This window comes from Sturnira hondurensis, unplaced genomic scaffold, assembly GCF_014824575.4.
Source record: "Sturnira hondurensis isolate 20B ecotype Veracruz unplaced genomic scaffold, ASM1482457v3 Scaffold0016535, whole genome shotgun sequence".
NCBI classification, from domain to species: Eukaryota; Metazoa; Chordata; class Mammalia; order Chiroptera; family Phyllostomidae; genus Sturnira; species Sturnira hondurensis.
This window is the reverse complement of record NW_028089166.1, coordinates 866,616-938,704: the sequence shown is the minus strand read 5'-3', so window position 1 is coordinate 938,704 and position 72,089 is coordinate 866,616.

The window sequence follows — 72,089 nt, the reverse complement described above, 5'->3', positions numbered from 1 at the left end:
TAGCTCACTCAGGACTTTCAGGAAGTCACTCAAGTGGTTTATGTAAATTTCAATCTTCAATTCTGTAAAAAAAAGTGTTTCATGAGTTTTAGAAAATTACCACATCAGGAACTGCTTCCTCCCCTGCCTTCCCTTGTTTTCCCAGCCCATTCGTATTTGTGAGAATTTTTAAATTTGGATTTTAAAGAGTAGAGGTGTTGTCAAGGGAAGGATTGATATGAGAATGAAGAAGACAAGTGCACAGTTTGTATAATAAAGTATTTACCCACCACCAGGTTCCTTATATGGTTGTGTGTGTGTGTGTGTGTGTTTGAAATGGGAAGTGAGCATTAGGTATGTTTAGAAGCAGAGCAAATAGAACATTACAAAGTTTTTGTTAGTCTTTGGGTCCAGGAAAGTGTGTGGCCCATGGTGACGGGGACACAAAAGAACCCTTTTCCGCTGTAATTTTCCATGCAAACCAGCACTATTTTGGTACCTAAGAATAATAAAAATTGGGGGACCATTGATCCCCACAACTAGAGCCTCTATGTCAGAATTCTTCTGACAGACCCTGAAGGTAACAAAGCTTTAGCATCTCCAGCAACAGGTATGAGTGAGGCCAGAGAAGGATGCAGCAACACATCCAGGCAAAAATGAGATTCAACATTAAGCACAAGAGATTCGTGGGTTTGTGTGTCCTATCCATTGAGGACTTTCAAAAGTAATTAGGATTCCTCATATCCAGAAGAATCTCTCTGGGCTTCAGTTTCTGATTGTGTACATGGTCAGAAGCCTGCTTTTCAGCACATCATTCATGCTAATATTCTCCATTCAACAAGAATGTTAGCATCTGGAAAGCATATTAGTTTCTGACATTTTTATGTGCCTTAATATCTAGAAAAAAGGAGGGACAAAAGTTATGCAACTGATACATTGAAGTATGACCAGAGATTATGGTGGCAACAATGAGATAATTTATTTGAACAGAAGTGATACAGCGTCAAAAGCCATACTGTATGCATTAGATTATGATTGTTTTATTAACCTGAGGAGAAAGTTCAAGGAGGGGAAGAGTGGAAGGTGTTTGTGAAGAGAACAATGACGTTTGTGCCTCAATCTAAAAATCTAAAACTAATTACATGCCTGGCTCAATCTGGCTGAGAATGTATGCTCCTTCTGAATTTATCTTGGCAATAGTGTGAGAAAAAAGAAAGTCCCTAAAAGATAGACATTAGAGATGGAAATGAAAACATTTCTGGGTTAAGAGAGAGTTGATTTAGTGTCAATTTAACCCTGCACTTACTGTTCTTGAATCCTTGACAACTTGCTTTCTCTCTTTGTGTCAGATTTTCTTTATTTGCATTCCTAATTCATTCTTAATTTGAATAATGATTAACTGTGACATGGATTGTGGACAGTGTGTGATAGACTAGTGAGGCTTTAGGGCTCTTATTTTGACTATGGCCTGAACTTTCTGCTTGGTATTAGACTATCTTAGAAAATGCTCTATTTCTCCAATTGCAGAGTAACAAAAACTATATCTGAGAGAAATGTTGAAAAATGGTAACATGTGACAAACCATAGTAAAAAGAGAAAAACAGCATAATTTGAAAATGTTTGTACCCTTATGGATAACAAAAATATATTGACTCCTTCTGTAGATTTTCTGGATTAAAAATTAGGAAAAGGAAAATGGATTGGTATGATACAGATTCCTTTAAGTTGCTCCTTGTCAGATATTTGGAATTATGTTTTTATCTTCCTCCATTTTTAATTTGTGGAAATACAAATATGAAGAATACTTGAATATAGGAATTGGCTAGATACACTTCTTTTTAACCTTTTATCCTAGTACTTTTTAGAAAGTGATGAGAAATAATGTTATTCAAGTTCACAGTTTTGTCCCCAGTGCCTAGCATTGTTCTTGGCATTGAATAATGTTTTAGAATGAATGAGTAAACGTTTGAAAGCAGAGAAACTAGTAGGCCCATTGATGGTGTATATTTATTTTATGCAACCTCAGACACCTTTCTAAAATTTAAACAAGTTTTGGGATTTCTGACTCAATATATTTAGAAAATATAATCATTGTTAGTTACCTATCAATAGGTTTTGAACTTATTTTAATGCCTAGGTAAACAATAGAACCATTCTGTTTGAAAACTGAAAGGAAGCTGAGGTCATCCAGTCATTTTGTAGCTGATGCTGAAGCCAGCACTGTTATGTAACTCACCTACACTCACCTAGCTAATAGCAGCGCAGACAATAGGACCTCTTGTTCTCTTTCCCAGTTTAGTGTTCCCGTCGCTAACCAACACTATAGACAAAGCTAGAGAGCTCTTACTTCTGCTTTGATTCTAGTTTGTTTTCTAGCTCGTTTTTCTGTTTCTGTGTACGCTAAAATCATTCAAATAATTTTAACTTTATTTGTATTGTTGACACTATTACAGATGTCCCCATACCCCTCCTCTTTTTACCCACCTCCACCCAGCCCCTGATCCCCTTCCCTTGGGCCATCACCACACCGTCCTCTGAGTCTATGGGTTATGTATATGTTATCTGGCTAATTTCTTTACTTTATTTCATTCAGTCTTCCTCTCCGCCACCCTTCTGACAGCTATCACTTTGTTCCATGTATCCATGCCTCTGTTTCTATTTTGTTCATCAGTTTATTTTGTTCATTAGATTCCATATGTAATTGAAGTCATATGGTATTTGTCTTTCACTGACTGCCTTATTTCACTTAGGATAACAATCTCCAGATCCATCCACGCTCTCACAAAATGTAAGATTTCCTTCTTTTTTATGGCTATATAGTGTTTTGTTCTATAAATGGGAAAAAAGATGGTGGTACTTAAATATTTTTAAATGTTCTTCAACTGATGAGCATCTAACTAAAGGCAGTTTAGCTAAAATAATCTTTGTATTATCTTAAGTCAAAAGCATATAACTGTCATTTTTTATTATTGAGCACTTACTGCAGGCAGACCCACTTCAGAGGGATTTGTACCTTTGTCTTTATTCTTTACCTTATTTCTCACTCTAACCTTCTGAAATTAGTTCTATAGTATCAACTTATTTTAGGCTAAAAGGAAATGAGAGTGGCTGGGGTGGGGGTAGAAATTAAGTGGTTTGTCCCAAGTCACAGTTATTTAACGGTGAGACTAAGAAATGGTTGGCATACCCAGCTAGTTCCAGAAGAGTCTGCGGAGTTTCCTTTGCGTAGCTTAGTCATCAAGCCTCGGGCCAGATGCTTCCCACCCTCGATTGATCTTAACCCGATACTTTGACTCTGTACTAGCTCGGACCTACACGGGATGCTTAGGTGGCTGCTGATGCTGTTGTGGAGACCTATTTGGGAACATGTAACTTTTACATGGTTTGAATATGAGTGTTATAGGATTTTACATGTTAAGTAAATTAGTGATTTTTTTTTTACTATTTTACACAAAATTTGCTCACCTGGTTCAATGTAAAGAAAATTTAAAACACTTTATAAACTGGTAATTGACTTCTTGGACCTCACTGAGCTCTTAAAAACACCATTTAAATAAACTAAGTGTAAATATACTGAAAACATATGAATTAAATTTCCCTTGAAACGCACTGGGTTTAAAATTGGGAGAAAGAGTGCCTGGCCAAGGCATTTTATGTTTTGCCAAACCCCAGATGTTGGGAAAAAAATAGTTTTAAAACATTTTATTGAATCAAAATGCTACTGAGTATACACATACCTTAAAAATCCGTGTTTACTTATTGAACCATAAGCCATGTTACCTTGTTACAAATCAAGTGATTATGGGGCAATGTGTCAAGCTTTTGGGAGTATTAATATGAATTTTTTGGTACGATGGCAGCAGCCAAGGACTGACAGACCTATACACGGCTTAACTCTCCTCAAGCTAATAGCCATAGAACAGGCTAGGCGTAGAATTGTTTTTTTCCATGGAAATAGAATAGTTATCTTAGGGGAGAAAAAACTTTTTCTCAAATTTAATGACTCTAGTAGTGGTAAAAATTGCTTGAGTTGACTACAGGGTAAAAGAAACAATTTTAGAATGTGACCTGGTCACAGAAAAACATTGATTGCTGTGTTTGTATGTGGTGAGGGCATGTTTAACTTATTCAAATTAGGACCAAACACATTTTTGAAATGCAAATTAAATACAAAATCAGCGGTTCCCTACTTCCCTCAGTGTGTAAGTCTTTGTTCTATATGGGTGTTGATGGGAGAGGATTTACATAACTAGCTTCTGTAACAGTGGGTGGGTGAGACCCGCCCCCCCAACACTTCTGTCAGGTGCTCCTTTGCATCTTAATGGATTTATGGTCTTCTCATGCCCACTTTAAAACAGGACTATCCTAGAGTAGGTCTTTGCTACCTAGTTCCCTGACAAGAATTGTTTGAAACTATCAGTGGTTAGATTGACAGCTGACAGAAGACAAAGCTTTGTGGGAATAGGCTTGAGCCTATTAGTCAGATGGGAAATGTCTGAGACATCTAACAACACTCGGTGTAAACAGTGTGCAGTATGAAAAAACTTGCTTGGCTCTTTGAGTCAGAAATCTATCAAAAAGTTCTCCATGTGCAATTCTTGGCTCTTCATAGGACACAGTACTTTCCCATGACTACATATTAAAATGCTCTTTTTCCAGCTCTGCTCTCCGCCAGCAACTTTGCTCTTCTTCCACTTCTCAGATTAAATTTTATCTCTGTTTAAAGTAGATGTTGTCGAGTTCAAGGAGTCCATCATCACCAAGTCCTTATTATATGAAATGTTAAAGGGACTTATCTAAGAAAAAGAAGATAAAAATATGAACAGTGAAAGGACAGCAAACTCACAGTTATTAACAACCACACCTAAAACAAAAGCAAACTAAGAAGACAGCTAGACCAGGAGCAGAACCATAGAAATGGAGATCACATGGAGGGATAGCAACAGGGGAGTGGGAGGAGGAGAAGCGGGGAGAAAGTACAGAGAATAAATAACATAGACAGTAGGTAGAAAATAGACAGCAGGGAGGGCAAGAGTAGTGTGGGAAATGTAGAAGCTAAAGAACTTATGACACATGGACATGAACTAAAGGGGAGTGAATGCGGGGGGAGGGAGTGGGCAGGGGGAGGGGCATGAAGTGGGGGAAATGGGACAACTCTAATGGCAAAATCAATAAAATATATTTAAAAATAAAGTAGATGTTTAGTGGTCTAAATTCTCTTCTGTTTTAGCTTCCTTTTTTTCCTTTTATAAGTGTGCTAGAATTTTGAATTACTATATTTATCACTTAAATTTTTTTAATTTAGCTCTTCCACCAGAGGAGTTCTGTGGAGAGGGTTAATATCAGTTAAGTTCACAGTTGTTTCCCCAATACCTAACATTGTGTTTGGCAGTGAAAAAGTGCTTAAATATTTGATGGCAGAAAGCTGAACAGGCTCATATATGGCGCATATTCATTGCATCTTGCAGTAGCAGAGATCATGCTAAAATTTAAGAAGATTATGGGTTTCCTACCATGCAGAAAATTAGCAAATTAACTTTAGATGAGCTGAGCCAATGGCTCCTGATATGACACTGTATTCTATTTCTTCAGTCAGGGTGTGAGCTTGAATAAATCTATCTCCTAGAAAAGGTTTTGAAAAAGGAGATTTTCTAATGTATATTTTTTTATTAAAAGACTACAATCCTGGTCACCTAGTGTCTAGACAGAAGAAGCAGATAGAGGCAGCACAGGTTCCTGTAACAAAGGTCTGAGACATTCTAGTGAAAAAATGACCTCGAGCCTTCCATGTAAGCAAAAAGCTGAAAGAAAAGGGGCTGAGTATAGCAGTGAGGAAACATGGGAGAAATGCACTATCTAAAACTTCCTGCATATTGGTCTATTTTTGAAGACTAATGTACATCTCTTGTGACCTATAATTAGCTCATTTTTCAGGCAAAGATTTAATAAAATTGGTGGCCAAGAATTAGTGAGCTTTGATGTAGCCATCTTTGCAGGAGAACTAGCTCTGGTTATTGTCTACACATGCAAGATCAAGTTGGACATTCAAGCAACAACAAGTGAGTGAATGAATGAATGAATGAATATGAATGCCAGGTGTTTTTTATCTAATTGCCATAATTGAGCTCTGCCTTCTAACTCTACCTCCTTCTATATTTTATCGCAATTTTATACCAGTCTATTATTTTCTCTTTCTATCTCACAAATATTTTAATATCTACTATGTGTCCAGAAATTGGGTATGTAGTAGTAAATAAGACACTCTTCCTTTTCTTATGAACTATACACCCTATTCTGTGAGCCTCCACAAGCTGTGAACATTTCCATGGATGAGAAAAAAGGTCATCACTGTTTTATAACATCACTGCCTCTGAGGTCGTTTTTTATGTGTATTACATTGAGAGAGTTCAATGGAAAAACAGACCTGGGAGATTTCTGTACTGTATCTATGTCATTTTTCTGTTACCATGAAAGAGAAAATAGCCCTGGTTGGCTGGCTCAGTTGGTTTGAGTATCATCCTATACACTAAAATTTTGCAGGCTGGATCCCCAGTTAGGGCATATAATTAGACTAAGGGTTTGATCCCCAGTTGAGGAGCATGTGGGAGGCAACTGATTGATGTTTCTCTGTCACATTGATGTTTCTGTCTGTGTCTCTCTCTCACCCTTACCCCTTCCCTTCCTCTCTCTCTCAAATCAATAAGCATATCCTTAGGTGAGGAAGGGAGGGAGGAGGGAGGGGGTGAGGAGTGAGATTGCAAATAGGACATGTCAGTGACTGCTTGACGTATAAGGAGGCATCTCTAAGAGAAACGTGGCAAGAAAGCCAGAGTCCTATCTGACTTGACCGTTAGATTGCTTTGAGCCTGTTTTGAATGTCCTACTAGCATTTCTGCTTCTCACATGTTTCTGTTCTCTCCCCCCGCCCCGATTTCTAATATTTGGATTCCATCTGTCACAATGAGTTAGAAATCCTGATCATTTTTTACATAAAAATGTTATAATTTCAGATTGGACTAAAACTGGCCAATAGATATTCCATAGAACACCCACACAGTGCCCCTGGTATATGTTTTGAGGTAGTTTAAATCCCATAGACAAGTGAAAGGAGAGGCCAAAGGTATAAAATAGAGGCAAGAACTGTCAGTGGATTCTCCTTATAGAACATGCAGTGAAAAGTAAAAGCCAGTTAAGATGATTTGACCAACAGTACTGTCTTAATTTTATAGAAATTAACCAGCTGTTTAATACTTTTGATTGGGATTCAATTATGGATCATATTAGATAAACATTAATATTGAAGTTAGCAAAAAAATCATCAAAATGACAGGGTGATATATATATATACAACACATATATCTAGATATGTATATATATATATACAATAAAATATATATTATATATATATTACATATAATAAAAGCCTTCATCATTAGTCTTGTATAGTCTAAATTTTTTATCTTTAAAATGGAAAAAGTAGCCCTGGCTGGCGTAGCTCAGTGGATTGAGCGCGGGCCTGCAAACCAGATGACCACGGTTCGATTCCCAGTCAGGGCACATGCCTGGGTTGCAGGCCGGTTCCTTGCAGGCTAACTACCAGCAGGGGATGCACAAAAGGCAACCATACATTGATGTTTCTCTCCCTCTCTCCTTCCCCTCTAAAAATAAATAAATAAATAAAATCTTAAAAAAAAAAAGAGTCTCTCTTTCTCTTTAACCTTTGGTCTTTTAATTAAAAAATAAAATGGAAAAAGTTTTAAATTAAGTACATGTTACCAGTGCATATTAATGAATGGAGAAACTTTTTTCTCTTCTGCTTCATTGTCCAAGTGAAAGGACCTTTTGGCTTAGGGTGACACTTGGCTTCTGCGCTACTCACATTCTCATCTCCATGATCAAAGGACCAAATTATTTGCTAAATTTTGTAGAAGGAACTATTTATATTCAATCCATTTCCATTTTTCCTCTGTTTTGCTGCCAGCTCTCCAAATCGCAAATTTCTGAGCCTTCGGTCGGAAGCTTCCAGGTGGAAGGTTTGGATTTTTTAGGTCTATTCACGTATGTTTAATTGTAGTTTGAAGTATTAGTGAGCCCTGTGTGCTACAGATGTAAAACAAATTGTCTAAACAACTTATCATCATAATACTGTTATTTTCATCTCAAATCTTTGTCTCCTAGTCTTCATATTTCGATTAATTCCAATCTCAAGAGAGGAAGAAAGAGATGTTATTTACTTGAAATTGAAAACCCCAATACCAAGAAAGATTTTAGTTTTAAATTTTCTTTTCAAAAGCATGGTAAATATCCTACATAATCGCCTACTGCCCATGTGAAAACACTAAAATGTGTATGTGTGTGTACATACACGGTATTCACAGTTAGAAATTCACATAAAAGCTTTCTTTGATGATGTGGCTGGTGTGGCCCAGTGGGTTCAGTGTCATCCTACGAACTGAAAGTTCACCAGTTTGATTACATAAAATCTTTTAAAAAGCTTCCTGTAAAATAACTTGTTTTTTTATGTTGAGACAATCCTCAGTTGGACAAGTTTTAAGTTTCTATTTTGGTTGAAACTTGACTTCCATAGATTTCAACTACATATATATGAAACAAAGGTAACTTTATTTTTCTTCCTCAACACATCTGATATACTTTCACAGCAACAATTTTGCATTTAAATTGTACATAAGTTCCAGAAGATGAAGATAATTTAGATGAAATTATACTGACAAACTTCAAAGGAAGAATTGATTCTTCAATGTAGTTTGTATTCTTTACAAATTATTTTAAGTAATTAAATTTATTTAAATATTTTTCTTGATCTACTTAACATCTATTCTTAGTTTTCAAGAGATAATATATGAAAACTGTATGAATTTGAAAATATTTTCAAGATAAATCTTGTTCTACCTAAAAGAATTGTTTTGAAATTATTAATCCTTAAAGACCTGCATCCTTAGTTGTCCATTACAATATTTTTATTGAATTCAATTTTTAATGCTTAGAAGCTAAAAAGTTGATAGAATTTGTCAATTAATTATCCAACCAACCACTTTTGCATTATAATAATGGCAAAAATGCATTAATAGGTTAAGTCAGAAGTAAGCATAAATATAGAAGTTACTTTGTAGTAAATAAAATGGACATTTCAGGCTTCCAGTCATTTTATATGACTTAATGGATGTTCTGGCTCATTTGGAATAATATGTTTTCCTCCTATACCTCTGGTATCTCCTAGGCCGGCTACTTTGTAGGCTTATTCTTTGCCTACATTAATATCCACTCATTAAAACTTACCAAATATGTTCCTTTCATTTTAAACTGCTTTAAATGTCTTATGATAGCTATTTTGTGCATCAATTATAAACCAATGAATTACATAAAATCATGCTCCTGTTTATTACTTTATTCTTAATCTGTCATAGTTGTGTTATAAATTACCTTAGAAAGTGCACCTCAAGTAACATGCGCTTATCATAATAAACCAATGATAATATACCAATTACTTTATCATTCCCTATATTCTTCACCTTAATTTTAATCTGGAAATTTAACCTTGAAAGGACAAATTAAATAAAATTTGCCTCTTCAGATGGGAATATCATGCAGTTGTTCCACTTGCTTTTTTCTAAGTAGTCAGTTTCATGCCCAATTTTTCTCCATTTAACATATTTTATACAGAGCATATGGAATAGCTTTTTTACATTTTCCATCAGGCATGTGGAGTTGGTGAGAAAATAGATCATAAAAAATCTTTAAAATACATGAAATACATTCAAGATGTATAAGGGAAACCAAATGCAGATTTTTCACAGCCTGGCATATTTAAAATAGAAGTGAGAAAAGCACTGGATCCAATGCCTCGATCTCACTTTTGCTCAAATTACTAAATATGCATAAATGCCAAAGCAATATTTATCTTTGTTTTCTGTAATGTTCATGCTGTAAAAAATTATTTCATTAACACTTAAGTTTGGTTAGTGAGTATACCTATATTTTGAGTCTGATATGATTTAAACTGAATGAAAAAAGTAAATTCAGTTCCTCTGGAGGAGAAGCTACATAAAACCCCATCCATAGACTAGAAATGGAAGGCCTTATAGTCATTGACATCCACACAATAGTAAAATTAGAGGAAATGTGAGGGAAACTTTTTAGTCTTTTTTATGTTACTTCAGTATGATGTCTGAACATGTTAAGTAATGTTTAAGCTTTTGTAAAAATGAATAAGCTTTTGAACTTTTTATGGCTTCCTAAATTTACAGCACTGTGCCAATAACTTTATATATATGTATTTCTTCTTTCAACTCTCATAGCATCAATGATGCTACGGTGGAGGTGAGGTTGATGAATAAAAATTTCTTTTTCCATTTGAGGAAACCGAGACTTTAAGATATTAAGAAATATGTGTAAGATCACACTTTTATAAAATTGGTAGAAGTTGCATTTCAGTCTTTGGGTTTGAAAGCTTAGATTCTAAATCACTGCATTATATGAATTTTATATGAATAGATTAATAATCCAAGAAAAGTTATTATTATATCTTATTGATTTCTCAGAGTAGTGTTTCTGTAATTATACATATTGTCTCATTTTAATTTTAAAATCTATAGCTAAATTCAAGTGAGGTGCATAGATAATACAATTCAGGTTTAGGGGATTTAGATTTGTTTTAGATCAAATCCAGAGTAAATGTCATAGTTAAAATTTAATCTCATTCTGTCTGACCATTCCAGTCTTTGAAAGGGTTGTTATTCTAGTTGTATGAGTTCAATTTATGCTTATTCATATTTATAATTTCATATACCTCTTCCTTTTGGGAATGTCACATGTTAATAAAATTATGAGGTGAAATATTTTTCTCTTATTTCAACAGAAATTTATTTACTTCCTGTTATTTTCCAGATATACACTGTGGGGCCAAAGTAGGTTTACAGTTGTTTATCTAGAAAATAATAGAATAATTAATAAATAATAAACAAGAATGAACTCTGTGTTTCAGTACTCACAATTGCATACCTACTTTTGCCCCACCCTGTAGATTACTATGGCTATATATATATATTTTTTTAATCAAAGCTAGCTTTTAAATAACTTACAGATTAATAATAATGAAGATATAAACAACCAAGTATAGTGCAGTGGCATAAGTACTTTCCTCAGTAGTATAAAAAAGCTATTATGGAAGGGCTATGATATTCATTTTTGTCTTGCATTGGCATCTGGAAAAAGAGATTATTTTAAAGTCCTGGGATAGAACAATAATTACTATTTTCCCTTATAGCCAAGGGAAATTTTCCCTTACTGTCCTTTCAAATAACCAACTACAAGATTACTCAATCAATATGCTTTAGGCAGCTCTCTCTGAAAGACCTTGCAACTGGCTCTGTTGGTCTATCCCTTGAGTGCTGCCCTCAAGGTGCTCACAATGAAGTCAAAGAAACGAGAGAACGCATTTCAAAATAATGTTAGTTTGTAGAGGCGGTCGGGCGGTTGCTGCTCTGTCTATGAGTGTATTCCAAGTTATGTGTAAAGCCTGGTTACTAGTAAGCACTCAAATAAATGATTGAATGATCGAATGAGTATGAAGGAAATAGTGAACTTTGACACCAGATATACCTGGGTTCAATTCATATATCCTTCAAATACTAATTTTTTGACTTTGGGGCTTTGAGGAATAAACACATCTAAATATATAGAGAGTAGTTCGGAGGATTAAAAATAAAGTATGTGAATTATAAGTACTTTGTAGTTATGAAATAGAACAATTTTTAAAGTTGATAAACACATATAAAAGTTGCTGAACAATACCATGAGAAAATTGTAAACCCCAAAGAGTTGTAGAGAGGGTAAAGTGAAAAGACGTAGTGTAGTGAACTGACCTTGAGCTTCATAGATAGAACTTCATTATGTTTCCGGCTTCTATTTCCTACTTCTCCGTTAAGCACATTGCTTGAATTTCGTGAGAGATTAGATAGTGATACTTACCTTACGGGTATTATGGTCTGGAGCATGATTAACTTCGTGCCTAGCAAGTAGCAGGGGTTCCATACTTGGTATCCAGCTAGAGATTATTATGGGTTGAAAGGAATAGTCAAAGAATGTTTCACATAGGACAAAAAAAGGTAAATTAAACACATAAAAACAAAAACAAGAATGTGTTCAAATAGAGAATGGGTTCGCATAATTTTAAAACATTTGTATGGAAAAGATAAAATATTACTTCAAATGTATATATGTAAGAGCAGCAACAATATTACACAGTAGAATAATTATGGCTGTCCTATAGTCATAGCTAACTTTGCTTAATAATTAACACTAATGTGTACTAATTATTCCATGCTCAGCCATTTTAATGGGTAATTTGTTTAGTCCCTCTTAAAGTTAATGATATTAATATTTCTATTATTATGTATCTTGTAGATCAGGAAAGTGAGATTTTAAAGGGTTAAATAATTCAACCAAGGTCACCTATTGATTGGGTTTCCAGAAAGTATTTATTCACCAATTTGTTATTTCTCTAAGTATGGGTCATAGATACACTTTACCTTAATACTTGTGGTGTTTCTAAAATGCATATTTCTGGCTTTACCCCAGACACATTTAATTCCTGGGCCAGGAATCCACATTTTCAATAAACAATCTAGGAAAATCTTATATATATATAAGATTATATATATGTATAATATATATATAATATAATATAATATATATTATATAGTTATATATATAATATATATAATATATATAATATTATATATATATACACACTACAATTTGAAAACAATTCCAGTGGATCTATTCCAAATATTGCATATGATGCCAGCCCAGTTTTCCAACATGGTGGAAATAAGGTATATAAGTTACCTGGAGTCAACTTTGGTTTCCTCATCTTCAAGGTGGGAAAAATTATAGTGTTTTCTGTGTAGAATTACTTTAAGGTTAGCTAAACAAGTATATATAAAGTCCTCAGAACAGAAGCTGAAAAACTGTTAGTATTCAATAAAGGTAGCTACGATTTTTGTTTATTCATTTTTTCAAGATTGCCTTGAGCTAGAATCAGTCTCAAAGACCAGTTTTTTCATTTTAATTATTACTCTCATCACATTTATTTTTCTCAGATTGAAAAAATCCTAACTTTCTGTTTTTCCATGGATGTATTCCATCATTTGGGCCATTTAAATGACATCTTCCTGAGCTTTTTCCAACTGTATCTTTAATTTCACTAGCAGTCACACCACAAAATACTGTAAATGGGGCCTCACGATAATTTCACAGTAGAATAAGCTATGTTTTGTGTTAGTTTCCTGCCATCCCTGTTGCTGCGCAGGGTTTTTAATCTTCTTGTTCACATTGGCCTTGTTCTAAGGGAGAAAAAGGCCAAATCATTCACTTCCTTTTTCTGGACTGGAACTAAGAGCTCAGGGCCCATCACCTTAAAAAAAAAAAGTGCTTAAATTCATTCTCTCTAAATGCATTATCCTAATTAAAATAATAACACTTTACATTCTTATAATGGTTTATGATTCAGAAAATCCATTTGGTCAGAAGTCATTGAGGTACTATTACATTAGCATTTTACTATCCTACAGCACTTTAAATGCATATACATACCCACACAGACATAACGCCAAATTATATATTTTTCTCATGTTCTAAATCTTACTACACAACCAATATGAGGTAAAATTTAGGAATGATTCCTGCAGGATGTATATCCTGTGTGTGAGAAAGTAGAATTTTAGAGTATTTTTAAAATATTCAGTACCCTTTATACTGAGGACAGAGAATTTATATATATCATTAATTATCAGTGGTAACTAAACCAAAGTCTCCTGATTTCCAACTCGGTCTTTTCCTGTGCTCAACTGAGACTTGGCAGAGACTCAGAGAAGCCACTGGACACTCCAGCTGATGGAGGTGGGCTGAACAGTGGACCCTGAAGAACCAAACCCTTTTAGCCCTTTTACTGGAATTGTTTATTTTCTTTAAAATTATTTATTTTTTATTATTTTTAATTATATTTTATTGATTATGTTATTACAGTTGTTCCAATTTCCCCCTTTGCCCTCCCTCCACCCAGCACCCCGTCTTCCTCCAGGCAATCCCCCCCATTGTCCATGTCCATGTCCGTGGGCCCTGCAGATATGTCCCTTGGCTACTCTATCCCCTATACTGTACTTATATCCCATAACTATTCTTTAACTACCTATTTGTGCTTCTTAATCCCTTCATCTTTTTGGCCAAACCCCAACCCTCCTCCCACCTGGTACCCACCAAAACATTCTCTGTATCTATGATTTTGTTTCTATTCTGTTTGTTTATTTTGGTCTTTAGATTCAATTCATTAATAGATTCAATAGATTCTTTAGATTCAATTCATGTATTTATTGTCATTTTATTCTAATATTTTTTGTTTTCTTCTTCTTGAAGAAGGTCCTTTAACATTTCATATAATGCTTATTATAGTGATAATGTACTCCTTTAGCCTTTTCTTGTCTGAGAAGCTCTTTATCTGTCCTTCAATTTTAAATTATAGCTTTGCTGGGCAGAATAGCCCATTTTCAAGTGTTACTATTTAAGAAAAGATGCCATGATTAAAATAGGATTGAAAACTACTATACTAGGTAACAGATGATTAGTATTTTAAATCTCCATCAAAAATCAGATCAAAAAAATTCAATGAGCCTAGGTAACAGACAAAACCACAATCTCAGGGGCTTAAAACCACACTCTCTCTGTGTTCAGCAGATGGCTATGCTTCTTGTTGTCCACATTTAGAAACCATCGACAGGACCACTGTTTACTGTGACAGAATAAATATGACAAATCAGTCATTGCCCCTTAAAGTCTTTTCCCAGGATGGCACCGCTAAGCACACCTGTTGACTTTGCATCATCCAAGCAAATCCCATAGCCATGCTAATTTCAAAAGGGATGGAATGTTACTCCTACTCTTTGCCAGGATGGAGGAGAACTGGAAATAAAACAGAAGTTAATGACAACGAAAGCCAAATTTATGTAAGAGAATATGCTGGAAAAACACCTATACTCCTAACCTTGTGAATCTTAGAGAAACGATCAGAGTCTGTTGCAACAGGATTGATAGCGGTATCATATGCATTTTTATCATCGTGTGGACAGACAGAAGTAGAACCTCCTAGAATCTGAAAAGTAGTTTATTGATTGTGTGTTATTATAAAATTGTTTAGCTTTTTGTTTCTTAATCTCCTTATTATAAATTATAATTAAAGTTAATATTATAAATACAACTATGTTTATAACAATTATTGCAACTTTCAGAAAGAAAATAGCATTTTCTTTAAAAATGTGTTCTAATTTTTCACAACATATCAAGCAAAATACATGCTTTAACTTTTTTAAAAAACAAGTACTTGATTAACTTTTAAAATGCTATTCTTAGATTAATAGTACATTTTAAGCTTACATTCTATAAGCCCATAATTATACTCATTATGATTTTCATTTATCAATTGCACATATCTGAACCAAATGAATATATTTTGATATCTAATCTAAGTGAAATTGTAAGAGTCATTCATTCATCAACATTTTTCCAACATTTTTCTAATTACCCATCTTGAAGCAATAAAGGGTGATAAAATTGAGCTATGACAGTTACTTTCTTTCAAACTAATGTCTCAGGTGAACTTATTACAGTTTTAAGAAAGGGAAGACTGGTTTCTTCAGACAGTGGAGGAAGGGTACTGCTAGTGGGGAGCAAGGCTGGGCAGAATTTAAAGGTTCAATTTTTCAGATTCATTTGTATTCACAGAAATTTTTATCTCAGTCTTAGTGCTCCATTCCTTCCAATGCAATGCCCAGATCCTAACATTAAAACAAAACAAAACAAAACATGGTTATGTTGTGCATTTGCATTATGTTTTAATTCTACAATCAGCCCAATTAGATTTAAGCCCAATCAGCCACACCTTCCTTATATCTAAAACAAAATGAAACAAAACAAACCAAGAAAAAACTTATATGAGGCTATAAAAAAATTCCTCTTTGTGATTTCTAGAGATGAAAGTTTAAAAATCTCAGCCTATCTTTGTCTTTTTCAAAGCTCTGCACAATTGTTAAAAGCAGCCAGCAAATAATTGACATCTCAAAGCTTTTCCCTAAAGTAATCCTGATGAATAACATAGATTACTGGCATCACATTTTCATTTAGCAGAAAATGCTGTTAAATCTTCAAACTCCAAGAGGCAGGTAATCCGACCCCAAATCCCATGTTAAAGTTACTTTTGTGGAACCATTTCTGCTAGATATTAATACTGCATTAGTGAGGCTTTAATCAACAAAAGCTCTTTAGTGAATTAATCACAAAGAGATGGAAACACTGTAAAATGAAACAAGGGATTGTGAGGCAACCAGAAATATTAACATCAGGAAACCTCTATCATTTTTGGATTAGGAAAAATCAAAGAGGGAGGGGTGTGACCAGAGTCAGTTTCAACCAATGGACCCTGGAACTATGGTGGAGGCTGTCTGATGAGAGCTGGGAAAGTGGAGTAGAAATGAAAAGTATCGTTTATTTCCCTTTCTCAAATCCTCAAACTCCTTGTTGTGTTTCTATTGGCTGAACCCAACTAGAATCCTGTCCATAAATGATCCTTGGAAAGAAAATGTGAAGAATTCAGTGCCCATCAATCTAATTTAGTTCGAAAGAAACTGAGGGAATGGATTGAGAACAAATGGGAAAGTGAGAAGCACTCATTGTCATGACCAGTCTTCAAAGATTAGAGGGCAGTAGGGTATTTGAGTTCCAGAGAGATTATCACAACCTTACTAATAAATTAATCAATCAACTAAATTTACTTTTAATCATTTTGCTCCTGAAAAAAAGTATCAAAACTTTCCTTGGTAATCAGTTACATGGTATAATAAAAGCTTCTTATTTTTAAAGTTATTGGGGAGACATTGGTTAATAAAATTATATAGGTTTTAGGTGTACAGTTTTATAACACATCATCTATATGTTGTATTGAGTGTTCAGCATCCAAAGTCAAGTCTCCTTCCATCACCATTTATCACCCTTTTGCCCTCTTTAACCTCCCCTCACCCCTCTTCTTTCCTTCTGGTAATCACCATACTACAGATACTGTTGTCTAGGTCTCTGAGCTTTTAAAAAATTATTATTAAACCCCTCACCTTTTCACCCAGCCCCCCAGCATCTGTCCCACCTAACAGCTGTCAGTTTGTTTTCTGTTTCTATGATTCTGCTTCAATTTTGTCTGTTAGTTTATTTTGTTCTTTAGATTCCACATATAGGTGGAATCATATGGTATTTGTCTTTCTCTGATTTACTTCACTTAAGGTAGTACTCTCCAGGTCTACCCATGCTATAGCTAGGAAAGATGTCCTCCTTTTTTATGGCTAAGTAGTATTGCATTGTACAGATGTACCACAGCTTTATTATTCATTCATCTACTGCTGGACGCTTGGGCTGCTTCCAAATCTTAGCTCTAATAAATAATGCTGTAATGAACACAGGGTGCATATATTCTTTCAAATTAGTGTTTTGGGTTTCTTTGGATATATCAAAGGCAGTTCCATTTTTAATTTTTTGAGGTATCTCCATACTACTTTCCACAGTGGCTGCACCAATCTGCATTCCCACCAACAGTGAATGAGGGTTCCCTTTTCTCCACATCCTCAGCAACACTTGTTTTTTGATTTATTGATGATAGCAATCAATCAAGGCTTCTTGAGTCAGACTGTTCTTCCTTTCATTTCTGACCTCTGATCATTTAAAACTAATATCTTTTGTGCTTGTCAGTTAAGGAAAGCAGTTAAAATCATGTTCATTTTCTCCTTGACTTCTTAGAATTAGTATAATAGGACTTTGCATTCTTATCTAATGTATGTGTGACAACTTAAAATCATCTTAAACATTCTGAAGGCTCCAATTTCTTCTCTAATGCTTCCCTTGTACCATATTTGATTGCCTATACTGATTTTAAATTACTGTATCTTCCTCTGTGAAACAGATATCACATGCATGACATTATTCAAATGGCAGTTTGAATTTGTTTGGCAGCTTCGAAACACAGCATAGCAGATTTACTGAAGCTGAACATGAGGATATCTGATAACTGACAGTTCTGCTCCTTGACAATGCTCACTAAAAGACATGTGAAAGCATTATTATTTGTAATAGCTCAAAACTAGAAACTATCCAAATGCCCATTAATGGTAATACAGATAAACAAATGGATTTATGGGAAGAATTATTACACAACAGTTTGAGTGACTTATCTCCAACTGTGCAAGTCATTACAGGTAAAGTTCATGGAAGGAAGCGAAACACAGAAGAGCACGTCATATATAATTACATTTATATAAAATACAAGATAAAATATCTAATCTGAGCAAGTAAACATCAGCATATATTGTCCATGCTAATCCAGGGGCAGTGACTGGAAGGAAGCATAGAGAGGCTTCCATGGCACTGGCCGTCGTGTGCGCATTGATCAAAAGTTTACCTACCTGTATGTATTGTTACAGGTTAAATTGTGTCCCTTCAAATATGCATGTTGACGCACTAATCACTAGTACTTCAGGATGTGGGATTTATTTGGAGACAAGGCCTTTAAAGAGGTAAAGTTAAAATGAGGCCATGTAGGATGGCCCCTTATCAAATCTGACTGATGCCATTATAAGAAGAGAAGATTAGGTCCTACAAATGCTGGAGCAAATATGCACAGAGGAGAGGCCCTGTGAGGGTACAGGCAGAAGGCAGCCATCTGCAAGCCAAGGGGAGTGGCCTCAGAAGAAATAAAACCTGCCAACACTTAGGTCTTGGACTTCTAGCCTCCAGAACTGCGAGAAAATAAACTTGTGTTGTTTCAGCCACCCAGTCAATCTATAGTGTTTTGTTATAACAGCCTTCGCACACTAATGTGTGTGTACTATTCTTTATGCATATTATCCTACACTATTTTAAATTTATTATGACATGTATTCCTCTCACTATATAACACTCAGCAAAGGCTAGAGCAATACTCTCTTAACATATAGCAGAGCATGAGTAATCTTCCTAGTGGGATAAATAAAGATTATAAATAACCGCACTTTCATTTGTGCTAGATTTAATTGCTAAATATGCTTTTGTACCAAACTATCAGAAACATTTTAAACAAAAGTAAATGAGAGTCCTTTCGTTTTTAGAATTGTGTGTATTTGGAAACATGGATAAGTCATTGTAGACTTGGCATATAATAAGTTTAAACTGACATATAATACTGTCTATTTACAACTGCTGTTCTCTCCTATAGTAACATCAATTGCTTCCTAAATGCCCTTGAAATTTTCACACTGTTATTTGAATCACCAGGACACAGAATGCTTTAGGCTCCTTGAATTAGAGCATGGTAAATATAAATGCATGGCGTTTGTGAGAAGATAGAATCTGCTGTGAGTCTTGCAGTATAATACAGTCAGTATATTTAAAAGGCCAATAAAATGTGGCCAAAACAATGAATAATTTATAAAGTGGCATGAAATATGTCCCTGGAAATTATACTCCTCTGAGTCCTACTTTAATTCCTAGTAAAACTATGCCCCTAACAATTTGGTATTGGGACTATTAAATAAGTTTAAAATATCACAAGTAAAACTTGATACTCTTTTACTAGAATTATAAAATGAACCTGATAGAAAAATAACATTTTTATCCTTATTCAGAAAGTCACTTGATCATATCTCAGGGAAAATTCACTGACTTCATTTCAGGCCAAGGGAGGTATGTACCATCCAAAGCACCTTTAATTAATCATTAATTCTCTGCTGATTTTATTTTCATCTCACGTGGTCAAATTTATGTGATACTAAAACACTTTTTTAATTTCATTTGCTGAACGGTATGGTTCTTCTATAAATTAAAATGTTCAAATCAAATAGATATCAAATCAACTACCAAATGCCAGCATGTGTCACTCATTAACTGTGTAGTTTACTTTTTGTTCAGGCAGTGAGAAGTTACTGAAAATATCTGTGAAGGCTGCTCTAAAAGTAAATAGAACTTACGTTTAATACAGGAGAAGGATGGTAGGCCCCTGGGTTAAAGAAAAGGTCGAGAGAGCAAGTGACCTTTACAGGAAGAGAGATGATGCTGTGAAGGTACATCTGATATCCCTCCCGCCCTCTTCCCTTCATGCCTGAGACACAGGAGATCATCATTTTTTTAACAGGAATTTTTTAAAGGTAAAACGAAAGAGTACATTCATGGCAGTGAATTTGTGACTTCTAAGTTCAATAGTTGAGCTCCAGGCGTAATATTTAAAAAATTAGAATACATGATTAGACAGAATTAGACTGCCTGTTCTTCCTGTATCTTTTAGTTTGAAACAGTGAAAACCTGGCAAGAGTTTCCCTTGCTACGCCCTTAGATTACAAATGACTGACAGGACTGTGAAGGCAGAGAGAATTCTCCAGCTTGCATTAGGGTGAGAGAGCAGACAGGTTTCCCAGTACAATCTATAACTGATCTAGTCACTGTAACATCTACTATGTACTGTGCATGGTGCTAAGAATCTACATGCAATATCTTTAATTTATAAAGCAGCATGTGTTCAGAATAAATAAGCATCTTGCCTGTTTTCCTAGCATGCAACTGATAAATCTGGAATTTGAACCTTCCTATTCTGTCTTTAAAATTCATTATAAGAAAATATATGGGGAAGTATTTAAAAATAAACAGTATATGGGAGTTTGGAAAAGATTAATTTGGATTTAGTTCTAACAAGTGGGCAAGACAGAAAATTCAAATTGAGGAAACTAAATGTCAGGCCCTTAGTACTCATTAAGAAATGTTAGATCTTTAATCCTGGGTAATGTAATTATGATGTGCCTTGGTGTTTCCTTCCTTAGGTCCAACTTTTTGGGGACTCTCTGAGCTTCCTGGATTTCCTGGAAGTCTATTTCCTTTGCCAGATTGGGGAAGTTCTCCTTTATTATTTGTTCAAATAAGTTTTCAATTTTTTGCTCTTCCTCTTCTCCTTCTGGTACCCCTATGATTCAGATGTTGTAACATTTGAAGGTGTCCTGGAGGTTTCTAAGCCTCTCCTCATTTTTTTTTTTGAATTCTTGTTTCTTAATTTTATTCTGGTTGATGTGATTCTTCCTTCTGGTCCCAAACATTGATTTCGGTCTGGATTTCCTTCCTGTCACTGTTGGTTCCCTGTACATTTTCCTTTACATACCCTTCACTTCTTCTTCTGTTTTGCAACCATAGTCAACCATTTCTGTGAGCATCCTTATTACCAGTATTTTGAACTATGCATCTGATAGGTTGGGTATCTCTTCATTGCTTAGTCCTATTCGTTTATTTTTAGAGCTTTGATCTGTTCTTTTATTGGGCAATATTTTTTTTTGGTCTTAGAGTTCCTGTTATGTAGTAAGGGGCAGAGCCCTTAGAAGTTCCTCCTCATCAGGCCCTTAATATATGAAATGTTAAAGAAGTTTAATCTAAGAAAAAGAAGATCAAAAGTATCAACAGGAAGATGACAACAAACTCACAACTATTAACAACTAAACCTAAAAAATAAAAGCAAATGAAGCAAACTAGAACAGGAACAGAATCACAGAAATGGAGATCACATGAGGGTTATNCAATTTTTTTTTTGGTCTTAGAGTTCCTGTTATGTAGTAAGGGGCAGAGCCCTTAGAAGTTCCTCCTCATCAGGCCCTTAATATATGAAATGTTAAAGAAGTTTAATCTAAGAAAAAGGAGATCAAAGGTATCAACAGGAAGATGACAACAAACTCACAACTATTAACAACTAAACCTAAAAAATAAAAGCAAACAAAGCAAACTAGAACAGGAACAGAATCACAGAAATGGAGATCACATGAGGGTTATCAGCAGGGAGGGTGGGGGGAAAAGTACAGGGAATAAGAAGTGTAAATAGTAGGTACAAAATAGACCGGGGGAGGTTCAGCATAGTATGGGAAACTGAGAAGCCAAAGAACTTCTATGTATGACCCATGGATATGAACTAAGGGGGAGGGATGCTGAAGGGAGGAATGGTGCAGGGTAGAGAGGGTTAAAGGGGAGAAAAAAATTAAACTGTAATAGCATAATCAATAAAATATATTTTAAAAAGGAATGTTAGATCTGTAAACATAAGTTGACTTTGAAAATAAAGAGATAATTGATATCTTGAAGGCAAATTTCATGTTTTGCTCTGTTTTCTGATACCTTTTGGATATTACATGTGCTTGTGTGATGAATCATTAGGCTATGCATATTTGGTTGAAATATTAGACACTTACAAAAAGCTCTGTTCAGAGAAACTAGATATTGGGGAAAATTTAATATTTGCCTTCCTTAGGATAAAATATTATTCTTATTGGTAGAACTGAGGACTTGTCCTTTAGTAGTTTGGCCCTCTGAGAAACCTCACAAACCCCTAGCAATGTGCATCATTTTCTTCGGTGTATGCTTCTAATGACATTGATCTTAACCTGTTCTGTACAATGTCATTACCTTCTATGTTATCCTTTTGCTATGTCCTTGTTTATATTCCTAGTATGTAGCAGGATGTCTTCCATATAGTAAATACTAAAAATTTCAGATTACCTATGTCCCATGCGTTTTTAAATGCTCTTTTTCATATTTGTGAATACATGAAATTATGCCTGGGGGGAGGGGTTACTAAGCATAAATCTCTACTCTTGCTTGAAATGCAAATATAACTAGAAGAAATGCATTAATTTGCTGAACCTTCGAGAGAGTCGCATACAAAGGGGGAAGGGAAACTGCGGTGTCCTGCCATGGGAAGGAACTCCATATAGAGCCATAATGGGGGTGGCACTAGAAATCATAAAATCACAGGATGCTGCCCACTTCACAAATAAAGGAACCAGAGTTTAGAAAGTAGAAATATCGAGCTGATGGTGGGGGTGGGAGAAGTGGTGGGGGGAAATGGTGACAACTGTACTTGAATAACAATAAAAAAAAAGAAAGAAAAAGCCCTCTTAGAGCACATCAAACATTATCCAGAATAGATTATATATGTTAGACCACAAAAAATCTTCATATATTTAAGATTGAAGTCATATCTAGCATTTTTTTCTACCACATCATTGGACATTCTCACAAATCTCTCGATTGTTCAGCTTAATAAAACATGAATAGCCTCTCATATCTGCTTCTTCAATCTCTTGCAAAATCTCACATCATATAGTCTCTAGAAAATTCCATTATACATTCTAGAAAATAAAAGAAGAGAAAATTATATCTTAGTTTTTTTGCGCAAAATTAGTTTTGACTTTTATAAGCCACCTGAAAAATTCTGAGCCTCCTACGGAACTCAGACCTCACTTTAAGAACTACTTCTGTATCAGATAGTTTTAGTAATCTTTTGGTACTTTTCATTGCTTGTGTAGAAGGCTGTGGCCAAATATATTTTTTTGTCTTATAGCTGAGTTTTTTCACAGTTAAACCCTTTATAAGATTCTTTCTTTGTACTTGAATTTCCATAACTTTACCAAGATATGTTTTATTGTTTCATTTATTATCAATTTATCATTTACTAAGTTCTACCCTTTTAGGTAACAATTCAGTGTCCTCTTTCAGTCAAGACAATTTCTTTATTTTTTAATATTCTTTTTTGTTTTCACTTTTTCTCAAGAGTAAAATTATGTCAGATATTTTTTGCATTTCTTATTTATTTTTATTTAATTTAGTTTTTCTGATGGTCTTTTAAACTTTCTGTTGTGATATTTTCCTTTCAAGCTTGTCATCTATGACTGACTGTATACAGTCCATTCACTGTGTATTTTACTTTGGGGATGACAATGTTGTAATCTACAGTTTAATGAGTGCCACCCTCTGCTGCCACTTTTGATGTCATTCTGTTACTTTATTAACTCTTCTCTGAACAATACTTTATGAAATCAAAGGTATCTTGTTTTCAATAATTTTAAGAATATAAGATATTTTCACTCCTAAAACATCTTTTTCCTGAAATAACAGAAAAACTGTCTCGTATTGTTTTTCCATTGGCCTTTCATTTATGATCTATCTTCTTTTTCTGTTAGGTTACAGAAATAGATACCATGATGAATTCTTATGCTTATTATTCATAACAAATAGGAGGAATTTTTAACCACTTTATTGAGGTCTGTTTGACATCTAAAAAACTTTATGTATTTAATGTATACAAGTCAGTGGGTCAGGATATTAGTATAAATCTATGAAACCATCACCATCACCATGGTCATAAATATATCACCTGCACAGAAATTCTTCCTACACTAGTTATTAACATCATTTTTTCTGTGTGTTAAGAACACCTAAAATAATATCTATGTGCGTAGAAAACTGTAAGTATATAATATAGTATTGTTAGCTACAGCCACAATGCTGAATAGTAGATCTCCAGAACATATTTAATTTGTATAACTGAAACTTTGTACCCTTTGACCATCACCTCCCTGTCTCCCTTCCCTCAGCCTGAGATAACCAAACCATAGTTTTAGACTCTGCTTCTATGAATCTATTTTTTTAGTTTTCCCTTTTTTAATTTTAATTTTTATTATTTTTATTAATGCTCAAATACAATGTCTCAATTTCTCCACCACAACTTTCTCCTTGCCCCACTCACGCCCACCTCCCACCCTTGATCCTATACCATTTCACTTTTAGATTCAACATATATGTGAGATTATATGGTATTGTTATTCTGTGTCTGATTATTTTACTTACAATAATGTCAACCAGGTCCATCTGTGCTGTTTCAGTGGCTGGATTGCTTTTGTTTTTAAGGTTGAATAATATTCCATTTATTAATATTACTTTATATTATATGTCATAACATAATAAAGGCAATATATAATAGGCCCATGGCTAACATCATACTCAACAAGAAAGCTTTCCCTCTGAGGTCAGAAATAAGACTAAGACACCTAGTCTGGCCATTTCTATTTCATTAATTTATATATATACATATATATATATACATAACACATACACACATATACATATTATGCATATAATATGCACACACATGCAAAATCAGTTCCTTTCTGTTCTGTGCCTTTTAACTTCAGCCTGCTTCTCATGAATAACAGTTTAAATAGGCTTTTTGAAAAAGACTATGTCTGTAGAAGTCTGAGCTCTCACCTTTGTAGTGATTTTAGCCATTTCCCTGTAACTACTCTCTCATGCCCCTACTCCTTATATCCAAATAATAGTTTCTTCAGACATTTCAGAACTCAATTTTATGAAAATTTCTAGCCTGGTTGAGATCAACATGAGCTATATTTTATATTTTTAAGGTTGCACACACTGCCTGAATGTTTTTATTTTTGCAAATGTTTGCATCTCACAATCTTGCCTGTATCTTGAGAACAAGAATTATGGCTATAGACATGTGAAGTCTATAAATATTGCAATTTATTAAAGCATAGTATGATCCGCTAACATAAGACATCTCCTAAATTCATTGCCAATGAGAAAAATTAGCTATCTACTGAGTTTAGAAAACTACTGCTCATGGGCAAAATCCCAAGCACTGTCTGTTTTTATAAATAAAGACTTATTGGTACACACCATATTGTCTATGGCTGTGTTTCTTTTACAATAGCATAAATGAGCAACTGTAACAAACCCTACAGAGAGCAAAGCTTGTAGGATTCACTATTTGGTCCTTTACAAGACAAAAAAGGTCCTGTTCTATAAGAAGACAGTAAAATGAAACATGAGAGAAACTGCAAAAACCACTGTTTTATCTGTTGAGCTCTAAAAATATGTATATCCAAAAGAGGGGAGAACAGCTCCAGATTTGCAAAAATACTTCATTTTAGTACTTCCTCTTTTATAAATCATTTAGGCAAAGATTCTAAGTATCCTGAGTGGAGATACATTTACATTGGCATTGTATTTGAACAGATTTCTATGCAAAAAATAGAATATAAATAAGAAATAAAATGCAAATGTATCTGAGGTTGAAATGAATTGATGAGCTCTGAAACATCCATCACAAATAATTGTATAAAAAATAAAAATAGCTAAATGGCACAGCATCTCACAAATATGATGATGTATCTGAGATTTAAGTTGCCAGTGTCTTTTAACAGACAAAAGTAAATCCTGTTAAAGATGGGATACATTATTTTCCTAAAATAAATAATAGAATAGAATTTTATTTTTAACAAAAAAGGAATTTCATGAGAGTAACAAAATAAGCCTGCTGCTTAAAAGAAGCAGAACATTTATTTCTGCTCTATTCAGAGATTAATTTATATTTTCTCCATGTAAAAAGCAGAAAAAGTAAAATTCACTTAAACTAAATTACTAGACAGCCATGCATTATATGTATAGTTTACAAAAACAACAAAATATTTTTAAATCCCAGTATATGGGTATTGATTGCAGTTGAGCTTCTAATAGAAGGCAACTTCTAGTTTATCAGAGAGCATTTATTTTTCTGTCGTATTTTTTTCATTACCATTTAGTCCCCTCATACCCTCTCCTACCACGGCAGTCACCACACTTTCATCCATGGCCATGCATCCTTTTTGCTCCATCCCCCCACACATCACCCTCCTCCTCAGCTGTGATTCTGCTCCCCATTTTTGAGCCTGTCTTCATTTTCCTTGTTAGTTCAGTTTGTTCATTAGATTCTACATATAGTAAGTGAAAATATGGTATTTGCCTTTCTACAACTGGCTTATTTCACTTAGCATAACGTTCTCCAGGTCCATCTATACTGTTGCAAAGGGTAAAACTTTCTTTTTTACAGCCAAGTAATATTTCATTGTTTAAATGTCCCATAATAGTTTATCCACTCATTTACTGATGGATGCTTGGGCTGCTTCCATATCTTGGCAATTGTAAATAATGTTGCAATGAACATAGGGGTGTTTATGTTCTTTTGAATTAGTGTTTTGGGATACTTTGGATAGATTCCCAGATGTGGGATCACTGGATCAAAATGTTACAGAATCAAACCATTCGGGGGCCAAGACACTGTTATGAAAACAGCTGCCACCACAGGGTCTTTGTCTTCTAGGTTCATCTTGCCTGCCACCAGGTCAGAACTGTGGCTCTCAGTGCCAGAGTTTGGCAAATCGGAAAGAAACTGTTTATTCAAAAGGTGTATAGGTTTAGAGAAATGGAGGAATGTTGCCATTAAATACCCAGTCCCTTTAAAACACCCACAAACACACACACACAGTCCTGTCTCCCCTTGCCCAACCAGGCCAGTCAGGGGTACTGTATTCCAGGAAAAAGAAATAGAAATCCATACCTCCATTAGACTCCTGTTTCCTCCCAGGAATCCGTGCTCAGATGGGCAGGTCTCCCACATTCATCACCATCAGCTATGTAACCTTGACTTCCAGTTCTTAACTCAAAACCACATGGCACTTCCTCATGGCCCACCAGCGAGAGTCTTTTCACCCCTTTTCTTCCCGCATGGTCTCACATTGTCCTGGCCTTGTCCTGCATCCCAAAGGGTGGTCTGCCTTTTACTTTAAATTCCAGCCTGGACCCTCCTCCATAACCTCATTTCTGACTCTTCCCACAATCGGCTACACCTGCCAGCAGTCTCATATTCTCGGCCTTTCTTGGCTGCCTTGGTTAGTCCAGGCAGGCGTGGCCCTGTGGCACAGAGCTAACCTTCTCCAAGCTCTTGTGCTGGTGCCGTTACCAGGGGAACTGCCTCACAGTTACATCATAGGTCAAAGTCACATCCATCTTCCTACCTAGCCTGCTGTTGATATGCAAAATAACTCTCAAGGGCCCAGCTTGTATCTTCCATCCCCCAGCCAGACTTGTGGTCTGAGGGCTGTGAGGCCTCTTAGCCTACACCCTGTTACAAAAAGACAGATCCATAAAGAGCCCAGAAATAAACCCACACCTTTATAATCAACTAATATTGACAGAAGAAGCAAGCACATACAATGAGCTAAAGATACTTTATTCAGTAAATAATGTTGGGAAAATTGGACAGATGTGTACAAAAATGGAACTAGAGACCACCTTTTATGCCACACACAAGAATAAATTCAAATGGATTAAAGACTTAAATGTTAGCTCTGAAACCATAAAAATTCTAGAAGAAAACACAAGCAGTAAAATCTTGGACATTGTTCATAGCAATATTTTATCTGAAGTATTGCCTCAGGCAAGGAAAAAATAAACAAATGGCACTACATCAAACTAAAAGGTTTTTGCACAGTAAAATGAAAGCAATCAACAAAATAAAAAGACAACCCACAGAATGGGAAAACATATTCACTGATACATCTGAGATAGGTTTCATATCCAAAGTTTATAAAGAACATAAAACTCAACAACAACAACAAAAGCCATCTCAAAATGGTTTTAAATGTTCAAGGCAAATTTAAATGTTCAAGCCAAATGTTCATCCAATTTAAATGTTCAAGGCAAAAGATGTAAATAGATACTTCTCCTATCCAAAAGATATCCCAAAGATATCCTGTTTACATCCAAAAGATATAAATAGATACTTCTACTCTCTATAAATAGATACTAGAGGACATACAGTTGGCCAATAGACATATGAAAAGATGCTCAATGTCACCAACCACCTGAGAGATGCAGATTAAAACCACAATGAGATGCCATCCCACACCTGTCAGAATGGCCATCATCAAGGTATCAACCAACAACAAGTGCTAGTGAGGATGTGGAGAAAGAAGAACCCTCTGAACTGTTGGTAGAAATGCAGATTGTGCAGCCACTTGTGGAAGGCAGTGTGGAAATACCTCAAAAAATTTAAGGTGCATCAGATGTCTTTTAAATGACAACCTGAGATTAAAACTCTGAACAGTTAGAGTGAAGATGTATATTTGAAACTATTTAGTATAATTAACAGTGCTACTAATGCTATTTCAACATTACCACATGTTAAAATACAGAAAAATTTTCAAATTGAATGTATAAAGTTAATAACCATTTACCTGTGTGTTAGGATATATCATTCTGTTTTAAGTTACAGAAATCCAACACAAACTGTCCTAACCACCCTCACAAAAGAAAAAGAACTACTGTTGAAAGTGATATGAAATACATTAGAATTCAGGTGATATTGTTACTGGAAAAATTCAAGCTGAACACTGGAGGAAGCTAAGTGGTACCTTTATTTACACGTGTGGACCCAGAAGAGGCAGTCTCCAAAATCTGGGCCCTGAGTAGGAGCGGGGGCGGGGCGGGGGCAGTTGCTTTATAAGGCAAGGGGCCGTCTGCCACTTGGACCATTACTTCTGGCGTGAAAGTAATAAGCAGCTTACAGGCGCAAAAGAAGCAAAAAGCCAAGTCATTCTCTGGGTGCTGTGCTATGTTTTAAAATGACTGCCCATTTTCCCTAACAATATCATCGGATTTTCTCCAAACATGTCTCTTCTTTGTGTTAGCTTTATGTGCCCCCCTCTCACCCCATTATGGTACCAGGCCACCATAGGTTTATTGCTTCTCTTTCCCAGCATTTCCACAAAAATCCCTGAATTACTATAATTCTACCAAATTCCTAAAGCATAAACAATTAAACTACTCAGTGTTGGCTAAAGACTGACAAATTGCATTATGGAAATGCCAATTAGTAGAACCATTGTAGAGAACAATTTGTCCATATGTGAGAAGGAAGCAGAATGAAAGCATGAATTAACCTTTTGAAGTTACATACTGTCCTAAACTGAAGAATCTTTAGCCAAAATATCTAATGTCTTGAATGTAATCTAAGGAGATAATCAGAACAAAAATATTTTACTCATCAAAAAGTTAATCAAAACCTACTTATCATTAGATAAAAGGGTTTCAAGTATACTATTACTGTTTTCCAGAGTTATACATATAAAAGCTTATAACCATCTAAAAACATCCAAATTATTTTTAACTTCACAAAAAGAAAGCAAATAATCATCTAAAATAGAAATGTTAATATCCTTAAAAAACCCCTTATGTATAATTTTATATATTGAAAACCACTTAAATATTTCATATGAACACTTTAAATTGTGGAGCAAACTTCTAAAAATATAGCAATAAATATTTTTCTTTTCATTTTTATATTTATATTTTGCTATATGTTTTGCCATATGTACATGTATACATATAATATTTTTGCCCTTTTATTCAAGTCTGTAGTTCTTTCTTTCATAGTCCTCCATTCTTATGAATTTCCCCATTCTTCCTACATTCTTTTATATTACTGAGTTTATCAAATGGTTCCATAGAAATTCTTTTGTATTTAGCATTGAGTTATATTCAGAGGATTTCTTTTTCTTTTTAGTTTAGTGAGTGCATTTCCAACATCTTTTCTCATACCCACAGCACTTTTAGTTCATGGGTCTTATGTTGTTTTGTGTTACTTATCTCCTTACATATCATCAGTATAGTATTTCTTCATCTTACTAGTCAGGACTCAGTGTTCACCTACAGAAAGAATGAAGGTTTTTTTTCTTTTTTCTTTTTCTCAATCTATATTCCTTTTTGTGGTAGTCTTTTTAGAGCTATAGCTGGAATGCAAATTGATGTCCCCAACTCCAGTTTAACATTTTTGTCTTTAACAAGATTTCATCAGTTTTGCCTCTATTCAGGTGACATTTTAGTACTGTCTTAATATTTTCTGCTCCTACCGACAGATGAAGTGTATGACAAACTACTCTTCTACCATGCTGTACTAGCAATGTGTTCACGTGGCAGCTCTTAAATAAAGTCATATTCCTCTGGTGCCTGTATGTCTTAGAACATACTGAACTACCCAATGGTTCATTCTCCCACTTAACAACCACCGATTCAAACCAAGTAGTTTTCTGGAGTTTTTTGTTTGTTTGTTTTAATTTGAAGTCTCTGCCTGTATGCAGCAATCATTGGGACGAGGGTTGAAAATAGTAATATAAAGTGTTCACCATCCTCACCAAACAGTTGTTGAGAGTTAGAAAGAAATACTTTGTGTCCCTAAATGAGAAATTGCTTCCCAATATTGTGCATTATTCCCAGGCAATCTATGCACATTAATCTGCTTTGCTATGAAAGAAAAAACCACAGTATCTCAGTGGCTTAGTATTTCAGTTGCTTGCCCCTTGGTCTTTTGGTTTTCAGCGTTGTTCTGTTTCAGGTCTCTTCTATGTGCCTCCCTCCTACCTTGTCCCTGGGACATGTCCCCATGGGAACTGGTGGAGGTGCAAATAAAAAACCAACAACAAGTGGAAACAGTGTATTTATCATGGTTTGGGCTTGGAAATGGTACACTGTCACATCTGTCCACATTCCATTGACCAAAGCAAGTTACATAGCCAAATTCAAAATAAATGGTGCAAGAAAATGCATTTTGCCCATTCTAGTGAGAGCAACCTATTGCAGAGTCAAAATGGAAAATGCAGCCCTGGCTGGCATAGCTCAGTGGATTGAGCACAGGCCTGGGAACCACACAATTGCGGTTCGATTCCCAGTCAGGGCACATGCCTGGGTTGCAGGCCAGTTCCCATCAGGGGACTCAGGAGAGGCAACCATACATTGATACTTTTCTCCTTCCCTTCCCCTCCAAAGATAAATAAATAAAATCTTTATAAAAAAGAGTATTACAAAAAATGCAACTTGTAGATGCTATTGTAGAAAGAAACGATTAATGCTATTGTAGAAAGAAAAATCAATAATAAACTAGCAACATCTACCAGACCCCTTTTTAAATTTTTATGTAGACATTTTTATTTAATCTTTATTGTATTTTCTTCTGTTACCATTTAGTCCCTTATACCACCTCCCACCACTGCAATCACCACGCTGTTGCCCATGTCCATGAGTCCTTTTTCCTTTTTTCTCAATCCTTCCGCCACCCCCCTCACCTCCACCTCCCACTAGCTGTCATCCTGCTCTCCATCTAGGTGTCTGTCCCCATTTTCCTTATCAGTTCAGTTTGTTCATTAGATTCCACATATGAGTGAAATCAAATAACATTTGTCTTTCTCTGTCTTATTTCATTTAGAATAATGTTCCTTATGTCTGTCTATTCTGTCACAGAGGATAAAATTTTCTTTTATGGCCAGTGATATTTCATTATGTAAATGTCCCATAGTTGTTTTATCCACTCACCTACTGATGAACACTTGGGCTGCTTCCATTTCTTAGCAATTGTAAATAATGCTTCAGTGAACATAGGGGTACTTATGTTCTTTGGAATTAGTGCTTTGGGTTCCTACAAATGTATTCCCAGAAGTACTTTTTGCTGGGAAAAAAAGCAGATTAATTTTAATATTTTTCAGGTGTCTCCATACTGCTTTCTACAGTGGCTACATTCCTGCCAACAGTGCAAAAGAGTTCCCCTTTCTCCACATCCTCACCAGCACTTGTTTGTTGAATTATTAATGATGGCCAGGTCTGAGATTATATCTCAATGGGGTTTTAATTCACATTTCTCTGATGGTTACTGATGGTGAGCATTTTTTCATATGCCTATGGACTATCTCTATGTCTTCTTTGGAGAATTGTTTATTCAACTCCTTTGTCTACTTTTAAGTCGGGTTGTTTATTTTTCTGGTGTTGAGTTTCTTAAGTTCTTTATAAATTTTGGATATCAACCCACTATCAGATATGTTAGCAAATATGTTCTTCCATTCTGTGGGTTGTCTTTTTTTATTTTGTTGATGATTTCCTTTGCTGTGAAAAAACTTTTTAGTTTGATAAAGTCCTATTTGTTTTTGTTTGTTTATTTCCCTTGCCTGGTGAGATATATCTGATAAAATATTGCTAGGAACAATATCTGAGTTTCTGCTGCCTGTTTTCACATACGACTTTTACAGTCGCAGGCCTAACATTTAAGTCTTTGATCCACTTTGAATTTATTCTTGTGTGTGGTGTTAGAAGGTGCTTTAGTTTCATTGTTCTGCATGTATCTGTCCAATTTTCCCAATATCATTTAGTGAATAAACTCTTTTTAGCCCATTGTTTGTACTTGATTCCTCTATTAGGTATTGACTGTTAAGGTGTGGGTTCATTTCTGGGCTCTCTATTTTGTTCCATTGATCAGTGTGTCTGTTTTTATGCCAGCACCAGGCTGTTTTGCTTTCCATGGCCATATAGCATACTTAGATATCAGTTGTGTGATTCCTCTAACTTTGTTCTTCTTTCTCAGGATCTCTGTTGCTGTGTGGAGCTTTTTGTGCTTTCATATACATTTTTTAATATTTTAGTTCTGTGAACTATATATTTGGAATCTTGATAGGACTTGCATTGAATCTATAGATTTGTTTTAGTAGTATGGACATTTTAATGATGTTAATTCTTCCTGTCCATGAACATGATAAGTGCTTACATTTATTTCTTCTTAAATTTCTTTCCTAAGTGTCTTCTAATTTTCTAAGTACAAGTCTTTGACAATCTTGGTTAGGTTTATTCCTGGGTGGGTTTTTTTAGAGGAATTGTGAATGGATTGTTTTCTCAATGTCCTTTTCTGTTAATTTGTTATTAGCCTGTTATTAACTGATTTCTGGATATTTTGTATGCTGCAACTTTGTTGAATTAATGTATCCATTTTAGGAGTTTCTTGGTGTAATCTCTGAGGTTCTCTATGTACACAGTACCATGTCATCTGCAAATAGAGAGTTTTCACTTTCTGTTCCAATTTGGATGCCTTTTAGTTCTTATTTTCTGATTTTTGTGGCTAGAACTTCCAGTATTGTGTTGAATAAGGAAGGGGAAAGCAAACATCCCTGTCTTGGTCCTGATCTTACAGGTAATACTTGTAGGTTTTGCCCATTGAGTATGAACCTGGCAGTGGGTTTGTCATACATGACCTTTAATATGTTTAGGTATATAGCCTCTATTCCCACTTTGCTAAGAGTTTTCATCATAATGGGTGCTAGATTTTATCAAATAATTTTTCTGTATCTATTGATACGATCATGTGGTTTTTGTCCTTCATTATGTTTATATGGTGAGTCACAATGATTGATTTGTGGATGTTGTACCAACATTGCATTCCTGGAACAAATCTCATTTGATGTATGAGCTTTTTGATGCATCACTGTACTCAGTTTGCTAATATTTTGTTGAGGATTTTAGTGTTTACATTTATTAGAAATATTAGCCTATAATTTTCTTTCTTTGTAGTTTCTTTATCTGGCTTTAGAATTAGGATAATGCTGGCCTCATAAAATGAGCTTGACAGACTTCCCTCCTCTTGATTTTTTAAAAATAGCTTGAAAAGGAGAGGTATTATTTCTTCTCAGAATGTTTCATAAAATTTACCTGAGAAGCCATCAGCCCAGGGCTTTTGTTTGCTGGGAGTTTTGTTTTTTTTTTTTTTAATCACAGTTTCAGTTTCATTAGGTGTCATTTGTCTATTCAGGTTCTCTGACTCTTCCTGATTTAGTTTTGGAAGGTTGTTCCTAGGAATTTACATATTTTGTCCAGGTTATTGAGTTTATTAGCACATAGTTGTTCATAATATTTTCTTACAATGCTTTGTATTTCTTTAGTGTCAGTTGTTATTTCTACTCTTTCATTTCTGATTTTCATTCCTGAAGCAAACCCAGTGTTCATTTGTGTTGAAGCACAAGCATATTTTATTGTTAATAAATTCAATCTGCTCCATAATTTATATCAATTTCTCCCATATTTTCTCATCAATTTTTTCTGTCAGTGTTGGTTTTTTGTGCTGCAAGTTTTGATTTTTTTTCCTATGTGTCCAATGATGTGTTGGTGAAAATTGAATGAGATCATGTTGGAACTTGTTAGGCAGTCATGAGTTTGAACTAATTGTCTGCATACTGCTTTGTTTTGTTTCATTTTGTTTGAAAACTAAAGTTGACTTAGACCTCTTTTAAGTAAAATAGAGCTACAATTTTCAAGTTGATTCATGTGGGAATTCATAACTTCTAATCCTATTGATCGTGCAAAGCAAGTTTTTAAACTGAGTTAAGTCTGAATCATCTCTCAGCTGCAGTAGTCTTATCTGTGAAGAAAGATAATTGAAGTTACTAAAGCCAAACCTGGTGTAATGACATATTCCTCAGTAATGAAGTATACAAGACAATTTTATATTTTCCAGGTCCTTATTTAAATAATGGGCCATCAAACATGAGAACAAATGAAAAAGTTTTCTTTCTAAAGTATTTCTTTAAAAATCTCATACATCTCGAGTCACTCTAGTTATGAAAATGCAGTAACCCATAGATGCAAACAAACAGAGTGGAGAGGGCCAGTGGGAAAGGGAGGCAGAACTGTGTGGAGGTGGGCAAAGGGGGAAGGAAAGGGACATGTGTAACAGGGTCAAGAATAAAAATAGAGTTAAAAATAAGTAAAAAAGCAGTACTGCACATTTTAAAAATGTAATTTCATTTCTCATTTATGTCCTTTGATTGGGAAGGGGCTGGAGGGAAGACATTTCTGGGGGATGAAAATATTCTGTCTTGATAAATGTACAAGTTCCATAGAAGTATGCATTCATCAAAAATCTAAAATAATTGTTCCTGCAGACCCTTCACCCTTTTCCCCCATTATTCCCTCCCCTCTTCCCTCTGGTCACTGTCAGCCTGTTCTCAATTTCAGTGTCTTTGGTTATATTTTGCTTATTTGTTTGTTTTGTTGTTTAGGTTCCTGTTAAAGGTGAGATCATATAGTATTTGTCTTTCACCATCTAGCTTATTTCACTTAGCATATTGCTTTCCAGGTCCATCCATGCTGTCACAAAGGGTAGGAGCTCCTTCTTTCTTTCTGCTGCATGGAATTCCATTGTGTAAATGTACCATAGTTTTTGGATCCACTCATTTACTGATGGGCACCTAGGTTGCTTCCAGGAGTTAGCTATTGTAAATTGTGCTGCTATGAACATTGGGGTGCATAGGTTCTTTTGGATTGGTGTTTCAGGGTTCTCAGGATATAATCCTAGCAGTGGAATTGCTGAGACAAAAGGCATTTTTAGTTTTTTGAGGAAACGCCATAATATTTTCCACAGTGGTTGCCCCAGTCTGCAATTACACCAACAGTGTAATAACAAGGGGCGGGGGGGGGGGGGNACCAACAGTGTAATAACAAGGGGGGGGGGTGGAAACAAATGAGGGAGGGAGGGAGGGATGGGGAATGGGAAGGGGGAGGGGAAAAGGCAGAAAACTGTACTTGAACAACAATAAAAAATGTTTAAAAATAAAATTAAAAAGATTCCATAAAAACTCCAAAATATACAGTTAAAATTTGAAAAGTTTACTGTATGTAAATGTCACCTTAAAAAAGAAAGACAATTTTTATTAATTTGTTTACTTTTCACAATATCATAGGTTATGAATTCTCAAATACAGTTTTGTATATTAGAGAGGTTTGAGAAAATAAATAAATGCATTAAAAATAAGACTAGTCAGGGAGAACACTGTTGAAGAATATTCCCCAGCCTTGTCCACTAAGAGGGCATAAAAGCAATGATATAGCAGCAACAATGAGCACATTGAGACCAGGTCTTGGTTTTGAAAAGCCATTCTTGAATAAGAAAAACAGGGTCCTTGGTGAAATGACTCAATCTAAGTATGGGAAAAGACAAAGGTGTTCCTTACTAGAACCCCTTGTTCTGCCATAAATAAAGAAAATGTTCCAAGAATGATGGGAACACATAGAAAGTTCACAGATGCCAGCTTGAAGGTGCTGAAATGAACCGATCTAGGATATTTTAAACATAAGAATAAATAGTTACAATAATAATAAGGAATTAAATCCCACTGAATAAAATAATAATTCATGAGGTCATGCATACTAGAAGGAGTGAAGGAAGGAGAGAAAGGATGGAAGAATTGTTCCTCCCAGTAGAGTATCAACTAATAGTTACAGAAGAAATGATGGCATTAGAAAATGATCAGTGATTATTAAAATAATTGTGGTAAGTGTGATAAAAATGTAATATTTATATAGGTTGAAAGTATCTTCCCACAAATGATTTAATAATTTTGAAGGAACATATATTGACTTTGCAGTAGGTAAGTTTTGTAGGCAGCATTTAACCTATGCTGACACCATGTGCCTCTTACCTGATGCTGTGAGCAGGACACAGTGTCCCTTTTGTGGTCTTCCTGCCTAAACTGTAATAGCAGATAAATCCACATTACAGGTATTCCACAAGATCATTGGCCTATATATTTTACATGCACACATAAACACAGGGGTGGGCAAAAGGAGGTTCATAGTTGTTCACATAAATAATACAGTAATTAATTAATACATAATAGCCCTGGCTGCTGTGGCTTAGTGGACAGAGTGCCAGCCTGTGAACTGAAAGATCGGCGGTTTGATTTCCTGTCAGGGCACACGCCTGGGTTGCGGGCCAGGTCCCCAGTTAGGAATGTGTGAGAGGCAACTGATTGATGTACCTCTCATACATCAGTGTTTCTCCCCCTATCTTTCTCCGTTCTTTCCCCTCTCTAAAAATAAATAAGTAAAATATTTTTAAAAATTAATATATAATAATACAAGAATAAACTCATATATTCACAGATGTAAACCTACCTTTGCCCACACCTGCACATACACATATATACACACATATATAAAGGCAGAAAATATATGTAGAGCTTTAGATGATGTTGGTATAGATATGAAAAATATAAAAAGACAAAATATTTTATTGACACAATTTGTGAAAAATTTTAATATAGATTATGAATTAAATTACAGTGTACCAATGTTAAATATCCTGGTTTTGATCACTATGGAACATATATGTAAAATAGTGTTTTTGTTCTTAAGGCATACAAATTAAAGGATTTTTTGGTTAAAGAGGATGTTTATTCCCTTCATCTTAGGCAAGACCCATGGCTAAAGAAATTTGAAGTAGGAGCAAGAACAGAATCTATACTTTCATTCCCCTGTTTCTCTGCAACTGGCAAGGAGTGGTCAAAGCGAAAGAGGAAGAGCATTTGGTTAACGGGACAGGGCTTGCTCTATGCCCTTTTAATAAATCCTGGAAAATACTTGGGTTTCCAGTTATTTGCCATTGTCTTTAGAATGCCTTTGTTTTCATCTGGGGCCCTAATCATCTAAGGATAAGGAACAAGAAAAAATCCTACCTATCATTCTGTGACATTGGATCACAACTCAAACATCCCAAGTCCAGGTGACATTGTTATATCCTTACATAGTGAGGGTAAAATACAGAATCTTCACAAGCTTAAACTCACTATATACACAGGCCCTAACCCAGAATGATTCCACACTCCTATATGTGGATGATTAAATTGTTATTCTTAGAACTAGACATTTTTCATGACATTTAAGTTATACAAATATGAAAACAGTAAATTAAATCAAAATTATTTAATCTCTCTCTCTCTCTCTCTCTCTCTATATATATATATATATATATATATATATATAGACACACATATGTGCTTTGTTTCAAAATTTTACAATCCAGGTCTGATATTTCTAAGGCAATTAACTTTGCTGCTAAAAAAATTTATTCAAAAGGGTACAAAGCCAAGTTTGTGTTGCTCTATAGACCAGTTAAATTTCCCAGTCACTCTCATGGTCCTTGGAGAGCTGCTAGCAAAAAGTATTGCCAAGTAGAAAGAAAACTAAAAAAGTCACTGAGAACTCTAGATAAACAAGAAAAACAAAGATTTATAGAGTAACTGTGGAAATAGAATATGTGGGTGTGAAAAATAAAACTGGCTCCTGAGGTTTCGCTACAAGTATATCGCCATCAATTTTGCTGGATAGGAGGTAGAAAAATGTCCTGATGACATTAAAATGAGTACAAATTAAAAGCAGCAAGAATGTAGGAGACCAAAGGACTCAAAAATAAAACTTTACCCACTCATAATATTTATAACTATACAGCCTGAACCATCAACCCATTTGCTAACTACATTTCCCTTTTGCAACGAGATGATGATACGCCATAACAGACATAAAATCAACCCATAATTATGAGGGTATGTAACTTTCCCATCAAACAGTATTTTGGAGCAGAAAAGGTTATGTTTGTCTTATGTACTGCACAAAGGATATAAAATAATATATCTATGATAATCACGAATCATCCAGCATATAATGCATAATGGCTGCTATGAAGAAAAATATGCCAAAGTAAACAAACAACCATTAAGCAAGTGAAGTGTTCTACTTTGTATTCTACCACTTCTAAGCCCAAGACCATTGACTAATATCTTTTGTGTGTGTATGTCTTAGTATACTTTTTTGTAAAATAACAATTTTCAGGGTCAGTTTGTAATTCTAACATCTGTGAAACTCTGATTGTAAATACCCGCAAAAATTTATCTTTTAGACTCCTTACTTCAGAAATAAAAATGGTCGATTTTAAACTGTTTACACCATTATGGGTCAACCACTGCTTTTTTTCTTAGCCTGTTGCAAGAAAGACTGATGTGATCAAGGCTGAGAACCAGATCCAAAGTCCCCAGATAAAACAGGCACCTTGCATGATGGTATTTGCCATTGTGACTCAGAGCCCCGTCCTCTCTCATTGTTTTCACTGCAACAACTGCGCAAGTCTCAGCACAGCCTCAGAAGGGAAATGTCACGCCTGGGAGCTTGGGATTGTTTTACTTTCCTTGTGCAGTCTGTTGAGAAGGTCTATAAGCAATTACATACCAATAACAGCTATGTGGTCAGAGTTACCATTACCAAAATTGAGGCAAATTGTTATCATTTATTTCCTGATATAATGCCATGAGAAACATTCCACTTCTCTTTTTTCATATTCCTGCCCCAAAATGCATAATATAAACCTAATTATGAGGTAATATTAGAAAAAGCTAAATAGAGGGATATTCCACAAAATAATTGTCCTCTATTCTTCAAAGAAGCCAAATTCAAGAAAGATGAAACCTGCATGCAGAACACTTTCAGAGTAATGGAATTAGGGAGACAATGTGTGTTCTTGGATTAGATCCTGGACTGGAAAATATTAACAACTATGACAAACATTATTGAGAGATCACTGGTGAAATCTGAATATGGACTCTGGATTACATAATATTAAATATTAGTGTCAATTTTTATTTTTATATTTGTGTTACTGTTATTAATAGAACATCCTTTAAAACAAAAAATGAAATATTTAAGGTTAAGCCCTCGCTGGTGTGGCTCAGTGGGCTGAGTGCCAGCCTGTGAACCAAAGGGTCACTGGTTTGATTCCCAGTCAGAGCACATCACTGCATTGTGTGCTAGGTTTCCAGTAGGGGTCATGTGAGAAGCAACCACACATTGATGTTCCCTCTCTTTCTCCCTTCCTCTCTGTCTAAATATAAATAAAAAAATTTAAAACATAAAATATTTAAGGCTAAAGGGGGCATATGATCTCTAACTTTTAAATAATTCAGAAAAAATGTTCACACATACACCAAGAGAGAAAGACAGTGAAAAAGCAATGAGAGAAAAATGTAAACAGTTGGTGAACAGGGGTAAACAGAACCTTGCACTATCCTTGCAACTTTTTCTAAATTTAAAAGTACATCAAAATAATAAAAATTAAGAAGGGGAAGCAGAAGGATAACATTGTTCACTGCAATGAAAAATAATGTAACCCTCCACTAGTCTCAATTCTCAAGCTAAGAACCAGTCATTTGAGGGGGTGACTCTTTCCTCTTGAAGAAGGACCCTGCAACACTCATCAATTATATGTGTGTACGTATATATGTGCACATATACATAAATATACACACACATATAGTAAGCCCATGTATAGATCTTTACTAAGGGGCACAAAGATCTTCTCAGTGGACACCTGGTTATTTAACCAAAGAGGCAGAGGAAGAAAATGAGTAGTGGTGTTCTGGTAAGGCAGTTCTCTGGGGACAAAAAAGGAAGACCAATGTATAGTGTTTGTTGATTTCTGCAGCATAAATTTTCCTTACATGGCCAATTTCAAACTACCAACAGTTTAATAACTGATTTTAATTTAATTTTTATTATTGAAGTATACTTGACATATAACATTGGTTTCCTGTGCGCAACATGATGGTTCCATATTTATATAGACTGCAATGCGATCACCACAGTAACTCTAGTTAACACCTAGTTCCATTTATAATTACAACTTTTTTCTTGTAATAACTTTTTAAAATCTACTCTCAGCAACTTTCATATATGCAATACAGGATTTGTAACTATAGCCTCCACACTGTCCATTACATCCTCATTACTTAATTACCTAATTATTTTAAACCTGGAATTTCATACCTTTTGACCTTTTGCCCACCTCAGCCCCCTATTATTACAATGTATCTTTTCAACTCTTATTTATTCTTTGACCCAATAGTTCCTCAGGAGCATATTTTTTAGTCTTTACTTGTTTATGTTTCTTTCCAGCTTTCTTCCTTAATTAATTCCTAATTTTATATGAAAATTAATCACCAGAAAATGTTTGGTGTGATTTTCATCTTCTTAAATTTGAGACCAGTTTTGTGCCAGAACACATGGTCTACCATTGAGAATGTTCCATGTGCACTAGAGAAAATGTTTATTCTGTTGTTTTGGGTTGGAAAGCTGTAAATATTGACTGTCTATTTGGTCTAATGTCTCATTTAAGGCCAACTTTTCTAATTATCTTTGTTTGGATGATCTACTCATTACTGTTAATGGGGTATTCAGGTTCCCTACTATAATTGTATTTTGTAGGTTTCTCCCTTTCAGTGTTAGCAGTTGCTTTATGTATTTTGCTGCTTCCAGGTTGTATGCACATAAATTGATCAGTGTTATGTCTTCTTCATGAATTATTCCCTTTATTATAAAATGTTATAAAATCCATTATAGAATCTTGTTACCTTTTTTATCTTGAAATCTATTTTGTCTGAGTTAAGTGTAGCTACACCCACTTTTCTCTGGATTCTATTTGCTTGGAGGTTTCTCTTTCACCTCTTCACTCTAAGTCCACATGCAATCTATCCCTTTACTGTCTGCCTTTTGATTGATGAGTTCAGTTCTTCACATGCAGTGTACCTATACATATACAATGACGTACTATAGCCATTTGATTGATTGATTGATTGATTGATTGATTTTTGTGGTTGCTCTGAATCTCCATTGTTTCTTTTCCCTTGTATTTCTATCTGCTATTTCAGTTTGGTGGTTTTCAATAATTTTTTTCTGTTTCCTTTTTTTCATTTTCTGTGTCTCAGTTCTAGATTATTTTTTGTGGTTACATAAAAGAAGTTTTTGTAAAAAAGAGTTTTATACATAGTCTTTTTTTTCTGACTGTATCTTATCCCCATTCACCTGTGTAAGTTTTATCTTTTTCCCCCTCTCTTTTTATATTTGTGTTGTCATAGATTATCCCTCATTATATTCTGTGTTCAATTCCAAATTGCAGAAGCTATAGTCTTTAAAAATGTTTTTTCCTTTAAAATTTATGCTCTAATTTAGTGTTTTACACCCTATTCCAAAATAAAGTTGCAATATCCTGCTTCTGTCTTTTGTTAGTCATTTTGCTCATAGTTCTGTCTTTTTGTTTCAGGTAGAACACTCTTCAATGTTTCCTGTAATGGAGGTTGTGTACCGATAAATACATTCAGAATTTATTATACTGAAAAATACTTAACTTCTCCTTCATATCTAAAAAATAACTTTACTGATATATATTTTTCTTGGCTGGTTATTTCCTTCTTTTAATATTTTAAAATTTTGAGTCTACTCTCTCCTAGCTTGTATGATGTCTACTAAAAACATCTGATGATAGTATCTAAGTTTTTATAGGTAACAGTATTTTTTCATCTGGTTGCCTTGACAATTCTTTGTCACTAACTTTCCATCATTTTAATATAATGCGTCTTGGTGAAGGTTTTATTTATTTACTTATTTATTTGCATTGCACTAATTAGATCTTCTGTAAGTTTCTTGGATTGAAGAATCAGCTCTTTACACAGGTTTGGGAAGATCTCATTACTTATTTGTTTGAATGGGTTTTCTGGTATACCCATTATTCTTCTATTTGCTTTTTAATGTACTTATGTAGTTCTTGTAGTGTTCATTCACCTTTTTAACTGTCAGTTGTATCTCATCTTCCACAGTTCACTTCTGCATTTCCATCTTCAAAACCTCTAATTCTCTCTCCCATCTAGTCTGCTCTATTTCTTATACATTATTTATCTCATTTATTGAGTTCTTCAGCTTCAAAATTTCTGTTAGGTTCTTTTTTATAATTTCAGTCTCTTTGGTAAAGTACTCCTTTGTTGATTTTATTCTTGAGCTCGTTGAACTGCCTTTCTAAATTTTTCTGTATCTCATTATTTTCTTTAACTGAAATCTTGAATCTCTGTTTTTTAGATCACAGTCTTCCAGTTTTTGAGTTTGTTTCCTGGAAAAATTTCCTCTAGTTTCTGAGCTACCTCTTTCCTCTGGTTATTCATGGAATATTTGATGGAATGTTTTTCATTTTGCTGCCTGGGCCGTTGAGGCATTGCATTTTTTTTAACCTTCATTACTAGGTGTTCTGGGACCGTGGTGAGGCAACAATGCCTTGGCCATAGCAAGTGCCCGTGTTCCCAGAGGAGGTGGGCATCCATTTGTTCTTTGTAACCAATCATATGGTGAGATGTAGGTAGTCAATGTGTTTCCAGGCCTATGAGTTCACAGGGCTGCCTCCTGTAACCAGAGGCTGCCAGCCACACCTAGGTGTCTCAACTGCCTCTACTCTTATGCCACAATGGGTGGGGGCTAAGTGAAGGGATGTATATCTGTGCATCTAAGGCTTTGTTTTCTCCCCTGGACAGAGCAGCTTCCAGACTATGACTGCCACATGTCTGTACCACAACTCCACCCCCTATCACTGGGCTCAGCTGCAATGCGTACGGACCACTTAGGCCAGAATGCTGCCTATGTCAGTTCCAGGCTTCTTCTGTGTGATGCTGAATGTGTCTTGCAACCTGACACCTCCACTGCTGCCGTGTCATCTGGAGCCTTAGCAAATGCTGGACTGCATCTGTGGCTTTTGTTTCTGTCCTTTCCCCTCCAGACCTCCCCTTCCTGCTCTGAAATGCCCACCCTCAGCTGTCTCAATGTACAGATATCTCAGTTGTGGTTGCATGTTGAGCAATGAATCATTTGTTCAGTTCAACAAATGATTATCTGAAGTTATCTGATTTTTAACTTTAAGGGGACAAAGCAAAAGGTATTCCTACTCTTCCATGATTCTGATCTTTTTCTAGTTTCTTGAGGTGTACATTAGGTTCACTTGAAATCTTTCTTGGTTCTTGCGATAGGTATCTAATGCTATGAACATTCCCCTTATAACAACTTTTGCTACATACCGTAAAGTGTGGTATATTTTATATCCATTTTTATTTGTCTAAAGGTATTTTTTAAATTTTGCTTTTATACCTTCATTGACCCATTTGTTTTTACTCTCCAAATATGCCTGAACTTTCCAGTTTTCTTCTTGTAAGTGATCCCTATTTCATACCAGTAGAGATTCTTGCTACAATTTCAATCTTTCTAAATTTACTAAAATCTGTATTGTTGCCTAACATATGGTTGTCCTGGAGAATGTTCTATATGCACTTGAGAAAAATTTGGATTCTGCTGCATTTTGATAGAATATTCCTTATATGTCTGATTATTGCTATCTGGTTTAAGGTGTCATTTATGCCTGGTGTTTCCTTATTGACTTGATGTCTGGATGGTCTATTCATTTATATAAATGGAGCGTCAAAGTTTCCTACTACTACTGTATTTTTATCTATTTCTCTTCTTAGGTCAGTTTTTATTTTCTTTGTATATTTAGGTTCTCCTGTGTTAGGTGCCTAAATATCAAAACATTTTATGCATATATATATCTTGTTGTTGGATTGACCTCTTTACCATTACATGGTATTCTTCTTTGTCTTTTAATACAGTGTTTGTCTTAAAGGTCTATTTTGTCTTACAGTCATGTAGCTACTCCAACTAGTTGCACGGAAAACCTTTTTTCATTTCTTTACTTCTAACCTGTGTCTCTCCTTACCCATGAAGGGAGTCTCTTCGATGGAGACAACAAATGGATTTTTTAAAATTCATTCAGCCACTCTATTTTTTCATTGAAATTAGTCCATTTATACTTAAAGTAATTATTGATAGGATATACAACTACCATTATGTTAATTGTTGTTCAGCTGTTTTTGTATTTCCTCACCCTCATGATGTTTCTCTTTGATATATAAAGAATCCTAATTGCAATCATAGTTACCTGTCAGAGTTAGAGAATATGAAAACAAAATTCATATCACACCAGATCAGTTTATCTACAGACTTTCCTTTGGATATTTTCTATTTCTCTAATTACATATTGAAACAGATATACTAAGCAACTGATGTAACTGTCTAAATAATTTCCTGAAACTGTGTTTTAGGAACTATTATGATAGCAAAATTCATATGTATAACTCTAAATTGCACACATTCCCCTTGCCAAATAGTAAAAAGTAATAACACATTACAGGTGTAACAGCAGAGATTAATGCCACTCTACAGAGTTATAAATTAAAGTATGTATGGGTGCTTTTCCCTATCATATTTTGTGTAATTTACCAGTATAAACCCTGCAAAATCTTCAAGGATAACTGTGATAATGGTGAATGTATTAGATCTCTATTGCGGCAAAACAAATTCCCACAAACTCAGTGACTAAAACACATTAACTATCCACAGTTTCTACAAGTCAGAAGCCTTGTCCCAGCTTAACATGGTCTTCTGCTTCCTAGGACAATGCAAACCACATGTAGGCTGGGGCTCAGTTTTCATCAGAGGCTCAACCCTGTAAGTATCTGCTTTTGAGCTTCTTCAAGTTGTTGGCAGAAATAATTTCCCCTTGTTGGTATGACTGAGAATTCAGTTTCTTCCTGGGGAACACTCTTGCACAAAGAGGCTACAGATAATTCTTTGCCATGTGGGATTCTCGAACATGGCCTTTACTACATGGCAGTTTGCTTCTTCAAGCCAACAAACAGGAATCTCTAGCTCAGCACCTACTGTTATGGAGTTCATATATATATTGTAACCTATTTGCTATGGTGACATCCTAACACCTGGCCATACTCCATTGATTAGAAACAAATAAGGAGAAGAGATGAATAGCAGAAGTCAGGGACCATTGGGGGTTACCTCAGTATCTGTACACTACAGTGAACTCCCCAAAACCTTAACCACAACTGCTATGATATGACATGTGGTGTATTTACCTGATAGAAAAGGATACTTCACAATGATAAAGAATTTTTTATTCTTTCAGGAGGGCATAATACTGCTAAATCATATACCTGATAACACAGCTTCAAATTGGAGACTATGAACACTCTCATAAATGAATAAATAATGCCATAGTTACATTATGGAATACTACAATGTAATGAAATTGAACAAGCTCCAATATGTTATAGCTCAAAAGAAATTTCTAAAAACCTCTTAACATAGGTACAGAAGTATATCTTTATAGAAATGAGAAAACAAAAAATACTAATTTCATGTAAAACAGACATAACAATTTTTAAGCAACAAAAACATAATTTTTTATCTGGAGTAGTTGTCCTTTTTGACACCAAAAAGCTTCAAAACATAACAGCTAAGAGATACACAATAAACATGGCCAATTTAAATTTTAATTATGAAAACTTAACATATTTCTTAAAGTTTTAACAAATAGAAATATAATTGCTTCACATACACATAAAATTAGGCAAAACATTGTAGACAGTAGAACAGTAATAAAACAAAATTTCATGTCTATAATCAATATTTAACTAAAATTAGTAATTTTAGATGTTTTGTCTATTTCTGTGAAACACCATTGGAATTTTGATATGAATTACATGAAATCTATATATTGTTTTGGGTAGTGTGGACATTTTTATAAAATTATTTCATTAGTTAGGAATATCTTTGATTATTTGTGTATTCAATTTATTTCAATGTCTTACAGTTTTCTTCATTCAGCACTTCAAATATATTGTGCCACACACTTCTGGCCCACAGTTTCTGCTGAAAAATTTTGAGATTTTATGGGCATTCCTTCTACATGACAGTTCTATTTCTCTTGCTGTTTCAAATACTTTGTCTTTACTTTTGACAGTATAATGTGTCTCAGTGTGGGTCTTTTGGAATTCTCTGTACTTCCTGTATATGGATATCTGTTTCCATCCCCAAGTTCAGGATAGCTTGTAAACATTTTTTCAAATGAGTTCTCTGCCACTTTCTCTCTCTTCTACCTCTAGGGCCCTATTATGCAAAGGTTTTTTCACTTGATGTTGTCTCATAAGTCCTTTTACTCTTTCTCATTCTTTTTTTCTTTTTGCTTCCCTGATTAGGTGAGTTCCATTGCCCTGTCTTCGAGTTCATTGACTCTTTCTGGTTCATCTAGTCTGCTGTTGAGACCTTGTGTTATATTCTTCAGTAACCTCTGTTTGGTACTTTGTTGTATTCTTCTTTGTTGAAATTCTCACTTTGTTTATATAATTGTACATTATACTGCAGAGCTCACTGAACATCTTTATGATCACTTTTTGAACTTTTAATCACTTATCTTCATTTCTTAAGTCTTTTCTGAAGATATTTCTTATAGTTTCATTTGGAACCTCTTCATTCTTTATTTTTTGACTTTCTGCTTTCTCTACACTAGAAAAAAACATACATTTCTCCTAATCTTAAACATGTTGCCTCAAGTAGGAGATAAAACTTATTGTTCAACCCTGGCCTACCTCTTGGTTGTTCCGTAAACCTTTGTGACTGCCCAAGCAGACTATTTTATTTTGACTGGTTCCCAGTAGTTGAGGGTATGCCCAATGTCAGTGTCCAAAATGGGAGAATCTCAGCACTTTGATTATACTTCTATATTTTCAAACTTCTTATACTACATAAAGATTATTTTATTTTAAATAATAGTATTTATTAAATATATTTTCTAATACACCAAGTAAAATAATCATCTGTTTCTGCTGCACCTAAGAAGATGTTCATATACATTTTATGCCATCTTAATGTCAGACTGAACATATTCATTTAATTCATGTAGAGAAAATTTATTAATATACATACAGGTCTATATGTATGTATGTATATTGTATGTATGAGTGACAAAAACAAAAAAAGTACAAATTAGGTCATACCAGAATGCATTAAAAGGTTTAAAATTGTATAAGAATGCAAAAATTTGAAAATCAACATTACAAAACAGCCAGCCTTTCTGACCTGAAATGAAAAAATTGCCTTTCAGTGGGTAATTTATAAAAGACCTTATTTTCCTAGTTTATCATCTTTTCTGCTCTAGATATATTCATATCTTTAATAAATTATTATTTGGATGGTCTGATAGTTAACAAATTTTATCAACAAATTTTATCAACTTAAAGATAGTCTAGAGACTATCTTTAGAGTATTTAGCTGTGAATAAGAAAATTTCTATTTCAGATCTCAAATTATCAAGTTAGCAGGATTAAATTCTTGTCAGTGAGGATGTGCTTTTATGTTTCTTCAGAGAACAGGCATAAAGATATTAAGGGTTAGCATTCTTCTCTTTCACAGAGTTTAAATAGCTAGTAGAATGACTTCCCTCTGACACACTGTGTGGTTGTTTATAGGGAAAAAAGTTCCCATAACCTTAGCCACTTAAAAACTAAATGAATTAGCTTTCAGTCTTATTTAAAATACATCACATTTAAAGATATGACACCAATAATAGTTAAATGAATTGCAAAACCCTCAAAGAAAAATCTATAGCTCCCACACCTCAAAAATATTATTTATTTTGAAATAGATCAGACCTATTAGTCAAAATAAATATGGATAATAGCTAACATGTTAGTGCCTACTTTCTCTTAGACATGATTATGCACCTCACTATGTATTAACTATTTAATGAGGAGGAATGGGAGGGTAGAAAGAAGGAAAAGGAAATTAAGGTACAAGAAAGTCATAGAAATTTCCCAAGGTCACACAGTTCCAAACCTGAGCTGATTCACTTGAGTTGGAAATAAAAATGGGAATCTTATAAGCAAAAATACAAAGATGAGAAGATAAATGTTGAATCAGGATAACAGATATTGACTCTTTTCTTAAATATATAAATTTTATATAGGGAAGTAGCACTGCTAGGGATAAAAAGCTTGGCTGAGACCTCATTATGGTGAACTAATTATAGATTCTGGAAGATGATGGGGACCATGGAGAACTTTTCAGCAGAGGAGTAGCAAAATCAAAGTGGAGCCAGAAGAGAAAGATTAATGGTTGATGTCAATTTAATTTTCAAACTGCTGTTAGACCATTATCTTAATACCACTTTAGATGTGGGAGCATTGAGTGTGCTTTTGAAAACTAACATTACTCCATGGTCCTCCTCACAGATTTATGGTGAGTAAACGAATAGCTATCCGACTCTACTGAGTGTTTTATGAATTATCTGGAACAGTATAATAACTTGGATAAACTGCTGGGCAACAAAGATAAAGTCTATATACAACTAGTATTAAAGTTTAACATCCTAAAACTCCCATCGTGTTCCATTTTCATCGTTACCCACTTAATTCAGGCTGCTATAACCCCATACACGAAAACAGTGCATCAGCCTTCCAAATTGTCTCTAAGCTTCAGTCTATCTCCTTCCAGTTTACTATTTTTCCCTACAACTATAAGAACATGAGTGTTCCCAAAATTGTTAATGGCTCTCAATATCTAACCAACATAATTTTTGACTTCTTAATATAGTTTTTTAAGACTTTACAAAATGTTCCTTATCTTGTCTGCTTAGTTTACTTACAAGGTCATTGCCATGCTATTCAACAAAATGACAAGGTGATTAGCTTGCTACCTCTCCTTGTGGATAGGAATCCTGGTATGAGGAAATAGGGATAAAATTTGGAAACTGGCATTGGTTTGGTTATTAGTCTTGAGCCACAGTTTTCTATTTTTGTTAAAACAGGTTTTTCATACCTTATTAACAAAGCTATTATAAGGATTAAAATAAATTGAAATAATTGAATTAAAATGTACTAAAGTAAATATATTGTTCCAAGACCTGTATTATATACCGTGGTTGCCATGACATATATTCTAGATATCAGGATATAAAAAATATGGACTAATGTTGGAATTTAGAGGGTATATAAGGTCTGTCCAGAATAAGTCCAGCCATTGTTAATAACAAGAACAGTTTACCCAATATCAGTCTAACCTAGCAGCCTGGAACAAGCATGCATGAACACTGACAATTTCCTCATACTAGTCAGTGGGGCAGTAGATGCTATTGAGTGAGCATGTGTACTGGGGTGGCCATTGCATTCAAAATGACTGAGCAAGCAGAACAACGAATCCGCATCCAATTTTGCCCTATGCTTGAACATTCCTCCACAGAAACTATCTGGATGATTCAGAAGGCTGCAGCTATGGGCAACTGGTGATTGGCAGCTTCGTCACAACAATGCACCCACTCATGCTTCACATTCTATGCAGAGTTTTTTGGCAAAACATCAAATCACCCAGATGACTCAGCCCCGCTACAGCCCAGATTTGGGTCCTGAGACTTCTGGCTTTTCCCCAAACTAAAATCACCTTTTAAAGGAAAGAGATTTCAAATCTCCAGTGAGATTTAGGAAAATATAATGGGGCAGCTGATGGCAATTGGGAGAACTGTGTGAAGTCCTAAGGTGCCCACTTTGAAGAGTACTCAGGTGTCATTGTCCTATGTACAATGTTTCTTGTATCTTGGTCAAAAAATGTTTCTATCTCTCATGTTGCATTGCTGGATACATCTGGACAGACCTCGTATGTGGATTATTTCCCCCTCCTAAACTCAGAACCAACTCAGACAGATATAAAAGAAGCCAAAATATTAATTTTATTAGTAAGAATCTAAGAGAGAAAGTAGCTCATTCTCAAAAGTCTAAAGGCCAGTCCTATAGAATCCTCTCCATCTATAGGAATAAACACTGGGATGCATATCCCATCTGAGGGACATTTCGAATCTGAAAAGTAGACACAGTTGCCCAGGAAAGCTGTCATTATTCTGCAATAGACTGTTTAGTCTTAGTAGGTGCCATATACAACCTGAGTCTTTAGGCAGGAGTATTTCATTACTTCAATTCCTGACATAGCAGAGTAAAAACAAAAAGTGTGGTAGATATTTCACCGCTCACCTGAATAGTAACCTAATTCAATTGGCCTTTTCTTGATCTATCATTTTCCCTCCAGGAGAGAGTTATTTCCCGGATATAACTTTCCTCAATCTCCATTTACTTCACAACAGTTTGTTCATTTACTGATGGTATCCTCGATGTGGACATTGATAATTCTTTCATTGGTTATCCTTGCTGGCCTCCTTCATACATTCATTGACATTTCCTAACATGTACCACAAATGAGAACATCATACCCACTGTGTAAATGCCCCCAAATGCAGTTTGTGCTGCCATATCTTTCAGGGATAAAGATCAAAACTGTATTTGCTAAATCTATATTATTTCCCCAATTAAAAAAGATCTCATTTTAATCTGTGGCTACCATGAAAGCAATCATATCTGATACTTAAAGTTCCCTATAGTAGAGGGAACTTAGACAAGGGTTCCAAAGGGGAACCATTCTAAGAATGAAACATTTTTGTATGAAAGCTGGACAAATATAAGACAGCACCAAAGACAGCACCAAACTGGAATATATGTTTACCCTACCTTAAATTGAACAAAAATCTCTAAAGTCCCATTTGGTGTTTGTACAGCCAGACTGAGTCAATGTGTGGTACAGAAGAAAGGCATTTCAGGCTCTTTTTCTGTGTATCCATTCAATTACCAATTTGTATACTGTATTTCACTGTTTGTGATGGTTCATTGAAGGGTCTCCTAGCAGTTCCATTTACATGGGAGCTGACCAACTTCCTTAATACTAGGTCCAGACATCTATTTCTTTACATGATGTATGTCTGAAATCTCTCCTAACTTCCAGGGGTTTAATAATTGTGGATACACAAGACATGGGCATGGCATGGTTCAACCTCTGTCTGTTGCTCAATTCTAGATGATTCTTAATTCAACCAGACTCTTAATTATTTAGCTGGGAGGACCTCGCAAACCTACTTTCTCCACATGCAAATTTAAGTTTGCCACTTCAAACTAGATTGTGTCAGATTTCACAGCCTATCAAATATTTTAATCTTAGAAAGGAAAACTTAAATCTTTGAAAGTAACGTCCCACTACCAATAACGAAGTCTCATAGATTTTTTACTACTTTGCCATCCCCTGTGTATGATGCACAGTGCCAGGGCCATAGAGCTGGTCTGTCCTCCCCCTTCAGGGTTTATTCGTTATCCCATTTGATCTCTTAACCAGTGGTAAAAACTAATTTCTTCTGATAACTGGGCAATTTATATTTACTGGTAGTATCCATTGCTTTATGCTGTGGATAACCTTAGTCCTCTCTCCCCCAGTAAAGCTCTGGTCCCATCTGGTCATCCATGGCTGGTTTCAGTTTCCCAAAGCCTCCAACTTCCATCAGCTTCATTCTGTTTACTCCTCACCCTTGAAAAGAATGTCTCTATCTTTAGGGTCCCTCTGATTTATATCACTGCTCTCTGTTTAGCAACTGGGTCCTGCTAGTATTCTTAATTTCTCTCTATTTATTAACCCATATATTTATCATTCTAATAGATGCCTTCAAATTTAACTGCACAGGGTTGGCAAAAGTAAATAGTTTAAAAATTGAGTTCTGTGTTATCTGGGAGCATTAATTTTGAGCAGCAGATCGACAACACCCAGAATTAGTTGAAATTACATTCACTTTGGTTAACTACTAAAGCCTCGATGAGCAATGCACATCACATATAACATTTAAACACAGCTCTCCTCAAGGTTTCCCCACGTTTCTAGAGATGTGCACAGAGTCGTGGTAAACGTAAGCTGCTCTGAGTAAACAGCCACATCAGAAGCACTAAGATAAGCACAGAACACAACATTTTATACATTATGGCTGCGTGAAGGATTGATTCAGCCTTTAAGAGTGCTTTTCGCATTTCCGTTTTAGCTCCTGTGGTTTGTTTCTAATGAACTATCAGGCCGATGCCTGGCTGTGAACTATTATTCATTGTTCAAAAACAACTTACTTCTCCTGGGTAGAATTATTCTATCTAGAGGAAATTTCCTCATGTCAATATCTAGCACACACTTTATATCTATAAACTGTGGTCTTGACTGTTTCCCTTTTAGTTTTATATAATCCTCATAACTTTTCTTAGATTTCTATCTCCATAAATTTCTTGACCACAGCACAAGCAACCTCTGCATTTCAACAATTGAGTAACATTGAAACTCACATAATAATGCTTTTAGTATTTTAAGCTGTCCAAATTTTATGTAATTATCTTCTATAGTTGTCCTAATCTTCAAACAGTGGGCTTTCTTATTAATCTTCTTTCTGCAATTTAACAAAATATATGTCAAAATTTTGGATCTTAGTTTTCTCTGGCTTATTGATTCCAGGCTTCCCATGAGATCTGCTCTTTTCTTACTCTTTTGAGTTATCATTGACTTTATTAACCTAGTAACCATTCCTAAAACCCATTTCTTTCAAACATTATTTTTTAAAAATCCCATCTAGATTTTTTTAAAATTATATCCAGGTATCTATTATTTTAAATATAAATATGATTAGCTTTAAAGAAATTCCTATGAAGTTTATCTAACTTTTGTACATCTTTCAATTCTTTCCAAATATATTTTTACTACTTCTAGAACTAAAGTTTTGTGTGTTTTATTATCCTAACCAGCATTAATTTCATTAAAAGGAAATGACTGGAATTGCAGGCGACTCTTTTGCTTTCACAATGACTGAGGAAATATTTTGCTTTTAGGAATTGGGTGAAATATTAAATATATATCATACATAGGATTATCCCCTACCTTAGAACGCTGTTCTGTCTAAATGTCAGTTACTAGGAGCATGTTCATTGAAAACACTAATACAAAAATCAACAAATTTCTTTATCTTCTAATCTAAATTCCCAAACTAAGATATCTCAGATACAGGCACATTTCAGTTATTTGTTTTGCACTTTGGTTTGTACACATTTACCTGTCCCTCTGTCACGGTCCTAATAAGAAAATATTCCCAATAATCCAGTTTAATTTGAAGTTAATAAGGTCCTCTGTATTTATGCAGGTAAAGTCACAATATAGTTGCCAAGTTTCACAGTCCCTACTTATAAACAGTAAAGAGTAAAATCTTGGAGTGAGTAGGTGGCCTCGTCTGTAATTTTTACATAAATCCACTGGCCTTACATGAAGATTATCATTTAATGAAAAATATATCTTGTAGTATAAGAAACATGGCTGAAAAACACAATCTGACATACATCATAATCCAACTCTTGAGATATCTTGAAAGCAGAAAAGAAAAAGCAAATTCTTGCATACAAGGGATCTTTAATAAGATATCAACAGATCTCTCATCAGAAACCTTGGGGTTCAGAAGTAGGGCCATATAGTAAAAGTGCTGAAGAAAAAAAATGTATCAACCAAAAATCCTGTATGTAGCAAAACTGTCCCTCCAGACTGGAGAAATGAAGGTCCGGTCCCTAAGAAACAAAAGTGGAGGGAGGTCATAATCTCTAGCCCCGCCCCACACAAAATGCTCAAGGACTCCCTGCAAGATGAAATAGGAGGACACTACACACTAACCCAAGGCCACTACACACTAACCCAAGGCCACATAAAGAAATAAAGATCTCAATAAACACATGAGCACTTATAAAGTTTAGTGTTATGTAGTAATGATTTGGAACTGCATTGGGTTTGTTTTCTACAGGATTTAAGAGACTAACATTTAAAGAAAAAAGCAAATAATGTAAAAGCAAGTATTACTGTGACTTTGAGTTATAACTTGAAATCTTATTCTTTACATAATTTAAAAGCCTACTGCATTTTTTAAAAATATAATTTTATGTTTGGGGGCACATAATGTATAAAGATGTAATTTCATGCTATCAACAACCAAATAAGATGGGGTAAGGAATATGAAAAGGAGCAGAGTTTTTGTATGTTGTGGATAGGAAGTTAAATTTGAGAGCTATTTAGGTGACAAGACTTGATCATTTGAACAAATAAGTAAAAGAAGGAGCCTTGGCTGACTTCTAGATGTCATTATTCAGTGATTAGTGAATGACAACGCCTATGAGCATAATTAGGCGACATGAACTAATTTTAGGAAATACAATCAAACTGTGAGTAAAGATATTAACTTTCAGATGCTGCATTCAATATAAAAAATTCAGCACAGCTTTGAATATATCATTTGAGAGATGAGTTCAGGTGAAAATACAGATTTATGAGTTATTAATATTTGAGGTTTATGTCAAGATAACTGGAAAATAAAAACATACAGAATGAGCAGAGAAAAACCAAAAACATATAATTTAACAATGTGGTTAGCAACAAATAACATAATACCATAATAACAAACAGTAGCATTTAAAGAGGTGTTCTTCTCACAATGAACACTCCAGAAATCCAACATTGAACACTCCAGCAGGAGTTGTCACTTCATACTTATAAGACAGTGTTGCTCCTCTCTCTCATATACACATTCTAGACAGAAGGAACAAAGTAGAAGAGACAATTTCCATATAAGAATTTTTTTCCAAAAACCTTAAGACACACTTCACTGACTAAAATAGTCATATGACAATACCTAACAGAAAGAGATTTTTAAAGCCAAGTACTTTGAGCTTAGTACATTGTTACACCAAGCCAGTAAATTCCTGTTATTAGGAAAAGTGTAGGAAGTGCTAATGGTAGGCAATTCGTAGTCTCCCAAAGAAGTGTGTGTGCTTCAGGGCTTATTAGAAGAGGCAGCCCTGCCGAAGAATATGAAGAAGGAGCAGAGCCAATGACCATGAGATTCTTCGAGAGAAGAGTTACATGCAATTCAGACAAATAGGAAGGGAGCAGCAGCAGGGTACACAGATGGAGTTCATGTACAAGAAATTAAAATTTATGTAGAAATAGATCTGAAAACAGTAGCTTGTTGTCTACTTGATTACACTATTTCATTTGCACATGAACTGCCCTCTACTTTGAAAAGTTGCTCTTTTATCTCTATTTTGTAAACCCTGTATATTTTTAGGTTCTGCTCTACTTGTTTCTCTATCTTCTATGATGGTCTTTACTTTCTAATGTCTTAGTAAACTAAATGTATTTAATCATGTAAAGCAAGTTAAGATTGTTATGTAAGTAGAATGCAGAACAGTATAATGAAAAAAGTGAGGATGTAAAATAAAAATAATTACAAAAGTTTTACTGTCCAGGCAGTTGGAAAAAGGAGAAATGGAGGCAAAAAGCACCATGAGCATCGATGCAGCTTGAATTTGGATTGGATTTTTGATAAGAATGAGAGGAATAACCCTGATGCCTTAATTGTCTTTATATGTCCTCACATTGAGCATATTGTTTTGATCTTGGGCTGGTGATGAATACCTGCAGAATTCCTCCATCGTACAGCTCCACCTTTCATTTTCCCATTTTATTTATTTTAATTTCTATTTTTTTAGGTTCTCAGGACAAATGTAATTGCTTATGATACAAGAGACAAAGTCCTATTTTATAGTATTCTATTTTTGATACTTTTTTCAGTTTATTTATTTATTCTCCTTATTGTTGAAGTATCATTGTGTCTATCCACTTCTGGCCATCCCCACTTCCCACTCTTGATCCTACCCCTCCTTTTGGTTTTGCCCATGTGTCCTTTGTAGTTGTTCCTAAAAACTCAAAAACTCTCCCCCCCCCTTTTCTCCCCATTATCTCCTCCCACTTCACCTCTGGTTACTGTCAGTTTGTTCTTAATTTCAATGTCTCTGGTTATATTCTTCCATTTTAAATGAGAGGTAGAACCCTGGCTGGTGTAGCTCAGTGGATTGAGCGTGGGCCTGTGAAGCAAAGGATCACGGTTCAATTCCCAGTCAGGGCACATGCCTGGGTTGCAGGCCAGTTCCCAGTGGGGGACACATGAGAGGCAACCACACATTGATATTTCTCTCCCTCTCTCCTTCCCAAAAATAAATAAATAAATAAATAAATAAATAAATAAATAAATAAATGAGAAGTAGAACTGTTTGAAGAAAGAAATTAAACAAATCTTCATCATGTACCCACGATAACCAAAACTTTCTGGTAAGCATGAGGTCCCAGAAGGACAATTAAGGCATAACTTGTCTTCTCATAAAGCTCATATAAATTCAAGGGTATGTATGTATTTTATAAAAAAATCTTCCATGCAAAGTGGAAAAAACAAGCGACATAATAGCAACAATTAAATTAAAAGACTGTGTTGAACATGAACAATTGGTAAACTATTTTACTATATCTTAAGGATACCAAATGAATGAGGTAGAGTTAACTATTATCAATAGAATGCAAATCCACTTAGAAAAGAGAACACATATTTATGATGATGGCTGCCTAATGTATAGCAACAACAAAATCACTTGCTTTACAATGTATATATTTTGTCTCACAACATGAAATACAGAATTTCTGTCCCCATCTACAGGACAAAGAAACAGACCTAGAAGTTAAGTAACTACACAAGATATTTAGTAGGGTGTGAAAACTTGGAGCCAGCTCTGACCCCTCCCATGTCCTTTCACTATGCCATTTCCCTCTCTTACCAGAATGTGAGTGGGTGCATTTTCAGAGGAAATGATGTCATTCAGTCGGATGTCTCAGGAAGGAGTCCCAAATTAAGAATGTTATTGTGAATTTCTACATTTACACTTACCATTGCGTCTTCTTATTAAAAACATCTAAATGAATTATGTACTAAACTTAAAAAAGCAAAACAAAACAAAAAAGAAACCTTTGGAACTTGGAGATTCTTGCTTCTTAATACTTGTGGCTTCTTAAACTTTCCCATCAAGACACTGACACATCGAAGGAGACTGAGAAGTTAAACCCATCACAAATACCAAACATTTTTCAAATCCATGTTTGGTCTTAAAAATCCATGTGACCTTTGCTTTTACTACATAATATGTATATTCTATAACTATAGAGTTTTATTTTCAATAAGTAAACAGATCTCTGACAAGAAACATTAGGCTCCACCTTGGTGTCTTTTATGCCTTGCATGCTCCTGCTTCATTCAAGTGCAACATTTTCCACAGTTGAAAGGAAACTCATTTGGGGTGGTAGTCAGAGAGCCAGGCAAACTCTACGGTGTTGAAATTTGATGACAATTCAAATGTGCTTCTCTGAGAGGGACCAAGAGTCCATCGTTGGCATTTGATATAATAATGGGCTATAATATTATGGTTTTAACTGAAAGTAAACAAAAGTTTTCCTGAAAAGTCTCCCTGCCACGCATTGATAACATGGTGGTAAAAACTGAGTTGAAGTGGGAATGAAACATCACCTGTAATATTCTGACCTCCTTCTGTGTGGGGCTAGCAGGTTCCACATACTTGTCTTTTATTTATACTCCTAAAAATTTTTTTTAAAAAGGACAACTTCTCATCCTGCATGGAAAAAATGTGCTCAGCTAAAAGGAGTTTATTTGGATTTTGAGTTTTAAGGGAGATGTCTTCTGTTTATTGAGTCTAAAAATTTTGGAAGGGCAGAGAAAAGCATTTTTCTTATTAAAAACATATTGGAATATTTAAATTGATAAAAAGAGAATGAGAACAAGTTTAGACCATTCCTTTGAAGCAAGATAGGCAGTTCAAAGTCACAAGGCAGGGTATTAAAGAACCACTGCCTAGAAAGGCCTCTGTCTACCGAATCAAGCCTAAATTTACTTGCAAAGAATCATACATCCAGTCCAACTAGCTTAAAATTATTTTTTCTTTGTGCCCTTCTCTTCCCCACCTGCCCTAGTTGTTTTTTGCCAAGTCCCTATATGTTAATGTACCGTCCCCCAAATACCTTGCTATTCATAGCTATTATCACTGCCTTTTTACTAATAGTCTTCTGCCACTGATTTAACCTGTAAAATGATACTATTAAATCTGAATGTATTAACCTTTAACCATAAATACATACACACTATCATATATACAAACTTACACACACCTTTACATTGGGAAATTTGGCACAGAATTTCATCCAAAAAGAACGGGCAGAGCCCTGGCTGGTGTAGCTCAGTGGATTGAGCGCAGGCCTGCGAACCAGATGATCGCGGTTCGATTCCCAGTCAGGGCACATGACTGGGTTGCAGGCCAGTTCCCGGCAGGGGCCAGTTCCCAGCAGGGGATGCACGAGAAGCAACCATACACTGATGTTTCTCTTCCTCTCTCCTTCCCTTCCCCTCTAAAGATAAATAAATAAAATTAAAAAAAAAAGAACGGGCGGACTTCAGAAGCCCATATTTTTTAGCTTTAAAAGATAGTGTGTTCAAGAAAACTTGGTCTGTAAATTCAACTATCCGTCTGTGATCTGTAAATTTAATCCACCCACATTTTACATGTGTCCATTGGAGAACTAATATTTCAACATGGAAAGAACTCTTTTTGACCTTCCCTTAAGGCACGAATATCAAACTCATTGTTACCAGGGGCCACATCAACCTTGCCTTCAAAGGGCCAAAAGTAATTTCAGCTCCTTAGTAGTTAAGAAGTAGGTCCATTTATACAGTCCTACAATTATTTCGGCCCTTTGAAGGCAACTGCGAGGCTGATGTGGCCCCCAATGAAAATGAGTTTGACACCCCTGCCTTAAGGTGTTCTAAGGTCCTTAGTAGAAAAATTTGACCTAAGTAGGTCAAAGAAAATTTCCTAGAGGAAGTTATATGTGAACTCAGAGTAGGTTGGGTAGAAATACCTAATTAAGAGGGGGAAAAGTGCTCCAACAAAAAGAAACAATATATGCGAACAGTGAATATGGTGGACCAGAGGAGAGGAGTGGCCCTGGATGGGAGAAAGTAGGGGGAGACTGGTATAAAGAGGAGAGAGCAGGAGGTAGAGGTTACATAACACAGGGTCCTGAAGGCCCATAGTCAAAATTCTAGCTACTTTCTTAAGAGCAGTATGTAGCATTAGAGGGTATTAAGTTTTGGGGAACATAATCACATGTATTTTTGCATATTACTCTGCAATGGAGAATGGGTTAAAGGAAAGTTTAGAGAAGGCTGGGGAGATCAGTTTGCTGGTAATTGAGAATTCTGTGATAGCAATAAGCATAGCAGGGAATTACACTGCCCATGTACATGCCAAAAATACATGACCTGAGAAATATGTAGGAAATATGACTGACAGGACTTGGTGATGATTTAGATGTGGAAGGTGAAAAGGAATGCTGTGTTCAAGATGACTGCTAAGTTCCTCACGTGTAAAATCTGTAGTGCCAATCACAGAGGCCAGAAAAGCTGAAAAGGCCATGGATTCGAATCCCAAATCTATCCCTGACTAGCTGTGAAACTTGAATAAGCTATTTAACCTCTCTAGGCCCTTATTACCTCATTATAAAACATCAATAATGGAATTTCTCTAATAGAACTAGTTGGGGATTAGAGATCATATATGTGAAATGTCTAGTACGCAGAAAGTATCATTAAATGAAAGACCTTTTAAGTACTAAAATTAGCCATCTTTTCTCTTTGTCTCCTCTTGCCTTCACATCAATATCTATGTCCGGGTTTCCACCAGCCTTTGCTGATTTACTTCAGTCATCCCGTAGTTAGCCTTTCTTCAATTCGCGCTCCAGATTGCGGCCACTATGAACTTTCTAAATGGCATGTGATATGTAATCATTGTGTTGCTTTGGTTAAAACCCTTAACATATCTCAATATTTCCCCCTAGTTTCCCGAATAAAGTTCAAATTTCTCAGATTATCATTCAAGGTCCATCGTGTCCTGATGCTTGCTTTAAAATCCCACTCTATTTTCTGCCATTTTTTCCCAGGGGAACACTTTTGATCAACTCCACAGAATGTCTTCCTGCCTCAAACACACAGGCCTTATTCATCACTGACCATCATACAGGCTTCCCACTACTCACAGAGTTTTTATCCTAGGCCTTTGTCAAATCTAAACTTAACCCACACTGAAAAGATTTTCTCCAATCTGATGTAATGGATTTTCTGGATGCTTCCACAGCATCCGGAGCATTTTTACTTTTTATGAAGCTGGGTAAAGCACGCTGGAGCCAGACTACTTTGGTTCAAATAGTGACTCTGATATTTATTAGTTGTGTATTTTTCAGCTAATTACTTTATCTATATCTCACTTTTCTCATCTGCGAAATGAAGATCACATTAAAAGGGGCTTATTATACTTTTTGGATTATTTTGAGAAATACATGAATTAATATCAGGGAAGTATTTGACAATCACAGAGTCGGGCAGCAGTAAGGCATGTGAATGTCTCAGGAGATGGACAGCAATTTGAGCATTTCACCTAAAATGTCATATGGTGTGCTATTGTTACATTACAGAATTACATGTTTATGATTTTGTAATGAAAAGGAACGTTATTTGTGCCAGACCCTGTATGTTAACTGTTAGGATGAAGCGCAAGGACAACTGTTACCTGTGAACAGTGAGAGAGAGAGCCCACCACTCCGCTATCCTGTAAACTCTTTGGAATCAAAGGCCTCCTATTATTTGCTTTTGCAGTGACAAAATGCCCCTAATGTTCCCATAGCTATTGCTGATTAATGTATATTAAATAATTAAATAAACACATATACTAAAGAATAAATTTTACCACATTACATCTGACACTTGAAAGCACAAACATTTACCAATAAACTAAGAAAAAGTATTTCTAGAGTGGCTGTGTGACTACAGCCCATTATTTACTGTTTGCTGAAGAAATGAACTGCTGTAAATACCAGTGATAAACAGTTCTCGAAGACAGGCAAATTATATTTTGTGAGAATTTGAGTAGATCCTAGTTAAAATATACTTTTAGTAATGGAACATAACATTATTTTTAAAGCATTGGATATATATTTAATTTTAAAAAGCTAGTTTCCCTTTTTAAAAACATTTCTGTTATTCCAGTTGTGCTTATACAAAGCACCAAATATTATACACATTGCGGTGACTAAAAATAATAACCTGCTTAGTGAATTTAAAAAACTGCAATGAAAGTACGTTCGTTTGGTTTGCTTACTGATTCTGTGTCATCCAAACTGGGCTCAGCAATTCAGTGTGTTCGTAATTTCCAGTTAATAACTTCTATAGTAATCAGTCATCCTGACAGTAAGGTCTATTCTTGCAAATCTTAAAATTATATATTTGCTTAGCAAATCACAAAAATAATTTGTAAGTGCCTATCTTAGAAGACTGCTCCCTCCGAACAAACAAAAAACTGATTAGTGGTCATGAACTGACTTTCCCACTCAGGATGCTGGAAGCCCTGGGCACAGACCAGCAGGCAGGCCTACAGCCAGTGACTGAGCTGTGTGGGGCACCATGAATGCTTCCCACTCCCTACTTTACAATCGTCTCATACTAGTCCAGAAACTTTGCAGAGAAACAGATTTTCTAAAATTATAGTTATTTGAGAAAATAAAGGGATGATTTTTAAAGAATCTGAGGCACTATACATAGAGTTTTAAAGATTCTTTTTCTTCAAATATTTTGTATCCCAAACCTGGTTGACATGAGCTTTTGTATTAAAATCAGAATCTGTTGAGAATAGTTTTAGCCTCTATCTAGTTCATTGTTAAATCCCGGAGCTTTCCCTTACTTTTCCTTTGAGCCATTTAACCTTCCTAATAACTTGGTACCTTGTCAATGGCTTCATGTATTGTTGATTGCCTTAACCCCCCTTTCAGATCCAATGTTCAATACCTTGTTTTCCAAAATCTGACTCATGCTGCTTCCTCGAACCAGGCTGTTTTGGCCACTCACTCAGCAATGAGGTCTGGCAGAGTCCAGCACTAGGGATTAAGATCAGACCGTTTTTATTTTTAAAATCTCTTTTTTAAAGGGGGGTGGGGGAGGGAGGAAGAAAAAGAGAGAAACCTCAATTCTTTGCCTTCCGTACATATCCCAGCTGGGGGCTGAACCTGCAACCTAAGTATATGTGCCATGACCAGGAGTCAAACCAGCAACCTTTGCTTTCTGGGACAACACTCAACCAACTGAGTCCTACCAGCCAGGACCTGACAGCTCTGAAGACAGAGAATTGAGAGTTTTGAGTTTGCACATATTTCTAGACATAGGGATATCTATTAAATGAGTTTTCTCTCAGTTCAAAACATTCTGATTTGATCATTAATACTGAAAGGTAAGGTTAGATTTTAATATTCACCATAAGTAGCAAAATTCATATTTAGCAAAATAACTTTGCAGAAGTTTATAAAATATTCTAATTTTTAATGTTCTGAAATTATATAAATATGAAAAATGACTAACATATTAATAAAATGTTGAATTAAAATAGACTAAAAACATAGGTACAAAAATGTTTTGAAAAGAGTATTTAAATCAATGTGTTAGTTGTATTGAGCAGAGAGCAAGCACAACCTTTTTGGGGTACTTTTATTATTTTGCATAATTTCTACCAAATGCTTCATATTATTGAAGAGAAGAAAATAATCACATAAGTCATTTCAGAATTTGTAAATTAAGAGTTCTTTACCAGGCAGGAACCAAAGCTGTTTAAAATAAAATCATGGATATCAACAATATAAATAATTCTGCTATAAAATATTAACTTATCCATATTTTAATAAGTATAATGTGAGAAAACCTATCCTGACTACATTTTCTAAAACTATTTTGTTAGTAAAGGAAACATTAACTCCTAACTTTTTATAGTATTTCTCCCATGAAAAAGCAGCAGGATCTAATTACAATCTTTTGAACTCAAATTTTCATTAATTTGGAAAACATTCTAAATATTCTATGGACACATGTAACTGTATCTATAATATAAAAGATAACAGGAGCTGATAGGAAACATTGTTTGGGAATGTAATGTTTCAGCAATCTTTGTAATTAATACCAATGCATTTTGTTTCTGCCAACCATGATTATCAATATTAAGCATGTTGTTTCTAATTCAAAATTACCTGTGACTTTGACAGAATCATGAAAATCTTTTGTTTTCTAGGATTCACCAAATTTAGACAGCAGCACTAAGCAAGACCACAGCAGCCAAAATATATTAATTACCTGCTCACTTTAAAAGCAGAACCAGACTGCTTTAGAGAACAATGTGTTCTTTAAGTTTGGGTACTGGAATACATATACGTATGTATATGTCTATATATACATGCCACACTGCTTCAATAAGATGTCATAGACAAGCACATACTTTTGACTTTGGTGAAGGAGAAACACTACGTATTTGCTTGAGAGAAATAGGGTGGGACTTCCATAAGTGGAGACTTACCACAACGTTTCATTATTCTTGAGCATAAAGCTTTACAGGAAAACAAAGTGAGGAAGCCTGAGGACAAAAAAGAAGAGAAAGAAAAAATATGCATAAAATTGATAAATAGCATAGACTACAGAGTAGGCAGCTAACCTCTAACTGCCACCATTTTTATATAAAGAGTTTTGTTTGGACGATACGGAGCATGCTCTGACTATAATGCCTCACAATGTACTGACCTTGGTTCCTAGACCAAAACAGGCTCTAATATCAACTCTGGCTATATGACATCAGATGAATTTTTAAATATTAATTAGTTTCAGTTTTTAACCTGACCAGTAAGCATAAAGTTGCCTGAAGGATGTAGAAAATTAATACAAACCGTGGCATTTCACAATTGTATCAGCAGTTACCCTGATTTAATTAAGCACAGAACCTTTGGCAAATTATTACTCCTTGAGCCTTCTATGTCAACCTCTCTCATAGTAGATATCAAACACTCCACAAATGCAACTGTGCAGAAACTTTCTTTGATTTGGTCTTGTCTCTTTTCTTTCCTTTTGATTCAAATTGTGTCCTCCAACACCCCCACTCACCTGTCTCCTACTCCCTTAATCATTAAGCCCTCGGGACAAGGAGGTTCTGGACAGCATCACGGCATCAAATAATCTTAGGAACAAAGCCTCTATTCTGTTGACCCCAGAGAAGACATCTGGGTCTCAGGGGTGTTTCAGCTCCAGGGCCAGAAAAGCGGTGAAATCCAACAGAGTGACACGTGGCTGACATCAGAATCAAACCCAGGGACCGAGTATACCCACCCTCGCACCAACCAAACAGCAGAGACCGCAATGCCGACAGGGACCCCAGCTCCCTTAGTCACTGTCATTAACGATTTTTCTACTGTAGAACTCACACCCTGGAAGCCTTCAGGGAGCCTGGTCTTTGGCGTTAGCTCACCTGTGTCTCTAGGAGTGAGCCCCTCCCTAAAAATAAACCCTTACTTTCTTTGCTGCGAAGTACTGTTCCTGCCTTGTTGGCCTTTGATACATGAAGGCAAACAGACCCCTTCAGTCCAGTAACACAAAGTCAGGTGGGTAGAAGCTAACTTTGTTTGTTTGTAACTACCAAACTGTTCTTGAGATCCCAATTTCATACATGTCGGAAATGCTTAATTCCACCAATTCATGGTAATTCAATTATAGTTGTACCTTAGTACTCCTGGTTAATTTGTTCCAACAAATGGCAAACAAGCAATGATCGATGAAGCATTTTCTCTTGCAGGATGACGTCGTGACTCATCCAAGTTCTAGCAAGTGCAGTGAGTGGCGAGCAAGCACTGACTGGTGAAGCATTTTTTTCTCATCCAAATGGCAATGAGTAGTGGGTTTGACAAGCTCGGAAGCCAGCAAGTATGGAGGTATGAGTGTAATTCTGTTTTTAAAGTGTCTTAGAATTCCACCTCTCACACACACCACCATCACATGCACACAAACATACACAGGCATGGTCCTCCCTCTTAATTTCTGAGTCATCTAAATATTAGGCAGCAGTTATGAACTAGTAGCCGGCGTGGAAATAAAGCAAGAAGGCTAGAAACAAAAGGGAGGCATGTTTCACTCATTAATTCAGCAGTCCTGAGCATGGTCAGATCAGTTGCCAGGTGTTCCAGAATTCACAAGAAAAACCCTGGAAGTTCTGTATGTATGGTTTCCAGTGTCTGGGGAAGAAAGCCTTTGAAACTATGTATTAACCCCAAGGTCTGGAGAGGGGAGGAGAAAAGGCATCCTAGTGGCTGGCTACAAGCATAAACCCCCTAAAATCCTACTAGTTAGGGCATTTAGACTAGCTGGGGACCTGCTTGCAGCTACGTGCTCAGTGCTCAAGAGGATTTCATAAATAAACTTGCTGTCTCATTTCCACTATACATGTTGTCTCTTGCCTGAATTCTTCTCTTGTGAGGAGACAAGAACCAAGGAGGGGGGGCCACCTAACTTGGGTCTCCCTGCTAACATGCATATATATCTTCCTGGCATTAGAAGGGAGGCATATGGTCCTCATGCCACTTTCTAGCTTCTCTGTTCTGCACAGAAATGTAGATCATATCAATCTGGCTCACACTGTCTCCTTGGACCCAGTCCATGGCCCCATACACTTTGCTTCCTCTTTGTTCTAACCATAAATTCTTTTCTGGCAGTAGCTTGTTTTCCAAAAATTCTGAATCCTTCATGGAATTGAATGCTCAAGAATTTTGGTTATCTTTTCACAATGCTTCATAGTTTATGACTTTGTATGATCCATCTCATACAAATCTAAGAAATTTTCTTCATATTGGTATTCTAATATTGATTGCCATTTTAGACACTGGACTTTCCCATGACACTTGTCACTTCCTGTATTATACTGTGAGAAGCCAATGAATTAGTACTTTCTCCTTACATCTAGAGGTTTACTTCATCTCTTCTACTCTTTGTGGCTTAGTCCAAAAAAACAAGGGCTGGGCACTTTCCAGGACCATTGTTTCTAAGATTGTGACGACTCTTTCTGTGCACTCATTAGTCTAAACCTCACTTCCTACTCCGAGATATCTATCCTTGGCTCAGATTCTAATTGGTTTTGGCTCTTCATATTTAATTGGAGCTTCTGGAAGTGAAACAAAAATAAATATACTTTCCTGTCACAATCACAAGTTTCTTGAAAGTTCACACTTTTCAAAACATTGACTCCACAAGAGGTTTACAGACACTCAAAAGTGAAGAATTTGCCTCCTTGTTTTTTTTCCTCCTTTTGTTTTACTCTTATCATCTCTGCCCTGAGGATACAGGTTTTAGAAACCCATCCCTGCTGCCTAAGAAGCTGAGGCCATAAGAAAAGAATGGAAAACCAGGGTTTTGATGTCAAAACTTTACCCAGTGCACTTGCCACTGCCGAGAAAATTTAGAATAAATGTGAGAGCGTGGTGTTTATATCTTACTCACTTGTGCTTCTGGTCTCCGTGGTTCTGTACTATGGTTACCTCCACAAGTTCTTCCTTCCAAGTTTGCACATTCATATCTAAACTACAGCAGTTCTTCTTTATCCCAGTTTTGTTCTTCATGGTTTCAGTTACCCACAGTCAACCAGAGTTGCAAAAATATTAAATGGAAAATTCTAGAAATAAACAATTCATAAGTTTTAAATGGCAGCTATGAGTAGCACAATGAAATCTCACCAACCAGCTCCCTCCCACCAGAACCCGAATCATGCCTTGGTCCAGCATCTCTGTCCTGTATAAGCTCCACATCCCTAGTAGGGCCCCTCATCCAATGTCACAGTATTATAGTGCTTGTGTTCAAGTCACCCTCATTTTACTTAATAATGGCCTCAAAGGGTAAGAGTATTCCTACTGGCAATTCAAATAAGCCAGAGGAGCTATAAAGTGTCTTTTTTTTTTAAGAGAAAAGGTTAATGTGCTTGACTTCATAATGAAAAAAAATTCTATATTGAGGTTGCCAAGATCTATGCTAAAAACAAATCTCTCTGTGAAATTGTGAAAGAAGGAGAAAGAAATGTGTGCTGGTTGTGCTGTCACCGGAAATGGCAAAAGTTACAGCCACGATGTGTGACGAGTGCTTAGTCTCTACAGAGACTTCAGCAAGGGGTCCCCTGAAAGAAGTGACACCCAACCATCTACTACAAGTAAGGAATGGTTTCAGATGCAGGAATAGTTTTGAACTTAAAAATGTATAAAATACTAGAAAGGATGAGTCTGCCAATGAATCAGCTGCTGCCATATTTCCTACAGAATTGAAGAAGTCGATGAGAATTCGGTATCTTCTGGTTTCCTGCACTCACTGGGGGTCTGGGAACACATCCCAGGGGGAGGGTCTACTGCATTCCAAGTTGGACTCAAGTGCTGCTTCTCCCATGAAGTATATCTAATGACAGTCGTCTTTTTTTTCACTAGAAATTATTGATATCTGTATTATTGCCATGAACTAGAAAAATTCTCATGTATATTGAATTTTTTGCTATGTCTTATTTGCCTTAGTAATAGTGTAAGTTCCCTAAATATGTTTACTGCATCTGAGTACCTTTTTTAAATCACAAGTGACTAGCAAAGTGTCTTACTTTAGTATACATTTATATGTGTACATTCATATACTTAACATATATTATATGTGAATGAAATACTGCAACAGTTTACTTGATAAATTGATCAAACGGTTTAGAGACTATTATAATGCATAATTCTGTATGAGTGTCCGAGGGCAGAGAGCAGAGTGCCACGACCCGGGTTACTTAATGCAGAGATATTTATTCTCTCACAGTTCTGGAGACAAGAAGTCCCAACTAAAGGTGTCAATGGGGCTTCCTCTAAATTTCACGAAGAAGAAATTCTTCCTCATCTCTTTCTAGCTTTTAGGCCTGGCCCATCACTCCTTAGTGTTTCCGGGCTTGCAACGTGCCTTTCTCCATGACTGTGAGGGGAAGCAGAGTTACCATCCCAAACATGCCTCTTGCAATATCATTTTAAGCTGCTTATTTTTAAGAATCAAAAGACTCAGAAATAATCTTTGACCTTCCTTTACTTGCCTAAAGAATTCAAGCCACGAAGGGAGCTCTCCTCATGCATAACTATAGTTCAACATGAATGAGGGAGAACCTAGCATGGCCATTTAACCAAAGTCCAACCTGCTTCCCATTACTAAAGAAGGCACAACAAACATTTGTTTACCAAACATTTGCTTTTCCATCTCCATGTGAATTGCTCTCCTGCTCTTCGAAGTCCCACATCACAACCCTTCTTTCCAAGCCCCAACCTGCCAGGTTTGTCCTCAGGCTCCATATTCCTATGGAACCCCTGTATGTATATACATAATAAATTCGGTTATTTTTCCTGTTAATTTGTCTCATGTCAATTTTATTATTATACCAGCCAGAAGAACACAGAAGGGCAAATGGAAAACTGTTTGTGCTCCCTCACATCTGTTTCTGTCTTCACATGGTCATCTTTATTTTCATGTATGCCTGTGTCCAGATGACACCAGTCCTCCTGAATGAGGCCCACCCTAATGACTTCATCCTGACAGCATCTACAGAGACCCTATTTCCAAGTAAGATCACTTCACAGGTGCCATGGGTTGGGATTGCAACAAGTTTGAGGGGGATTGGAACACAACTCAACTCATAATTGTAGCTAATAATGCTGATACAATAAATGTTCAAAATATATTTTAAGAATCAATAAAAGTTGACTTATGCATGAGTTGTTTCCATAATTTAATGGTACCTATGGTACCTACTTTATACATGGCACCTTATCAACAACAAACAATAGCACAATTCTTGCTTTTAATCAGTGATCCACTTGGATTTCAACAAGTCTCCCTCTACATCACTGCCTAGATTCTTTGCTCCCTGAAATGGTCCCTCATTTGTATTTTAAAGTGACTGCTACTGTGACTTTCCTGTTAGAGGTTCAAGTCAAATCGATTCATCAGTAACAGAATCTGGCGCATTAACCTACTTCATTACAACTCACGGAGAAAAATCAAACCCAGAAGAAAAAAAAAGTGATGTTGTACAATACATTCACTTCTCCTAACCTAAGCCCTTGAGTCAGCCATTCAGTTTCATTGCAAGTGAATTTAAGATATTTCATATTTATCCAGCTTACATGGTGTCTAGATAGTTGTGGACGCATCTCTACACAATATGCCACTGTATCTACACAAAAATATCAAAAATCTAGCTGTGAAAGCTGAAATCACACTGCACAACATAAATGGTATGTGCGGTTATTGATAATGATATAAAAGTTCAAGGATGAGTCATTAGTATTGTAAACCAAATGTTTGTGATCTCAAACAAAATTGCTTCCAACAAAAGAGTAAATGATTGGAATATTATCTCATTCCCACTGGAAAATATTAAATTCTACCCAATCATATCATTTATATTCAACATTACTTTAAAAATATCCATTTGAAATGCTTTATAAGCAACTGCAAGATACCCATAATGGCATTTCCATCACAGCAGGACATGAGAAAGCTTGATAAAAATAATTTTGAGAACATTTCCACATGCAAGTGTAATATAAACCTTTTAAAAACACAAATAAACTATCTTGAGTTTTCACATTAACGCTATGCTTTAATGAAAAAATGTTAGTAAAGAGTTAAGAATTACACATAAATACAACTCACAACTATCAATTTTCATACTAGAATATCAAAACAATAAATGACTGAAATGTTTCTAAATATTTTATTTCACAAAGTGTATATTGTTCTCTTTCATCATGATTTTCAGAGTCTTGCTTGTTGCCTACTTCCCAGTCTATCATGTTTTTCACATTTTAGAATATTTGTTTCTGTGCCTAGTCTGTATTAAATTACTCACTCCCAACAGCATGGCTCTGTAGCATTTTACCTTATAAACTAAAAATACCATCCAAAGCCCTGGACGGGTGGCTCAGTCAGTTGGAGCAGCAACCCACACACCGAAGCCTTGTAGTTTGATCCCCAGTGGGTGCACACGCCCACCCTGCAGTCTCTGTCCCCAGGGGGCGCCTGCGAGAGGTGGCCAATCCACGTTTCTCTCTCAGTCTCCCTTCCTCTCTCCCTAAAGCCAATGATTATTTCCTTGAGTGAAGATTAAAAAAAATTCTATAAAAAATTACCTAAAAACAACCAGAGCACACTTTTTTCTCTTTTCCCAAGCAATACTGTGCTCTAATGATGGCATATATTTAGTAACATTTTTATATTAAATAGCTTATCCTGTCTGAGGCTATGTTACCTCATAGAAAACTTAATCATTTGTGCACTAGTGTTAAGATGTTATCAAACAGCCTTTAAAAGATTTGCATACACTATGTAATAAATAAATGACAGTTTGCTTATCAGTCAAGTCTACTCCAAAGGGTTTTTCAAAGAAAATTGCCTAATTGTACTGAATAATACTGAAAGAAATAGTATTTATATTATTTCAGCCTGTATCATTTCTGTGCAATATCTTACTCATTCCTCATAGAAATACTTCCAGTTTCCACAGAACTATAGGAGAGAAACAGTTCTTACCTGGCTGTCTTCCAGAGCACAGCACAGAGGTAGCATGCTGCTAATACACCAGGACTTTCCTTGAAAGAGACCTATTTGAAGACCTTGAAAGCTATATCCTCAGGGGCAGAATTCTAATTTAACCTGCAATCCTCCCCAGAGACCAGACAGGCCAGTAGTTCCCATGTTAATGTTCTCTTTCTGCCCCATCCCTGATTACCAGTGTCTCTGTCAAAGGAGCTTGCCCACCCATCTGGTGCCCTGGCTTTTAGGACTGCTGCTCAAACTCCCCCTCAAAGAGGTATATTCACATACTTAAAAGCTGTGGCCTGAGGCTTTTAATCTGTCCAGTCTGTCTTTATGGAGCTAACCGATATCCTCCCATTTGAGACACTGGCAGGTCCTGGCACAACCTCACCTAGGGGAACCATGAAGGGAGATGAAGGCTTCTCGGACAGAGTTCTGAGAAACAACCAAGAGCTAAAGACAGGGTTCAGGACTAGGTTCATCATTTACACAGGGCCACTCAGTTGATTAGGAGAATTGACTGTTTTATCTAATGCAGAAAGAGTCAAGGAAAATAAAGAGAGGAATATGTCCCAAATGAAAGAAAAAGCTAAAACTCAGTAAAATACATCAATACAATGGTGATAAGTGATTTGCCTGATAAAGAATTCAAAAATTGGGATAAAGATACTCATTGAGGTCAGGAGAACAAGCATGAACAAACCAAAACTAACAAAGACATAGAAAATATAAGAAAGTCTTCCCAGACAAAAATATCAGAGAGCTGAAGAACAATAACTGAGCT